Below are 72,089 nucleotides of genomic sequence, written 5' to 3'. Positions count from 1 at the left end.
ACTTGAAACAGGTTGATCAAGAAATGGAGACTAAAGAAGCAGAAGCACAGCCTCCGATGCCCTTGGTGAGCAATGAAGAAAAGATTGAACTGGAAGAAAGCTACCAAGAGGAAGAGGTTAAAATTGAAGAAGCTTGCAAAGAGGTGGTGATGTGCGGAAAACGATCCGACACAAAACTAACTGGCAAGTGCACCGGGTCGCATCAAGTAATAATAACTCACGGGAGTGAGGTCGATCCCACAGGGATTGAAGGATTGAGCAATTTTAGTTTAGTGGTTGATTTAGTCAAGCGAATCAAGATTTGGTTGAGAGATTTGTGATTTGCAGAATTTAAATTGCATGGAAAGTAAAGGGAATGGGTAATTTGCATGAAATTAAAGAGAACTGAAATTTAAAGTGCTAAATCTTAGAGAGCAAGAACTTAAATGGCAGAAACTTAGAACGCAAGAAATGTAATTTGCAGAATCTTAAAGTGCAAGAAATGTAAATGGCTTAAATTGTAAAGGGAATTGGGAGTTGGAATTGCAGAAATTAAACAGAGAAAAGTAAAATGTAACAAACAGAAGAGTAGAAGATGGCTTGGATTGAACCGGATCTAAAACAGAAATGTAAATGAACATGAAAAGCGTTAAACAGAGAAAGTAAAATGATAATTTAGATCTCAGGACCCAAGAGACTAGATAACCGAGTCTAGATCTCAATGCCTTCCTAGATCCAACAAGAGCAATTGCAAAGGAAATGTAAATTGCAGAGAAAGTAGATGAAGAAGCAAGTAACAGAAATGGAAATTCAATTATGCAGTAAAATTAAACAGAGAGATCTCAGGATGAGATTGAAACAGAATTCCTTCAATTCTCCAACCCAAGAACCAAGACAAGAAAAGTAAAGAGTGCTGGGCAAGAATAAGGAAGAAGAGAGATCAATTCTCCTCCCAAATTCTCTTGAATTAAAACAACAATGCTAAATGTAAAGTTGAGCTCTCTACTAAGTGCACTCAATCCAAACCAAAAAGAAAGCTCTTGAAAAACTTAAATCCTATGCTATTTATACACTTTCTTCAAATGGTCTTCAAGCCTTCAATTGGGCCTTTGCTCTTGATGGAATTGGGTTGATAGAGGCCTTGGTTGATTGCTCTTGGAGTTTGGAGAAGAACCGAAGTGAACCGGGTTTGGAATCATGAAAGCTTGAGTAAAAGTTTGAGTAAAAGTTTGAGGCAAACTTTTACTCAAACTTTTCATATCAGCCACCCCATCCTTGCTGCTACCAACGTTTGAGCCAAAGTTTGGGGTCAAACTTTTGCTCAAACGTTGGTTCCCCCTTGCACACTCATGGCGCCAACGTTTGCCAAAAAGTTTGAGGCAAACGTTGGCGCAAAATTTTGCTCTCCAGGGTGTGTTGTTCATGGCGCCAACGTTTGCCAAAAAGTTTGAGGCAAACGTTTGCTCAAGCTTTTTGCCCAAAAGTTTGCGCAAAAGTTTGAGGCAAAGTTTTGGTCAAGCTTTTTGCTCCCTGGTTCGTTTTCACTTATTCCAAAAGTTTGAGCTAAAGTTTGAGGCAAACTTTTGCTCAAACTTTTTGTCCTCTCTTCCTCCTAGCCATTCCTTCTTACTTCAACCTTTCTCCAAGCTTTCTTCACCTATCATTAATCAACCAAACACATCAAAGCTATGCTCAAAATCATGAGATATTCATTCTTTCATAATATGTGACAATTATAGCATAAAACCTCATGAAATTGCATCAATTCATCTATGGTTGATTAAATCAAAGGAAACATGAAAATCTACCCACTTGGCTTGCTTGTGGCTCAAGAAAGTGCATAAATCAATTGAAAATAAAAGAAAAAGACTAGTGAAACTAGGCTAAGATGACTTGTCATCACAACACCAAACTTAAAGCTTGCTTGTCCCCAAGCAAGAAAAGATTTATTGAGAAGAAAGAATGAAATCGAAGAGGATGTTCATGCTAGTAGAGTGTTATTGGTAGTTCATGGGGTTTTATGTGGATATGTAAACACTCACTTCTTATTGACTCTTAAGCCTAGAAAGTCTCCTTCAAGCTTCAAGTAACATACTGCTATGACCTCTCATTATTCCTTTATCCTTGGCTATTATTTTGTTCATAAGCTTTATTTGAGTGTCATGTGTAGCAAGTTCATTTTCTTTTCTTTATACTTGACACATTATTCACTATAGACACTTGGCTCACATTCCTTCTTAAAACATTGATGCCCAGCACCTCTTTGGGCTACTAAATGCCTTGTAGTTAGGTTGCTCTTGATAGTGGACTTTCAGCTGATGATCCCGGGTTAGTTAACCCAAGTCACCGAGTGTTGATGCACTCCAAAGAGCTTAGTAGTCCAAGCAGATCCTAATACAAAGACACCACAGGCATATATTCTAAGGTTCAAGCTATTGGTGTCCAGCTTTGTTTCTTTTTGTTTTCTTTTGTTCTGCCACTCTTTGGCTATTTCTTTTTCTCCCCTTTTTTCTTTCTTTTTGTTTTTCTTTCTAACCAAGGATTTTTATTTGATTGAGATTCATAGACAGTAAGCCACTTTATACTTAGAAGGAAACATCCTAGTTCTTTTATTTACTAAAAGTGAGCTATTATACAATCACACACACATACCACCACTTACTTTTATTATACTTCTATCTAACAGAGAACTATCTCACTTCACATTCAAACATTTCTTTTATTGAATTAAAGATGCAGGGGACAAAGCATGCTTTTTGTTCAGTGAAAGTAAACACACAAGCACACACATAGGCTAGCTTACTTATTTTAAGAGAAACAAACATAATGCAAAGACTATTAATTAAGATAACTACTTAAAGATGCAAAGACAACTTAAAACAGATACAATGCATGCTTTTTCTTTGTAGTGATGAACAAGGAGCAAGTCCACCTTTCATTTGTCATGCTTTTTCTTTCTTCTTTCATACACTTGGTTGCTGGTGTTCCCTGTGTCCATGTCTGTTGTCTGTTGATCCCGCCAGAAACCAGCTCTATTCATCGCTTCCTCTACTCTATCTTCAAGCTTCATAGCATTACTTACTTCTATCTCACTTCTCCTTTTGAAGAATTCATCGAAAGTTGGAAATGCTGGATCAATGTTGTGCAGATGCTCTCCAATATAGTTCAGCTTGATTTGACTATTTATGTTGTAGTCGGCTTGGACTTCATATCTTGCATCTTGGAGTGTTGCGAACTCTTTGAGAGCCCTCAAATTTTCAGCTTGCATTTATTCCAACTTTCCAAATGATTCATGAGATAGAAAAGCATGCTCTTCTTGCATCACAAGGAATTTTGACTCAAATTCACTTTGTTTGTTCATCATTCTTAGCTCCCGTTCTTCTTGCTCTTGTTGGTTTTTCATGTATAGTGAATGGTATTCCTCTTGCCTTTCTTGAATTCTCATGTACTATTGTGATAATCTTCCAATTGCTTCCTGCATTTGAGTCATGTCCAGATTGTTATGTAGGGGAATGTGCTGCTTTTCCTCCTCCTCTTGTGGCTCTTCTTCCTCTTGTAATTCTTCTTCCTCCATTGGTTCTTCTCTTTGCCTTCCTCCGTGTGGTCTTCGGCCTTGATGTGCTTCAGGAGCCATCATCATTCTTTCAATGGTTATAGGCATACCCTGGCTCAACCACGTTGGGTTCTCCTCCTCCATTGGTACTTTAGCTTTTGCACACAACCTCCAAATGGTACTTGGGTAGTACAACCAAGACCCGGCCGAGTTCTTCTCTGCAAGTTTTTGAATGTCTTTTGCAAGGATTTCATGAACCTTTACCTCTCATCCCATAATGATGCAATGCAACATAACGGCTCTCTTCCTGTTGACTTCTGAGGTGTTTACTGTGCCCAGGATTGATCTTTTCAAAATCTCATACCATCCCTTTGCTTCCGGGGTAAGGTTACCTCTCTTAAGATACTTGTATTTGTTCTTGGCATCTCCTTCCCATTCTGAGTTCTCCATACAAATATCTCTAGAAATTCTATCATAATTCGGATCTCCATTTATCCTTTGGTGGTATCCCGGTTCACTAAAACGGACTGATTTTAGTCCCAAGACCTTCTTGATGGCATCTGAGCTAAAGTCTACTTCCACTCCCCGCACATAGCTCTTGTATGTTGGGGCCTCACTCATGTCAAGCCTTGAGACATTGGCATAGAACTCTCTTATTATGTTAGCATTGATCCGGGTGATTGGTGATATGAGTTCTTCCCACCTCCTTTTTCTAATCTTGTCCTTCATTTCTTGGCATCCATCATCCGGTAGCAAGAGTGGAACTTCTGGATATATCTTCTTCTCATTCATCCATTCAATTTGTAATTGATGATGCCAAGATTTGAATCTCCACCGGTCATATTCAGGGGTGCTCTCCTCCACCATGGGATCTTTCCCTTTTCTTCGTTTGGTTCTTGAGGAAGAGGCCATGATCACTTGGTCGTTTGATCTCTCTGGAGTTAAAGGGAGTGTGAAGAATGTTGGAGATTTTGATGTGTGTTTGGAGCAAGAAGAAGTTTAAGGCTGAGCTTATTATGATGAGAAGTGATGAAGGGAATGGAGTTTAAATGGTTGGAGTGCAAGGATTCGGTCATCTGCATGGCTTGAAGGTGGTGTGTTATTTAAATGAACAATGAAGGGCTAGGATGCAATTAGATACTATGTGAATCAAAGGTGTGCATGTAAGGATGAATGAAGACAAAGCTTGCTTCTTCAATTGTCTTTGTCGTGATCCTCTCAAGGAGTGGCAGATTCTCCTTTTGAGGCATGTGATAAGATTTTGTCCTCATGCTATACTTTCCTTTGTCTTGTCTTTTTCATTGAGTGTTCTTTGACCACCTAGTCATCACAACAAGACAACAAGCATTAGTTTTATCAAACTGTGGCAAGAGTGCTTCTTTCATTAACACTATATGAATAATCATTCCTTATATCCATTTGAACCGTGACTTCTCTTGGAGGACACCAAACTTAATGTTTGGTCATATAATTAAAAATATGTGTTTCTTCCTCCAACTAGTGAAATTGAAATCCCAATGTCATTCTTGGTTAAATGTTTATAAAAATTGTTTTCATCATAATTTTCCTTTTTCTCTCTTTTTTTTTTCATGAAGGATCAATTGTGTCCCTAAATCAGTGCATCAAGGTTTGATGAACACCAAACTTGTCTCTTGCTTAAGGGGTAAATGTGAGATGCTAGTAGTAAATCACAATTGATGCCTTCATCACAGAATATGATTTCTTTTTAATTGAAAAGTCTCAGTAAGAGATAATGTATGATCATTGATGCATGATTTTTAATTTTCATGAGAAGAGAAACACCAAACTTAGTTTTTGGTCATATGCTAGGCATATAGTATGAAAATGTTTGTAACACTGGTTTGGTGTGCTTGAAGGCACACCAAACTTTAGAAGTCTTAGCATATGTAAAAAAAATTGCATGCATTCATTAAGTACGTCCATGAAAAAAATTCATGCTCAGATGATCATAGCTTATTGAATTTAAAATGACATAAATCTTAAATCATGGGTTGCCTCCCATGGAACGCTCTTTTATTGTCACTAGCTTGACATTGGAGCTTTCTTTTATGGTGGTTGAGGATTGTAGTGCCTCAACTTGTTTCCCCTGACTGTGATCCTCCTCTTTGTTCTCTGGTGTTCAATTTCAGCATGTTCCAACGAGAGTATGTTGCTGACAGTGTAATAGTCATCAGTCTGTTGGCTTGCTCCCAGTTGTTGATATATCAATTGCACTTTGTCACCTTTGGAAAACCCCTCTGTTGGAATATTCCTGTTTTTCCAACCCCTTTTTGTTTTGTTTCTGCGTTTCATCCCTTTTTTTGTTGATCTTTCTTTTCTGGCCGTAGGCTTACCTTGAGGATCTCCCTCTTCAGTGGCTAATGCTCCAATATCCTCTTGGACTTTTTCATCCTTTTGCACAATCTTCTGCCTTGGGATGTTGTTGTGAATCACCTTGTCAATTTCCATATAGTCCCTCTTCTCATTACTAAACTGGGCTTCTGGTAATACCTTCAGAGTAACACTCTTATCATGCATTCTGAGAGTTAGTTCTCCTTGCTCTATGTCTATGATAGCTCTAGCAGTGGCCAAGAATGGCCTTCCCAGTATAATAGAGTCACTATCATCCTCATCTGAATCTAGAACCACAAAATCTGCAGGGTATATGAAATTGTCCACCTTGACCAGAAGGTTTTCAATCACACCCCTGGGGTATACTGTTGACTTATCTACCAGCTCTAGAGACATCTGTACCAGTTTAACTTCCTCTATACGCAGTTTTTTTACCAAGGAGGAGGGTATTAAGTTAATACTTGCTCCTAGATCGCACATTGCTTTAGTGATGGTTAATTCCCCAATGGTGCAGGGCAGCAAGAAGCTCCCTGGATCCTCAAGCTTAGGGGGAAGCCTTTTTTGAATCAAAGCCCTGCATTCCTCAGTAAGCAGTATGGTTTCTTTCTCATCCCAACTTCTTTTCTTGTTGGTAAGCTCCTTCAAAAACTTGGCATACAGAGGCATTTGCTCAAGTGCTTCAGCAAAGGGAATATTGATTTCCAGCTTTTTGAAAGTTTCAAGGAACTTATGAAAATGTTGGTCCTTAGTTTCTTTGTTGAACCTCTGGGGAAATGGCAGTGGAGGTGTGATGCTCTTTCCTATTTGTTGCTGTCCCTGAGTTACTTCTTTTGAACCGTGTGGTTGGTTGTCCTTCTCTTTGAGTTTCTCAATGCTTTTGTTTGGCATCACAACTTGATCCTTGGCTTCATCTGCCTTTGTTTGCTCCTTATCTTCTATTGGCCTTTTGTTGCTCTCTGCTTGCTTCTTTGTAGTGTCATTATTGCTCATCAATGTTCTCCCACTCCTTAATTGTATTGCCTTGCATTCTTCCTTAGGATTTGGGATTGTGTCACTCGGCAGTGAGCTTGAAGGTCTCTCAACAGAAATCTGTTTGGAGATTTGCCCAATTTGCCTCTCTAGGCTCTTCAGGGAGGCTTCATGGTTCTTGGTTATCATTTCCTGGTGTTTCAACATTTTGTCTATCAAGGTCTCCAAGTTAGTGAGTCTTTGAGATTCAGGTGATACTTGTGGTGGGTTGTGAGATGTGGATGGTGGATGGTAGGCATTTTGGTTGGTGGGTTGGTTATTAGATTGGTACTGGATGAGGTTGTTGTAGTTATTTTGAGGTTTTCTGTAAGTGTTTTGGTTAGTTTGCTGCTGGTTGTGGTTTTGGTTGCTTCTTGGGTTGTTTTGGTTTGAGTTCCTCTGCCATGGTTGTTGGTTTTGGGTGTGATTATCTCCCCATCTGAGGTTTGGGTGGTTCTTCCAGGATGGATTGTATGTATCACCATACACTTCATTTGGTCCTTGGTTGTGCATATACTGTACTTGCTCTTGTTGTTGTTCTTCTTGAGTTTCTTCATTTTGCCCCCATGTGGATGATGGTTGGCTTGTGTTAACTGCTGCAACTTGGAGGTTGTCAATCCTCTTGGCCATTTACTCAAATTGTTGTTGAATTTGCTGCTGCATTATTTTGTTTTGAGCCAAGATTGAGTCCACTCCTTCTAGCTCCATTACTCCTCTCCTTTGTGATGGTTGGCGATTTCTTTGATGAGCAAAGAAATATTGATTGTTGGCCACCATGTCAATAAGATTTTGAGCTTCTTCTGCTGTTTTCATCAATTGCAATGATCCTCCAACTGAGTGGTCAAGTGATTCTTGAGCCTTTAGAGTGAGTCCTTCATAGAAGTTCTGTAGCTTGTCCCACTCAGTGAACATTTCTGGTGGACATTTCCTCAGCAGAGCCTTGTATCTCTCCCATGCTTCATACAGATTTTCAGCATCCAATTGCGTGAATGTTTGCACCTCAGTCTTTAGCCTGATGACTCTTTGAGGTGGATAAAATTTGGCTAGAAATTTAGTCACCAAGTCATCCCAGCTAGTGATGCTTCCTTGAAGAAAAGTTTCAAGCCATTGTGCGGCCTTGTCCCTTAATGAGAACGGGAACAGCAGAAGCTTGTAAGTTTCAGGATTCACGCCATTGGACTTGACAGTGTCACAAATCCTTAAGAAGGTAGATAGATGCTGATTTGGATCCTCCAATGGTCCTCCCCCAAACGAGCAGTTATTTTGGACCAATGTAATGAGTTGTGGCTTCAATTCAAAGTTATTTGCAGTGACATTAGGGGTGAGAATGCTGCTTCCACAATGTTTAACATTTGCAAAGGTATAGGAGGCCAATACTCTCCTCTGATGTGGGTTATTGTTAACCCCTCCTCCTGGATTAGATGGATCTCCTTCCATCTCGTGATATTCTTCCTCAGATTCTTCCTCTCCAACAATATTTTTCCCTCTTTCAGCTCTTCTCAACCTTCTAAGAGTTCTCTGGTCAGTTTCAGATAAAACAGGAATGGATCTCCCTGTACCTGACATACAAACAAAACAAAAGAAACACCACCAGTACTTCTTCAGTCTATTGCTAGAATGAAGTTTAGTTTAAGCAAAATTTCAAACAGTTAGCGTGTTAGTCAAAGATTAGAGAAACAGAAAATAAAAATTCTAGATCTAGATCACCACCTCACTTAATCATTGTCAATCTAATCAATCCCCGGCAACAGCGCCAAAAACTTGATGTGCGGAAAACGATCCGACACAAAACTAACCGGCAAGTACACCGGGTCGCATCAAGTAATAATAACTCACGGGATTGAGGTCGATCCCACAGGGATTGAAGGATTGAGCAATTTTAGTTTAGTGGTTGATTTAGTCAAGCGAATCAAGATTTGGTTGAGAGATTTGTGATTTGTAGAATTTAAATTGCATGGAAAGTAAAGGGAATGGGTAATTTGCATGAAATTAAAGAGAACTGAAATTTAAAGTGCTAAATCTTAGAGAGCAAGAACTTAAATGGCAGAAACTTAGAACGCAAGAAATGTAATTTTCAGAATCTTAAAGTGCAAGAAATGTAAATGGCTTAAATTGTAAAGGGAATTGGGAGTTGGAATTGCAGAAATTAAACAGAGAAAAGTAAAATTTAACAAACAGAAGAGTAGAAGATGGCTTGGATTGAACCGGATCTAAAACGGAAATGTAAATGAACATGAAAAGCGTTAAACAGAGAAAGTAAAATGATAATTCAGATCTCAGGACCCAAGAGACTAGATAACCGAGTCTAGATCTCAATGCCTTCCTAGATCCAACAAGAGCAATTGCAAAGGAAATGTAAATTGCAGAGAAAGTAGATGAAGAAGCAAGTAACAGAAATGGAAATTCAATTATGCAGTAAAATTAAATAGAGAGATCTCAGGATGAGATTGAAATAGAATTCCTTCAATTCTCCAACCCAAGAACCAAGACAAGAAAAGTAAAGAGTGCTAGGCAAGAACAAGGAAGAAGAGAGATCAATTCTCCTCCCAAATTCTCTTGAATTAAAACAACAATGCTAAATGTAAAGTTGAGCTCTCTACTAAGTGCACTCAATCCAAACCGAAAAGAAAGCTCTTGAAAAACTTAAATCCTATGCTATTTATACACTTTCTTCAAATGGTCTTCAAGCCTTCAATTGGGCCTTTGCTCTTGATGGAATTGGGTTGATAGAGGCCTTGGTTGATTGCTCTTGGAGTTTGGAGAAGAACCGAAGTGAACCGGGTTTGGAATCATGAAAGCTTGAGTAAAAGTTTGAGTAAAAGTTTGAGTAAAAGTTTGAGGCAAACTTTTACTCAAACTTTTCATATCAGCCACCCCATCCTTGCTGCTACCAACGTTTGAGCCAAAGTTTGGGGTCAAACTTTTGCTCAAACGTTGGTTCCCCCTTGCACACTCATGGCGCCAACGTTTGCCAAAAAGTTTGAGGCAAACGTTGGCGCAAAATTTTGCTCTCCAGGGTGTGTTGTTCATGGCGCCAACGTTTGCCAAAAAGTTTGAGGCAAACGTTTGCTCAAGCTTTTTGCTCCCTGGTTCGTTTTCACTTATTCCAAAAGTTTGAGCTAAAGTTTGAGGCAAACTTTTGCTCAAACTTTTTGTCCTCTCTTCCTCCTAGCCATTCCTTCTTGCTTCAACCTTTCTCCAAGCTTTCTTCACCTATCATTAATCAACCAAACACATCAAAGCTATGCTCAAAATCATGAGATATTCATTCTTTCATAATATGTGACAATTATAGTATAAAACCTCATGAAATTGCATCAATTCATCTATGGTTGATTAAATCAAAGGAAACATGAAAATCTACCCACTTGGCTTGCTTGTGGCTCAAGAAAGTGCATAAATCAATTGAAAATAAAAGAAAAAGACTAGTGAAACTAGGCTAAGATGACTTGTCATCAGGTGGAAGTTGTCAAAGAAGAGCACAAGGGAGTGGAGCTGGAAATCACCTTGCCGAAGTTATTGGAGACCCCTCCCCCTAAGTTGCCATCATCCTTCACAACATTCAAGTGGGTAAAATTCATATCCCTTAGCTTTCTAATTCCACTTGAATATGAGCTACTGGAGACGGATGGTCAACTTAGAGCTCTTTGTGGCATAAAGAGTAAGAGGAAGATGGTCAGTGGTAGGAATTGTCCTGCAAGGTTCATTATAGTTGGAAGCTCAAAGTTTAAATGCAAGGGTTGGTGTAAAGCTCAACTGAATGGGTCTAGGAAGTTGTTTGGCCACTTTAGTGAGAATTCAGATTGCTTGCCACCCGAATGGAATCATGATGATCAACAAGAAGATGGGTGCAATAGCAAGGTTTGGGATCCTGGAATCTGTTCTGACATCCAACACCCCGGGAGCCTAAGAATCTGTTTAAAGCTGCTCAAAGGCTTTACGTGCCTAGTTTGGGATCCCGGAGGCTACTGGAATTCCAAACATTGGTGGAGATTCCTGGATGAGTTCAAGCACAAGCCACCATAATAGGAAGCTCATCAAATGTCTAACTTAAGGACTTTAACTAAAAGTGCTAGGTGGGAGACAACCCACCATGGTATGATCGTTCCTTTTTCATTTTTATTTAGTTTTATTTGTTTTCGAGTTTTATTTTATTGTATTGAACCTGGAATTTTGCATAACATTCATATTAGCATTGCATTCTGCATACTGCATTATTAAAAAAAAAAAAAGCACGCACGCGACGCGGCAGCGTCGCTGACGCGTCCGCATCACATGTGCGTTGTGAAGAAGAGAAATCGAACAGAGAGTCACGCGGTAGCGTGGCTGGAGGCGTGCCTTTAGCACAAATCATCCCACGCGACCGCGTCGCTGACGCGTCCGCGTCACATGGGGAACCTGCCTCCCACGCATCCGCGTGACCTGGAAATCGACGTAAGAAAGGGTGCACGACCGAAAGTTGTGCGAGAGTGGTGCTGGACTGGTGCTGATCGCACACGCCTTACCACGCGGACGCTTGGCTCACGCGTCTGTGTCATATCCCCATGATGGCCACTCACGCGATCGCGTCGACTACGCGACCGCGTCACCCTGGATTTTGGCAATACCAAGTTTCGAACAGAGAGTTGTGCGAACGCGAGGCTGCACTCGCGCCAATCGCAGAAATCAGGCCATGCATTCGCGTCACCTGACCTTATCGCGCACCATGCGACCGCGTCACCCACGCATCTGCGTCGCCTGCGCCGCACAACTTATCCAGATCAGCGCCAAATATCATATCTTTTCTTCCTCCAAATCCTAATTTTTCTTTTCCATTCTTATTTCTTTCTTCTTTTCTTCTTCCTTCTTTACTTTCATTCTCTTTTACTTAATTACATACTTTCATTCATTGCATTTTAATTTTGTGCATATTTTTATTTTCTAAATTTTTTTTTCCATTGGTGTTACAATTTTCTTATTCAACTGTTGCATCTTTTTCTTGAATTTATTTTGGTGCTCAGTGACTTGTTTTACACTGTTGGGTAATATTATTTAAGTCAATGCTAATCTTTTATGATATTTGTATTAATTTTGCATTGAAATTAATTTATATTGTCTTGCACTCTCTTCCCCATTGTTACAAATTTTGTACCACTGGTATGCCATGGCTTCTATTATTTTCTCACGTACATGTTGAAGCTTCTATGTAAATGAGACCCTTTTCATTTGGCATTAACTCACCCATACTTTATTTATTTTCTTATCTCTATTTCTGGGTTACTTTTCTTCCCTTTTTCTTTCAGGATGGCCACCTGGAAGGGAACCAGAAGACGTTTACATGGGGAAACAAGACAAGTCCATCTGCACAATCTTTGGAGAAAAGCGCCAGTTGGAACAACCTGTCCACCTTCACATCTCAGCATGCACCGAGGATGGTGCAATCTTTAAGTGTGGGGAGGTCGATACCGATCTCCATGGGTTAGTTACTCTTCTATCTCAACACAAATGGTTTATTTTCCTTGTTAGTTATTGCATTTGCATGTTTGATTGCATGATTATTTGATTTTGTGCATATTTTACCACTTGGTTGAAGTAATATTTTCTTTTTCAAGAAACCTTTTAGAGCATTTTACTAATTTGAATAAAATTTAATGTTACACTTGTTTGAAGAAATATTATACTGGAACATGGTTTAGAGCTCGAACACACAAAACCTGTGAGATTTTTGAGCCTATTTGAATTGGTTGCATTTTACCAACCAATATTTTATTTTTGGTGTGTGTTTTTCTCTCTAAAATTGTGATCTTTGTATTGCTTAATTCTATATTTCCATGGTTTGATGTATGCATGCACTTATATGATTGAGGCCTTTGTTTCACTAAGTTTACATACCCATATGGCCTTAACCTTTCATTATCCTTTGCAAACCAATGTTGAGCCTATTATACCCTTTGTTCTTTACTTTAGCACATCATTAACTCTAAGCGAAAAATAATAATGTCCTTAATTTGAATCCTTGGTTAGCTTAGACTAGTGAGAGTGCTTATGATTTAAGTGTGGGGAGGTTGGGTTTGGAAACATTTGGTTTGAGAATTGAGTATGTTAGAATTTTTCTGAAAATGTGAAAGAAATGTTTAGGACATGATTCATGCATCCAATAATTTAATCATATGCATTGATAAAAATAAAAGAAAAGAAAAAAATATATATATAAAAAAGGAAAAAAAAAGAAGTGAAAAAAAAAGAAGAAAAGGAAAAAAAAGAGCAATTAAGCAAAAAGGGGACAAAATGCCCCAAAGTAAGTGGTGAAAGCAATGCATATGTACTGTACTTGAAATTAGAATGCATGAATATGTGGAAAACATGGTTAATGGACAGTTAGGTTTTGTATTTTGATTACATGGATTGTCTAAAGTTAGGTGGAAAGTTTAAGTTAATTAAGGATTCAGATTTTAGTCCACTTGGCCAAATACAATCCTACCTTGACCCTAACCCCATTACAACCCTTAAAAGACCTCTTGATATGTGTATTTTATGCATTAAATTTATGTTGATTGTTAGATGAAGAGCAAGCCTTAGAAAGCAAGGTTAGTAGAGAATTGAGAGAATCGAACCTAAAACACTTAAGTGATTAAAGTGCATACACTCCCAGTGAGGGTTCGATACTCGATTCTTTGTTCCCGGCTTTCATGAGCTATTTTCTTCTGCAAGTTTACTTGTACTTTATTTTGTGATTAGTGAAATCCAGTTCATATTTGTTCTTAAAAGATTTGTTTACTTTTAACCAAGTAGGTAGAAACATTTTTCATGTAGCTGCATTCATATAGATAGGTTACATTTCATACTTTCTACCATTCCTCTTCACTCTCTTATAGCTTCTCTTGAGCTTAGCATGAGGACATGCTAATGTTTAAGTGTGGGGAGGTTGATAAACCACTATTTTATGGTTTATCTTGTGCTCAATTGAGAGGTTTTTATCAACTCTTTACCCACTTATTCATACTATTTGCATGGTTTTACGTTTGCCTTCCTAATTATGTGCTTTGATTGAAAACATGCTTCTTTAGCCTTAAGTTACCTATGTTTAATCCTCTCTTATTACCATTAGATGCCTTGATATGTGTGTTAAGTGATTTCAGAGATTACAGGGCAGGAATGGCTCAGAGGAAGGAAAGGAAGCATCCAAAAGTGGAAGGAATACAAGAAATTGGAGAAATTGCTAAGCTGTCCAGCCTGACCTCTTCGCACTCAAACGGCTATAACTTTAGCTACAGATGTCCAAATGATGCGGTTTTAGTTGCGTTAGAAAGCTAACGTCCGAGACTTTGATTTGATATATAATATGCTATAGTTGCTCTGACACCAGGTGACACGAACGCGCGCTCCACGTGGCTGCGTCGCAATGACGAAAAATCAGCGTGTTTGAATTCGCAACCAGCGAATTCTGGGCTGTTTCTGACCCAGTTTGCGGCCCAGAAAACACAGATTAGAAGCTATAAAGTGGGAGAATCCATTCATTCATAATAATAAGCTCATAATTCATAATTTTAGTTTTAGATATAGTTTTTAGAGAGAGAGGTTCTCTCCTCTCTCTTAGGATTAGGATTTAGGATTTCTTTTGCTTTCAGGATTATCTTTTTATCAGGTTCAACATTCCTTTTTATTTATTTTCTCAATTTAGTTTATGAATTCTTCTATGTTACAGATTATCCTTTGAATTAATGTTATTTAAGGTATTTCAGTTTATTATTGCTCTCTTTTATTTATGTTACCGTTGCTTCCAATCTGAAGACATTTTTATTCTAGTAGATTTACTTTTCCCCTTTGGTCTTGGTTAAGAAATCAGTAACTCAGGAGTTATCAAACTCAACATGATCAATAATTGCTATCTTTGCTAATTGAATTGAACTTCAATAATCCCAATCTTTCCTTAGGGATTAACTAGGATTTGAAGATCAACACAATTAGTCACTTGACCTTCCTTTACTTTAAGTAAAGGCTAACTAAGTTAAATTAAGATTCAATCTTCATCATCATTGATAAGGGTAACTAGGATAGGACTTCCAATTTCTCATACCTTGCCAAAAGTTTATTTTACATTTATTTATTTATTTTACAGTCTTTTACATATTTTAATTGCAATTCAAATCACTTGTTCCTCATCTTCAAAACCCCGATTTACAATCTTCATAACCAATAATAAGAATATACTTCCATGTTGTTCCTTGAGAAGACGACCTGAGGTTTAAATACTTCGGTTATCAATTTTTAAGGGCTTTGTTACTTGTTACAATCAAAACGTTTGTACGAAGGGATTTCTGTTGGTTTAGAAACTATATCTACAATGCGACTATTTTTATAAAATTCTTTACTAGCAAAAATCCTAACGTCAAGGCAAAAAGGCTAATACGAGAGGTACAGTACTACACCATAGTAGGCACATCTTATATAGGAGAAGGATCTCAACACCCCTCCTAAAATGTGTGCCGACCTCCAATACAAGGAAGTCTTGGAAGAAGTACATGGTGGCATGTGTGGCAACCACCTAGGGGCATGAGCTCTTTCTAAAAAGGTACTCCGAGCCGGTTTCTTCTGGCCAACCTTGGGAAAAGAAGCAACAGAGTTCGTCAAAACATGCCCACCATGTCAGAAGCATGCTAACTTCCAAATCACTCCACCAGAAGAGCTCATTAGTGTTACGTCGCCCTGACCATTCACAAAATGGGGGCTCGACCTCCTTGGACCCTTCCCCCCAGGGGTCAGGACAAGTCAAATTCCTCATTGTGGGAATAAACTATTTCACAAAGTAGATTTAGGCAGAGCCTTTAGCTAATGCTACCGCCCAAAGAAGTCGAAAATTTCTATATATGAACATTATCACAAGGTTTGGGGTCCCTTACTCCATCACCACAGATAATGGCACTCAGTTCACAGACACAAGTTTTAGAAATTTGGTAGCTGACTTGAAAATAAAGCACCAATTCACATCTGTAGAACACCCACAAGCCAACGGACAGGCAGAAGCTGCCAATAAAGTCATACTAGTTGGGTTAAAAAGGAGACTATGGGACGCGAAGGGAGCTTGGGCTGAAGAGCTCCCACAAGTCCTATGGCATATCGGACAACTCCACACTCCACCACAGGAGAATCACCCTTTTGACTCGCTTACGGGATGGAGGCAATGATCCCAGTAGAAATAGAAGAAAGATCTCCTAGAATGATCTTCTACAATGAAGAGGCCAACTCACAAATTCAAAAAGAGGAGCTCGACCTACTTCCAGAAGTTCGAGAAAGAGCTCAGATTAGGGAGGAAGCATTAAAGCGTCGAATGGCTCTAAAGTATAACCAGAAGGTATTCCAACGAAGCTTCACCACCAACGATCTCATCTTAATCCGGAACAACATCGGAGCAGGTCGATCAGGAGAAGGGAAGCTAGCAGCTAACTGGAAAGGACCCTACTGAGTTGTTAAAGTACTAGGGAAAGGTTACTACAAGATGTCTGACCTCGAAGGGTGATTACTACCAAACAACTCGAGCAAATAAGGAAACAACTCGGACAAATAAAAGTAAACAGCAAGTATTAGATTCGGCAGTGAAAGGGAGACCCCAGGACTCACACTGAAGTCCAGGGGCACCCTTTGGAGGCAACAACAAGGAAAGAACGCCAAAAAAGGGAAAGTCAACAGTCTATGCCCTAACACCTCTCAATAGAAAATACAAAGAGATCAATCCTTTCCTGGTAACACCACTCCATACAAGCAGCAAAAAAGTCATCATCATCAACAAAAATCATCAAGAAAGCTACAACCCTTTTCTACCAATAGTTCAACAAAAACTAAAACTTTGGGCAAGAAGATGTCATGCAAGGATGAAAGAAGACAGAAACAGTGACAATCAAAAAGTCATATGAAAGGCAAAACTACCAGAACGCGCACATTTTCCTCAAAGCAGGAGTGGCAGGGAAAAAACACACAACAACGATCAAGACGCAAAGATGCAATCTTTTTGCATAAAGGTTCAAACTTTTTCAAGGAAAACTCAAGTAAAAATCAAAACTTTACAGTAAAGGCATACAGAAGAAACAAATATCAAAAGTAAAAGGAAGAAAAACTAACCTACAGAGGAGAAGACGGTAGCTGCTTAAAGCCAAAGAATGACGAAATCCGTGCCAAACAATCACTTGGAGACAAAGAATATAGAAGCCTTGGAAGCGTGAAAACAAGAAAATGAAGTGCCATAGCAAAATAACAAACAAAAAGTGAAGAGGAAGGAGAGAAGAAACGGAAGAATGATTCTTTGAAATTCAAAATGAAATGCAAAAGAGGGAAGAGAAGAAATGGCGAAGGAAAATTAATGAGTTTTTTAACCCTCGCACGTTCCCAAGAAAGCACAATGCGCGCTGCAGTTAAAAAGAAAAACGCCTCGCATTCAAGGAGTCCCAGCAGGAGTTATACGGGAAATCAAATGAATACAAAATGCTCGAGCTCGACTTCCTCAAAGGGTCGAAGTCTAAAGATACGACCTTAAGGGAAAGATCGAGCCCAAGCAGGGGCACTGTTCATACCCTGGGTCGAGCTATGCGACCTGGGCTGGCTAAAGACACGAGTGACCAACCTCTTCAGGACGGTTGCCACCGATCTCTTACTAAAAGAGTTCGGCCAAATCACCATAGAGGTCCAAGCAGGCCCAAACGAAAGGAGCAAAGCCCATTCTAAAGGCGGCAAAGCCAAGAAAGATAAGGCAGTTCCCCTAAAAAGATAAGATAAGATAACTATCTTATCTCATGGGAAGGCCACTCTACACTACTATAAATACACTAGAGCACCCAGGTATAACTCATACTCAGATTCTACACAAAATTCTGCTTAAATCCTGTGCTAACTTAAGCATCGGAGTCTCTTGCAGGTACCACCACCCTCTGGTGATCAAGGATCAGCTACATCTCAAGGCTCAGCAAGTCGGACACGATAGCTCCGGCCACAACAGCAGATCTCCTCCGAGATCGACCTTCAGTTTCAGGTAACCCTCGGAATAAGAAGGTTTGGTATATTGTATTTGAGTTTTATTTGGTTTTATTTGTATAACAATTATTATTAATAATATTTATGTGATTATTATTTGTTGGAAATCCTTGAAACATGACTTTAATGAATAAAAACAAAATTTTCTGGCATTTTCTTAAAACTGAAACCAGAACTCGATACAAAGGCTCGATAATTAAGTAGTTAATACTAGAAAAAGTTACGTAATGTTCTTTCTAGTAGAAATACCCTGACTTAAGCAAGGTGTTTTGCTGAAAGGGATGTTACAAGAAGACCCTCTTCTCTCTAGAATTAGGGTAGATTTAGGTTAGTCTCTTTTAGATTTAGGTTTTAATTCTTATTTTCAATTAGTTTTCCTTGCAATTTCTTATTCTTACATCTTTGTTCTCTTAGTTCTTCTTGTTAATTTTTCTTTTGTGCCACTTTTTAGTTTATGAACACTCTTGTTAATTTTGATTCCATTTAATGCAATTTTATGTTTTCATGTTTACTGATGCTTGTTTGAGTTATTGTTGTTATTTTCTTGTATTTGGTAGCTTTAGATTTTAGTATTTTTGCAATTTAATATGCTTTTATTTTTATGCACACCAAGTATTTGATGAAATGCTTGGGTTAGTTTTAGAGTATATTTTTTAGCATCCTTGGCTTGGAAGGAGAAATTAGGTAATCTTGAGTCATTAACACCCAACTTGGATTGGTGATCTAGAGTTGTTAGTTAATCTTGTTTCCATTGATGCTACTTATGGATTGGGATTAACTAAGCCTAATTGATCTTTCCCCAATATGGGGGATAACGTAATAGGTTTAACTCTTGATAATTATTGTGTTATGATTAATGACTATGATAGAAAACCTTGATTCTCAATCTTTGCCAAGAATGCCTCTTTAGCAATTGTTATCTTTAGTTGTTTTCTTTATTTTATTGTCATTTAGATTATTGTTTTTTTATCATCAACCCACCCCCTTGAACCTCATAACCAATAATTGAGCATTCAGTTGTAATTCCTAAGGAGAACGACCCAGGAGTAATACTCTCGGTTATTTTTATTAGGTTGAACTTGTGACAACCAAAACTAAACTTTGATGGAGAATCCATTGTTGGTTTAGACTATGCTTGCAACAAATAGATTCTTTTTATTGAGAAATTCTAGACCGACATAAATTCTTACCATCAAGTTTTTAGCGCCGTTGCCAGGGAGTTGCAATGTGTGCTTGTTATTGGTTATTGTTCATATGTGAATATTGTGAATAGTTTGCTTTTTGTTTGTTTGTTAGTTTTGGTTTAGGAGTTTATTTTCTTTATTTCTTATTAGCTTTTGTTTTTGTTTTTCCTTTTTACTATGAATTCTCATCCCTTTAGCTTTTGAGAATGGAAATCAAGTTAGGGAGGAGCCACATGCTTATATTCAGCCTTCATGGTGACAACCTCCTCCGGTCTCTTATGGTTATAATCCGCCCCATAATGTACACAATTATGAACCAACTCTTCAACATTATTGTCAACCTTACCCACAAGTTCAATACCACCAAACACGTCCATATGATCCTAACCCATACCCACCATACCAACAACTATGTGAGCCATATGAACCATACCTAGAGCCATCACCATTCCAACACCAATACTCCCAAGAACCATAAATTTCACATACACCACCTCAAGACTCTCACCAATATAAACCACCTTCCAACTATGACACATTTTCTCCAAATAATAAACCCTCTCTTCTATCACCGCCTTTATTAGATGAAGTTCTCCAACCTTTAATGCAAGAACAAAGAGAGCTTCTTTCCATTCTCCAAAGGCTAGAAGAAAACCTCCAAAAGATGGCTACTATAGCCAAAGCGATGAAGCACTTAATCTCATTGCCCTCATGCAATCAAGACACCCCCATTGACGAATGTGGAGGATTAACTGAGGAGCACAATGGCAAAAGAGAACTTGGAGTTCAAGGAGAAGAGAATGAGTTAAAACAAGAATTGCAACAAGAAGAGGAAGTTGAGATAATTGAACCAGAATAAGTGGTTAAAAATTTAGGAGATGTTGAATACAAAGAGGAATCTAAAGTTGTAAAGCCTTCTTCCATGGAGTTTGAAAGTGATGTTGAAGAGGATAGTGCACAACCTCTAAGGCATATTGTGAGTGTAGAATTGGAAGAAATGGGGCAAGCAACAAGTCCTCCCATTGATGATGATTCTGCATTAACGTATGATCCTTTTGAGCTTGATGAATTCTCTCCCATTGAATCTAAATTTGATGTTGAGGTAGATTTCACTCAACCTCCGATTTATGACTTAAGTGATGGGGAAGAGCTAGAAGAAGTTGGTGAGGAAGAATTTGAATTTGAGGAAGCTCGGCAAGAGGTAGAGATTGAAGAAGCTTATCAAGTGGTTAAACTCCCTCAAAAAGGATGGACGGAAGTGGAAATTTCCTCGCCTAATTTGTTGGATACGTCTCCTCCTAAGTTACCATCAACCATTATATCATTCAAGTGGGTAAAATTCATATCCCTTGGCTTTCTTATTCCGCTTGAATATGGTTTGCTTGAGACGAATGGTCAACTTAGAGCTCTTTGTGGATTTGAGAGCAAAAGGGAGATGGTTAGTGGTTTGAAACATAATTCTCGGTTCATTATGGTTGTAATCTCAAAGTTTAGGTGCAAGGATTGGTGTGCTAATCAATTGATAGGGTCTAAGAAGATGTTTGGATGCTTGTATGAGAATTCTAAGGTGAGTATACCACCCGGATGGAATTGTGATGATCAACTTGAAGACGGGTATGAAAACAATATATGGGATCCCGGATTACAAGAGGAGGATCAATTTTAGGGTTTGTCTTGTGTTGAATTTAGTGAATTTTATCAACTTATCCAATATTTATTCAATGAAATAGCATGGTTTTGTGAATCTCTCCTAATTTATGCTTAAGGGTAAAAATATACTTTTTAGACTCTTAAATTGCTAAATTTAAATTCCTTTAATTTTATTCAATATCTTGATGTGTTTGTTAAGTGATTTCAGGCTTAGAAGGCAAAGGTTGGATTGAAGAAGTGAAGAAAAAGCATGCAAAGTGTAAACCCCACAAAATTAGCGAAAAATTAATCAAGAAATTAATTTTTAATAAAAGAAATTAGAAATGTGAATTTTATAGTTTAATAGGATAGAACTAATTAAAACAAGAATTTTATCACTAATTTCAAAGAATTTGGCCCAAACGGACCAAACTGGACGAACCGGACCCGTATTGGGCCCAAGCCCAACTCAACTCCACTTAATTAAATGGGCACAGCCCATTCTCTCTCCCCATACATACATGGAACGCTGAAACATTTCAGCAAGGGGAGGAAGAACATTCTTCCATTTCCAAAACCCTCACTCAATCTTTGATCTCACATAACTTTCAATCCGGAGCTCCGATCGTCGCACCGTTTGCGGCCCGCGTCCGCAGTGTCGAGCTCTATAAAGCCCGGTGATTAATTTGTTAAGGAAGTTTCGATTTCGATTTTAGTTTTTCCTTCCCAATATTTTGAAAATTGGACATAGTGGGTTTTGAGATTTTGGTCTTTTTATGTTATAAGATCCGATTAGCTAGTGGAAAACATTCACTCTTACTTATTTGGCACTTGTGTAAAGTGAGAATTCAATACCCCTAGCAAATTTCTTAATTGAGTATGTTAGTTATTGAATTTTGGGTATGTATGTGTAATATATGTGAATTAGGTTTGTGTATAAGTAAATTGGAGCTTGATTGTATACATTGGAGGCTTGGTGGAGTTTGGGAGTCATTGCATTGGAGATTTGGACCTTTGGGACTGTGTTTGGTGCCTTGGTGGTGTCTCGGGTTATACGTAAAAATCGGCCAAGGTATGGTTTAGGTTTCTCGTATTTAATATATAATGTCTTGTGAAAACTTATGCTAGATGACCATAGGATAGGTTGGAAGGATAAAATATGACAAATGCTTAGTACTTTTGATTACGCGACGACCCTGTTTTCAGCAAAAATGAATTTTATGTTTTAAAACCTAATTTTGAATTTCTAAACCTCTATTTTCACTCTTTTAGCCCCTAAAATAGGGGTAAATATGGGTTGCTGAATATATGGACAAATTTGAAGAACTGTGCCGATTTTCTTGAATCTGCCAAGGTGCTCTGGAGGATTTTGCTGAGTGGAAATGTCTTAAGTACGAGGGAGGACTTCGGAGTGACATTCTGAGCTCCATTGGGCCAATGGAGATTAAAGTATTCTCCAAACTTGTGAACAAGAGTCGAGTTGCTAAAGAATGTGTGAGAAAGGCCGCTGTGGCAGAGAACAATAATCGAGAATTCTACCGAAGAGACCACAATTAGAATTTGGCACCAAGGGGCCAAGAATTAAAGCGAAGAGGATATGCTCAACCATTTCCTTATGGACGGAACTAGGTTGGAATGAATGACGATTACCAAGGAGACGGTAGAGGAAAACAAACAAGGGATACTTCGGAGGAGCTGACATGTCAGAAGTGTGGTCACTACCATCTGGAAAGGCCGTGCCGCTTTGGCTTGGGTGTATATTATAAGTGTGTTCTACCAGGGCACGTATCCAGAAATTGTCCGCAGGAAAATATTCAAGATGGGGAACGATCGAATCAGCAAAATTGAGGTAATTACAAAATTGATAACCAAAAATTTAAATCATAGTATCTGACCTTGAAACACCGCATTTATTTATAGCCTGTGTCAGGGAGGAGGATGTAAGACTGAAAGCGTCAAGCTTAATATTAAGCTTTGGTTTTGGATGAAGAAAATAATGAGAAAAAAATCTATTCGATCGAGTGTTACCCTATGGAGAACACCCGTTTTGTCAGTAGAAAGGAAGACCATAGTAGTAGACTGTATGCGAGAGGGAGAATACCAGTGAATCTTCGCGACTCGATCTAGCTTTCCTTTTGTATCTGCAATGAAATTCTGTTTTGGATTTTTTTTCCTCGAACAAAGAATGGTATATCCTTTAAACCTCTAACCCTTTTACGTGCATATATTTATGTTTGAATCTGTCCATCCAAAGGTGAGCCTGAGCTTGTTTTGGTATAGACAAATGATTCCTGAGCCTAACACCTTTTCGGAAATCAACTCGAGTTTAGTTTAATATTTGATACAATTCCTGGATATGACCATTACGACGTTAGTTTCTTAAATCAGGAACTCTAGATTCAGAAGATGAATCGTGTGAGTATGCAACGCTAAGAAGAGTGTTGGGGAATTATTTCTCGCCTACCATATTGCCTGGAATTACATTAGCACATTAGGATGCACCGTCTGTATGGATGCCTGAATGCGAAGAGAGCTTTCGAATCTCGAGAGGAAGATTAAACTTTGTGCCAGTAATCATGATACCCAAACTTAATTAACTACTCAAAATTATTGCTATGCATTATCAAAGGGTTTAGGATGTGCGCGAATACAACATTATAAAGAGGTGACGGACACTTGAGCAGGAAGTCTCTGAGTACTGCTTGGATGATCAGAGAGAAAGAACGGTTAAGTAAGTTAAGGTCTTAAGTTGGGTGTTAAGAAAATGGATGGAGGTGTCAAATTGAATTAATTACAAATTATAAAAGATCGTAAGGTCGAAAACTTAGGGAGCGCAAAAATGGTGATAAGGAGCTACTAAAGGTATTGAAGCCTATTGGATCAAAGGAGATAATTTTGAGTGGCCAGAAGTGAAGAACGAAATGGCGATGCATGTGATTGCGTGTTTGACACATGAGAAAGTAAAGAGTGACCACCAGAAGCCATTCGAAATGCTGCAACCATTGAAGGTTCTAGACTGAGAGTGAAGAAGGGTAGCTATTGATTTCATACTGGATTGCCGAGGTCTAGGACAAAAGGTGATGCTATTAGGTAGTCGGGGATTAAGTGACCAAGTCCATTCTGTCCATCAAAGTAAACTATTTACTAGGGATATTGACGAGACTATACATCAGAAAGAAGGTACGGCTTCACGGTGTGCTAAATGCCTCTATATTGATTGAAAACTAGAGCATCAAATATTTTAGTTCCTGAATTTGATAGCTGAGGCAATGGAGAAAAGCTACGCAAATTTGAGTTAAGAATCTCACTACCAAAAACGGATAGAAGAGTTATGCGGACCTAAAGAGAAAACTTCTCAAGTTAGAAGAATGAGGATATGCATTTGTCAAGATTACTTTAACAAACTAGAATTGGATAAACAATAAAAAACTAAGAAGTTAAACCCCGCTAAGTTGGTCCATTTCGATTTTTGGAGAGGATTGATGGTCAGTTGCATACCAAATAATTTTTCTATCGTACCTTTCAAACCTATTCGATGAACTCCACATTTTGTAACTTCTGAGCCACGCTTCTGAAACAAACCCATGTCTTACAACCAAAATTAGTTTAAATGAAAGGAGATTGACGTTTCGAGTAATGAAATCAGCTTCAAGAAACTCCGAGTAAGATAAGTCTCATTAATAAGGGTTATTTGGAATCGAATCAGAGACGAGGAATACACCCGTGAACTTGAATCATAAATGAGGACAGACTATCTACACCTCTTTTCAGGTAATTAAATCTGAATTTTGAGCACAAAATTCTTGATTAGGTGGGTAGGATGTAAACCCCGCAAAATTAACGAATAATTAATTAAGAAATTAATTTTTAATAAAAGAAATTAGAAATATGAATTTTATAGTTTATTAGGATAGAGCTAATTAAAACAAGAATTTTGATACTAATTTCAAAGAATTTGGCCCAAGATTGGGCCGAACGAACCAAACTAGACAAACTGGGCCCGTATTGGGACCAAACCCAACTCAACTCCAATTAATTAAATGAGCACAACCCATTCTCTCTCCCGATACATGCATGGAATGCTGAAATATTTCAGCAAGGGGAGGAAGAACACTCTTCCATTTCCAAAACCCTCACTCAATTTTTGATCTCAGATAACTTTCAATCCAGACCTCTGATCGATGCACCGTTTGCGGCCACGCGTCCGCAGCATCGAGTACTACAAAGCGCAGTGATTAATTTGGTAAGAAAGTTTTGATTTCAATTTTAGTTCTTCCTTCCCCAATATTTCAAATATTGGATATAGTGGGTGTTGAGATTTCGGTCCTTTTATGTTATAGGATCCGATTAGCTTATGGAAAATATTCACTCTTGCTTATTTGGTGCTTGGGTAAGGTGAAAATTTAATAACCCTAGCTAATTCCTTGATTGAGTATGTTAGTTATTGAATTTTGGGTATGTATATGTGATATATGTGAATTAGGTTTGTGTATAAGTATTGTATACGTTGGAGGCTTGGTGGAGTTTGGGAGTCATTGCCTTGGAGATTTTGGACCTTTGGGGATGTGTTTGGTGCCTTGGTGGTGTCTCGGGTTATACGCGGAAATCGGCCAAGGTATGACTTAGGTTTCTCATATTTAATATATAATGTCTTGTGAAAACTTAGGGCAGATGACCATAGGATAGGTTGGAAGGATAAAATATGTCAAATGCTAAGTACTTTTGATTATGATTGATGATACAAATTTAGTATGTGTTGGTGATTGAATGATGGTTGATAAGTTGATAATAGTGATTATGCATAGAGGATGGATTGTGGATAATCTTGTTGAGTAACTTGAGGAAATTAGGTGTGAAATTGTGTAATATCAAAGCATGATTGAATGTGGTACGATGTAGGAATTTTAGTACTGTACTGGTGTGCTATGATATATTATTGAGCTGAATATGTGTAAAGGAGGTTGGAATTAAGTTTGGGTTTTAAAGAAAATTGAGGTTTGAGGTTTTGTGTAAAAGTAGATTTTTGGCCAAACTTCGGTAATCCATAACTCAGCTTTCAGACCCCCAAAGTGTTTCAAACTTGTTTCAAATGAAATTTGGATCCGTGAAGTTTACACTGTTTAAAGAACGGATGAAAAATGCTTTAAAACAAAAAAGTTATGCGCGTCGGAAGGTTGGAGGGCAAAACTGAAAATTCTGCAGCATTCAGCATTTAAGCTGTTCTGCATAGCTTGCGTACGTGACCACTGCATGCGACGTGACCAACCCTTATGGGTTTGGCATCTTGCGTACGCGATGACCCTGTTTTCAGCAAAAATGAATTTTATGTTTTAAAACCTAATTTCGAACCTCTAAACCTCTATTTTCACTCTTTTAGCCCCTAAACCTTAGTTGTATGCTTAGTGATGAGGTGAAGTTAGGAAGGGGTGGTAACTTACAAGAGAAGAAAACTTGAAAATATGATGAATCATGATTGAAAAGAGTGAAAGTGTTATGAAATTGATGAACATTTGTGATAATGACATGATGATTGATGATTGAACTGATTTGGAATAAATGAATGTATGTTTGAGATACCTGGGCAATAGCAAGGGCTGCGGTTCATCCCACTTACTCCAGGTCAATGCTTGAGATACCTGAGTAGTAGCAAGGATGGTGGTTCATCCCACTTGCTCCAGGTCAGTGATTGTAATGCCTGGACAGTAGCAAGAGTTGTGGTTCGTCCCATTTACTCCAAGTTGATCTTTTAAACACCCGCTTGGGTAGTAGCCACAGTAGTGGTTATTGCACTAGCTCTAGGTTAAGCGGGTAGTAGCAAGGGAGTTGTAGCTCAAACTCACTTGCGCCGCATTGGGTGTTTCTGTCCATGGTTAGCTACTAGGGCGTGTTGGGTTGGCTATATAACCGACAGATGATATCATCAGCCAAAGGACAAGCATGCATCATATGCATATTGTTTGAATTGCTTGCTTGTGCATTAATTGGGATTGCCTAAGTGATTATAACATGCTATTTGTTATATTTGCTATCTGTATTACTTGTATTCTACCTGTGTTTGCCATTGTCAGCTTGTTTGTCTCTGTAATTTCACCGGAGATGGAGGAACGGAGAAAAGGCAAAGAGAGTTAGGGTTCTGTTTTAGTCCCTTAAGTTTTATAATCTGAGTGTCGACATTCTAGGATTACCTCTGTCATTCCCAGGATCTTATATCTTATGTACGTAGCACCTTTACCATGCTGAGAACCCCCGGTTCTCATTCCATACGGATATTTATGGTTTTCAGATGCAGGACAGGCGGCACCTCGCTGAGGAATACTAGAAGCTTCTAATAGCAGAGATACTTGTCTTTGGGGGTTTTATTTTGGATATATGTATATATGTAGATACTTTTATCTCCACTGCTTATGTATTTGATGTATTAACTTCCTCTTAGAGGCTATTTTGGAGAAATAGATCTATAACTTTGTATTTTCGGCTTATTTTGGGTTCTCCTATATGTATATATACTTATGTGCTCAGGCCGGTTTAACTTCACGAGTCAAGTCTTGAACTTTGATATTTGTACCTTGAAACTCTCTTTGGTTATATCCATGTTAGCTTCTCCTATCTTTTTCGTTTAACGTTTACATGTTGTGAGTGTTGTGCTTTTCGTTTTACCGTTTTCGATTTTAAAATTTTCTTCAAAGGCTCCTAGAATAAATCTTCTTCAACTATATTATATATATAAGTATTATTTTAGAGGTCATAGTGTCTTGCCACCTCTGTTTTGCTTCCTAAGTGTAAAGCTCTGTGTGGTAGGGTGTTACACAAAGTGGAGAATTCATGAAGAAATGAGGATTTGGTAGAATCCATGGCCACCCATACGCATGATTCACTCGTACGCGTGAGTGAGAGTTTCGTCAGGCCACACGTACACGTGACATCCCGTGTACGCGTGACACTCCGCATGTGACTTCATTAAAGAAAACGTGGCTGGTGATTTCTGAGCTCATCCAAGCCCAAATCCAACTCATTTCTAGGGAGAACGACCCGAGAGTAATACTCTCAATTATTTTTATTGGGTTGAACTTATGACAACTAAAACTAAGCTTTGATGGAGAATCCATTGTTGATTTAGACTATACTTACAAGGAAGAGATTCTTTTTATTGGAAAATTCTAGACCAACATAAATTCTTACCATCAGGCATGCCATTCTCTCTTGATGCACGAAGGTTCGGCACGTTGAGGGTGGTGTTGCATGCCACCTCTCCTTGGGAGGTGAGGCACAAAAGCATGCCAATTGACTTGGTTGGGCATGGCACGCCAGTGGTTGGGCGTGACACGCCCCTAGTCCCTGGGGTTGGTTGTGCTTACTGGGGCACGCCAAAAGGAGGGCGTTGCATGCCTAAGATTGTGATGCTGCTGGGATGGTTATTTTCTTTTTGTCTTTCTTCTTTGTTTTTTTTAGTGCTTTTTCATTCAATTTCCTAAAAAAACACATAACACAAAGCACTCAAAATACATTGATCGAAACATATGAAACTTAGAACAAGATTATTAACTTTATTAGAATAATTAACTAAGAAAACTATTAAAGTTACTCATGCATTAATAATAACCTACTATGATTAATGGACATTTTTTTCAAGTAGGAAAATTGTTCCTATTTGAGTTCAGATGATTAATGGACTTTTTTTTACAAAAAGGTCCACTAACTCACCATATCGGGGAATCAGAACCAAAAAGGGTAGATATAGGCCAAGACCATGTGCACTAATTTAGGTCAAGAGCCAAGATGGATCATATCTACCAAATAGAGTCTCAACTCAAATTCTCCAAATCTACGACCTAGTCTGACTTAGGGAGCACGCAGGTAGCCTTATGCTTCAGAGTAGATCACATACAATACGCAGGATTCAATTTCCACGACTTTAACAATTATGCCACTAAAGAGATGTAAATCGCTCTACAACCTGTTGTTGGAGGGATTTTTTCATTTATAAAATAAAAAAAATTTATTATTTCTCTAAACATGATTTTTGGACTTTAATTTCTAAAATACAATTTTTTTTTTTGGTATTTAAGCAAGTTCGCCAGATCCGGCGAACTCTATAAAAATTGGCAAGTTTGCCTAACCCCGGCGAAATCTATGAATTTTATAGAGTTCGTCTAATCCTCGGCGAACTCCCTTTTAAGTTTTTTCAATTCTGCGTTTTTATTCCATTATCATCATCTCCAAATAGTATATAGATCTACAAACAGTATATAGAAGTACACAAAAATACACAGACAACAAGCATGGCTTCTTCAAGAATTTTTTTAATTATAAATTAAAATAAAATAAGCCATATTTAACAATGGCAAGTATTGTTATCGTCTCTAGAAATATATAAATACACCGGAATAAACCATATTTAATAAAAAAAATTTAATTATAAATTAAAAAAATAATTATTTCCCAAAAATAATCCACTTCAAATATATCATATTGGAAAGTTAATAATGGTAACCATTATTATCGTTTCTAGAATACATAAGAGTACACAAAAAGTACACAGGATAACAATCCTTGTTATTTTTGGAAATTATATATATTTTTTAATTTATAATTAAAAAAATACTTGTTAAATATGGCTTATTGCAGTGTACCTATGTATTTTTAGAGATGATAACAATGATTGTCATTGTTAAATATGGTTTATTTTTTTTAATTTATAATTAAAAAATTTTTGAAAAAGTCATGCTTGTTGTCTGTGTATTTTTGTGTACTTCTATATATTGTTTGTACATCTATATACTATTTGAAGATGATAATAATGGAATAAAAATGCAGAATTAAAAAAACTTAAAAGGGAGTTCGTTGGGAGATTCGGCGACTTGCCAATTTTTATAGAGTTTGTGGGAGATCCGGCGAACTTGCTTAAATGCCAAAAAAAATTGTAAGGATTAAAGTTCAAAAATCATGTTTGGTAAAATAATAATTTTTTTTATTTTATAAATAAAAAAATCCGTTGTTGGAAGGATCTCTCCTTATACAATTAAAAGCTAAATTTTTTTATTTAATTTTTTATAAAATAAAATTAAGTAGTAAAATAAAATAAAAAAGATAAAAAAATAAAAACACAAACTGAAATTGCCGTTAGATATAACGCAAGGGACTTAGGGACCACGAAACAGTCGCGCGTGACCTCTGTCTTTGTCTTTCTCTCTCTGCCGCCAGCACCTTCTACCTCTCTAAAGCTAAAGAGGCAGCTGAAATATCAGTATAGCATAGTGAAATTCAACTTCGCACTCTTCCTAGCCAATGTGCCATTGTTTGCAGTCAATACGACCCTGTTTCACTACCCCTATGACCCGCACTCCTAAGCCTTTCCAGTACTACGTTGTGGTCCATGAAACCTCCTGCCGCCACGTGTCAACAATGGTTGCTCGCGTCCCTTTCGGGTTTGGTAATGCCCGGCCCAACCCCTTGCCACCTTTTGGGTCCTCTTCTCGGATGAGTAAATGCAATGCGCCGTGAACAGAGTGAAATGTGAGAAAGAAGGTAACTACGAAAAAGGAAAAGTAACTTCTCATTTCCATCATTGCAAAAGAAAACAAACAGCAAAAGGGTACCTTACCCTGGCTGTGCCATGGAAATTTTAGCTCTCTAGCTATTTACTATTCTTGTGCCAATCCCTAATCTGCACCTACCATCACCTATTACCACCCATTTTTATATCCTATCCACCACCTAGCGACTTCAGTAGTGACCTATTCCTGATATTTTTTCCTCTTTTATATATAAAAAATAAGGACAGAACGAAATAGAGGTATATAATTATTATATATGGTTTTTTTTTTGGGCTTCAATTATTGTATATGGTTAGTCACCAAAAACAAATTATTATATATGGTTTGATAAAAAATTGGCCAAAAAATTTGATTACAGATTTATTTTTGGTGTTGTCCTCAAAGATAGGAACGTGGAGTGTTGTACACTTGTACTAGAGGGTAGTGGCCAGTGACGGACCCAAAAAATTTTAAGAATGGGGACAAAAATATATATCTTAAAATAAATTTTGTTGAACATTGTTAATTATATTAAAAATATAATAGAAATATAAAATTTAAAAAGGGTTAGTGAATACTTTCATTCTTAAAATACTATTTAATATATATAATTTATAAAAAATATGTTTTTATTTCTAAAATTTAAACTTAAAACATTTTAATTAAACTATAAATAATTTGTCATTATAACTAATTTTTTATGTATTTTTATATACATTTAATAATAAAAGACTGAATCAATTGGCATGTAAACGCCTATTAATACACTAGCATTTATAATTTAAAACTATAATTATATATAAATACCATAAGAAAATAAACCTATATATGAAAAATATGTTTATATCAAGTAATAAAAATTTAATTTACAATTATTTTTCTCTCTTTCTTTTTGAAATAATTAATTTTTTTATATATTTTTAATTTAATTTTGATATACTATTAGATTATTTATACATCTATTTAATTATGTATTGTAATTCAAAAATATCTTTTACATTCATCACGTAAATAATTATCTAAAAGAATAAATATAATCAAATAACTATATAAAAAAATATACATATTTTAATATATCAAAATTAACTTTCATACTTTTAAACAATTGTTTTACTACTAATTATAACTTTCAAATATTAATTACCATTAGAAAGTATATTTTTTATAATATTTATGACATAAGATACTTTTTAATCTAAAATAGTTATTACAAGTAAGATTATTTAAAAGATAAAATTAAAAAATATTATATCATTTTAAAATAAAAAATATTAATTAATAGATAAATACTATTTTTTCTTATCTCAACTAATTTTTTAAGACAAAAAAAATACTAATAATTTTATTTATATTTAAAAAACAGAAATTTAGTTTGGTAATTAACGAGTTGATTGAATTTAAAAAATTATATTATCACTATTTATTACTTTTTTTATTGAGTTAATTTATTTACTTATTTTTAATTTTGATATTAAATCAAATTTAACAAAATAAATATTGTTATACGTTAAATTTAATAAAAAATTTATTTTTAACATGAATCTCAAAACAAAATTTTATAAATTTTTATAGGACAAAAATAAATTATATTAAAATAAATATATTAATTTATATAGAATTATTTTTTTTCATAAACCTAGTGGGGCAAGTGCCCCCTCCTTCAATGCTTGGGTCCGTCCCTGGTAGTGGCCTCATCTTTTTCACAAAAGACGAGATGTTCGATCACTACAAGAAAAATTATTTTTAGCGGCTATTTATTTTGTTTTTAGCAGCAATAAAAATAGTCGCTAATACATTTATTGGCAATTAGATATTAATCGTCTTATGATTTGTCGTTAAAAGATTTTAGCGACAATTATAACAATTTCTGATAAAAACTTTTTTAATGGCTGAAAAAAGTATATAACTTTTACCAATCATTTTTTTGACAATTTATATGGCCACCAAAAATAATTTTAAAATTACAATGTTATTCACTTTTAGTGGCCATTACTATTGCTGCCAAAACCCATTTTACCAGCAATTTATATGGCTACTAAAAATAATTCTAAAATTATAATGTTATTCACTTTAAGTTGCTATAATTATTCCCGCTAAAATCTTAAGACTTTTTTTAGTTATATTATACTCATTTTATTTGAAGCAACGAACTATATTTTTTTTTAGAATTTCAATTATTTTTGCTAACAATTATTATTATTATGCATAATATAAATATACTAAAATTTATTACTACACAATGAGATATTTCATTCATCTCAAAATATTGATATACAAATTTCTCTTAAAAAGTAATAAATCATGTTACAAATCTAAATAACAAAAAATGCTACAAGCTTATAACTATGTTATATCAATGTAGCAATACGAGAGTTATCAATGATCTAAAATTACTGCACCTTTAAAAGTAGCCTAGCTTTTATTTTTAGCAATTGATCTAAGAATTTAAAAATAAATGAGGAAGAAAAAGCATGAATCATAATATACTAAACAATCCAAAACTATAAACATTTGGCTACTCTTCAAGGAATTGATAGCTTGGCAATGTTTTTCGCCTACTTGACACCAATGACACGGTTTCTTCTAGATTTAAAATTGGTCTTTGCTCTTACTTATTTTAATGCTACAATTTTCTTCTCTTGAATTAACTGAATAGTTTTCGAAATGAAATAGCACTTTATTCAAATTGCAACTCTTTTTTCTTCTTAGCTCATATTCGATTTTATGTTGCATTTTGTTAGTCTTCTTCTCTTTGAACAAATTCTTAGCTGCATCAACTAAAATCAATATTTTGAATTCTTCACTATTCAGTCCTTTTGTTAAAAAATTTTAAAATATTTTCTATATAAAGATTAAAATAAATAAACTTAAGTATCTAATATGAAGATCAAAATACACTACTTATAGTGGATGCACAACTTACAAATTTTTCCCTCTTGGAAGTTAGCTAGTTTAAAAAGTTCAAAACATGTAGCCACGAAAGTCCTTAATCTTTCTTTTAATCAGAAAAAGTCTGAGAGCACTACACATAAAAAAACAATTACCTTACTAAAATTAAATAATTGTTCAGTATATAAACATTATTAAAATTACACTCCCTCTATCCCACATATATAACCAGAAATTTGGCCATCAATATTTCTCATTTGATTAGATTAAGTATATTTTATATCTTTTTTCACTTAGACCCGTATTAGAACACCTAATATGTGTGCTAAGCATTTAATTTTGGGTTTGGAAAAAGAAAATATTCAAATATTAATTCAGTCTGAGCCATTTTTAAATGTATTTTAGTCAAAACTTATTTATTTTTACTTATGTTTTAGTCTGATTTATTAAGGCTTTATAGATCCGGGTCTATAATCATAGGCTTCCCTCTCTTATTACAAAAAAAAAAGGTATTAATCAAAAAGAAAAAACAAAAAAAGTTAGAATAATTTAGAAACAAACTACAAAACTCTAATAAATCAACAATGCTACTTACAATTTCTAACCCAAGCGACTGCTATGTTGTACAAAATTGATATTCCTTGGTACCTCACTAAAAGCTTGAATTAGATTTGAAAAAAAAAATTAAAGTAATCATCAACATAAACAAAACAACAATTAATAGAAAGGGCTAAGAGTAAGAAGTATAATTATGCAAATAATACTTATGAAACAACAAAAAAAAACATAAATTTTGACACAGCATTTTGATTAAGGCCACTACCATACCATCTTATGCTACCAACAGATAATCAGAAGCACTAAGATTAATAAACCAATCCCAATGACCAATTCCAATGACAGATCCTAAGAAGCATTGCCATGACATAAAGGGTTATTGCAAGCATTTCCAACCAGCAATATCATTAATCACAGAAAATTAAAATTACAATATTATCATCTATAATTTAATCAGATTTTGTATCATACCACTCCAACAAATATTGAGAAGGCAAAAACGTAGCCAATCTAGGCTGGATCACCATTTTGCATAGACTGCGGGTAATTAATAGGACACATCAAGTGATAGAGAATTGTTAGAACAAAATAATAATGAAGAATTTGTCAGAGCACTATAACTTGTACTAGAGGTGGTTAACCTGTGATTTCAGTAAAACAGTAACTGACCTCTAGCAGCTAATTCAATACTAGTGCACCCAAAAACTGTGAGAGATCATTTTCAATCTATATATTGTAAATAGATTAACAAATATATTAAAATTGACAATGCATTTTGACATATAGCAAAGTTTAACACATGTAAATATTGAAAGCGAACAAGTGCAATGATTATATAAATAGAAGAGATAGAACATTACCTTCCAAAATCCTCCCCACTAAAAACATGTAAGGCGCAAAAACCGAAGCACAAAGATGTATGAGTGCATAAAAACAAATGAGATACACGAATAAAAATAAAGAAAGTCAGGTGAAAAAAATAAATAAAGAACATTCAATTATATATTATACAATAAGTAGTTTCATCATCACAAACTAATTTTACTACACAGAAGAAGATAAATGAGTCTAAGTTAGTCGGCTAAGATTAACTTATCAGTGCTAAACACTATTTTACTTCAATATTTACCCTCTCATTATGAGCCATTATTGATGGTCTCAACTCTCAACTTATGCAAATGATCATAAAGTAACACCAGAAAATATTGTCTATCTTCTACACCCTATCATGTTAAATACAAATCGGTCATATCTCTCACCAAGGATTGCATTGAATGCTCTTAAAAGCCAAGGTTTCGACCACTGAGATTCTTCTGTCCAACATCTCTGGAACGTACAGAATCAAGAGGCACTATAAAGCAAACTTGAAATACAATAATTAATGCAAAAAGAAAGCTTAAGCAAAGTAAAAATTCATACTTTTCATTCAGTGTCTCACTCGATCCCATGTATCTAACTTCCATATATCTTTCTTTGTAAGGAGTCTTTGATATCCTTATAATTGTTAATCCTCTATATGTCACCAAATAGGACACATATTCTACATTAGTTTAAGATAACTCAAGGGCTCTATCATTTATGTTGTTTTTGTCTAAAGGATAATAAATCTCAAACAACCTTGTCATGTCCTAAATAAAACTCATCTTTTACTTTTAAAAAAAATAACAGGACCACCAATATGCAACTTCGGTTACTAAATAAAGCTAATACTGTAATACAATAATGGTGGATATTCATTGCAAGTTCTAATTTGTACAATAGAAAAGAATCACAAGACAGAAACATAATAATTAAAAGGATACAAAAAACAATTAGTGTAGGTCAAAGATCCAATAATTACCAGATATAAGATAATACCGAGCAGCCAAGGATAACTTAAAAATAAGTGTACCTAGACCTGTAATACAATTACTTGATTTCATTTTCTATAGAGATTCTCATATAATGCTATCTCAGTTTAGTGTGGGGTGATGTGAACCATCATTTGTGCAGCAAACATTTATAGTTTTAACTTTTATATACTAACTTCATTTGTGTCTAAATTTTTCTTTTATTCATGAAAATCAATTGTACAATTTTTCTTATACTTGATAGCGTGCACAAAACATAAAGAAAAAAGGAGGCAGAGTGATGTTGTGAAGGTCTACTATACCAAAAAATTTAAAAAAAAAAGTGAAAGAATTTATTCCATTTATACCTAAAAGGAGGTTTCATGGCTTAATTGCCTTATCAAGTTTTTCCTTGGAATGCTTGTAAGATTTCAAATTCTAAGACATGTCTTCCAAGTCACAAGTTATTAGAATGATAAATGAATGAATACATTATACATACCAGTATCAAATAAAATATCACCTATGTTAAAGTGATAAATGAATGAATACATTAAAGCATTGTACTTACCTTCATTTGAACTTCCCACCAGGCATTACACTTACCTACATTGAATAATTAATAAAAGAAAAAACAATTGAACCATGAATCAGGTTACTTTCGTCAAACCTATTGATCAAGAGAATCTAATGCGCTAACATACCAAAGAATCATACTAATTGCAACGGATTCTGCCAGATATCAAGTTAACCAGCAAATATTGAATCACATCGACGTGCGTTTCGATTTATGATCATTACAAGAGAATCAAAATAGATTGCACATAATAAAATCACAAAATTAACATGAAATTTTCAAAAAATCCCCAATCGGATCATAATATCAATTAAATTATATAAACCCTAGGAAATGAGAATTTTTTAGTTAAGCAATCGAAATTAAATGAGAAAAGGATCAAAAGGTCAGTTGCAAACTAAAACCAGATATCAGAGTATATGGTAGAGCCAGCAACGAAGACGGAGATTGTGGCGAAAACCAGCGCCAGAAAATGCAGAGTAAGGAGGAGGCAACAACGAAGAACATCAATTGAGTAGTTCAGTGTAGAACGTGGTGTGAGGAGGAGGAAAAGGTGGCGGTGGTGGAAAAGTGAAGAGCCGGCGCTTCCACCCGAAGAGATGGGATGAAGCGACGAAGAAGAAGTGCGGTGAGTGATGGTAGTTTGATGCAGAATGAGAGAAGTGCATAGGGAAAAAAGTCCTAAAACTAAAAGCGGTACTCTCAATAATAAGAGTAGACGAGAACAATTTTATGTACTGTTGGTAATTGCTTACTGGCCATTTTCTCTTATTGCCATAACAAACGAAGTATTAACCGCAATTATTCATTTTCCATAAAAAAAGTTCTTTAACAATAGAAGATGTGGCTATATTACTATTGCCGTTAAAAATTTGTCGGTAAAAATTGAATTTATTGTAATGATTTTCTTTTAAAATGTAAAAAAAACATCTCGCAGTCCGCGAGAATATTTTTTTATTTTTAAAAAAATTTCCAAAAGGATTTTCATTAATAATTAGAAGGCTTTGACTTTTTTTTTAATTTTAAAATAATTTCGTGGATAGCGAAAAGATTTTTTATATTTTAAATAAATGATTGGACATTTTTGGTCTTTTGTATACTACGAAAAGCCTCCTTTATCAGACTCAATTGACTAACTCAGTCTTTGATTTCGTATAAAATATTAATAATTTAATATTATTTGAAATAAAGTCTTACTATTTTGTAAAAAAAAAAATTAAAAAATTAGTTTTTATTTCAATATAAATAAGTTAGCTACCCATAAGTGAGTTACACATTCATTTACTCTTTTTCTTCCTTTTGTATTTTCTTAAATTCTCTTCAAGTTAACATTCGTTTTTTGTTCTACCTTCTCTGTTCTTACTTGTGTTCTTATTTGTGATTTTCATATGATTTTAGAATGTGAGAGTATTAGAAATTTGAAGGTTTTTTAGAAGAAATGGAAGCTAATGTATATTTATTAGTATATTTTGATGATAATATTATACCATATACAAATGAGGGTATGAAATTTATCTGTACGAGTCCATTATTTTTTATTATTCTTTGCAATATGTCATTTGTAGAATTACAAAGTGTATTATGCCAATACATACACGGTGATTTTTCAAAAAGAATCAGTAGTATTTTATACAGATAGCTGGTACGCGAAATCGTGATTACACTTTAATTATGTAAAGTTCATTGCTCTTTCTTTCCCTGGAAATGGCGCCAAAAACATGATGCCAAAACCACGGTTCACAACTCCGTGTAACTGACCAGCAAGTGCACTGGGTCGTCCAAGTAATACCTTACGTGAGTAAGGGTCGAATCCCACGGAGATTGTTTGTATGAAGCAAGCTATGATCACCTTGCGAATCTCAGTTAAGCTAGTAAACTGTCCTATTTATAATGAACTAGCTACTAGGGTTTACATGAGTAAGTAATTGATGCATAAATCCACTTCCGGGGCCCACTTGGTGTATGCTTGGGCTGAACTTGAGTGTTGCATGTGTAGAGGTCCTTCTTGGAGTTGAACGCCAGTTTTTGTGCCAGTTTGGGCGTTCAACTTTGGTTTTGGCTCCTTTTCTGGCGCTGGACGCCAAATTTGGGCAGAAAGCTGGCGTTGAACGCCAGTTTACGTCATCTATTCTTGGCCAAAGTATAGACTATTATATATTGCTGGAAAGCCCTGGATGTCTACTTTCCAACGCAATTAGAAGCGCGCCATTTCAAGTTCTGTAGCTCCAGAAAATCCACTTTGAGTGCAGAGAGGTCAGAATCCAACAGCATCAGCAGTCCTTCTTCAACCTCTGAATCTGATTTTTGCTCAGGTCCCTCAATTTCAGTCAGAAAATACCTGAAATCACAGAAAAACACACAAACTCATAGTAAAGTCCAGAAATATGAATTTAACATAAAATCTATTAAAAACATCCCTAAAAGTAACTAGATTCTACTAAAAACATACTAAAAACAATGCCAAAAAGCGTATAAATTATCCGCTCATCACAACACCAAACTTAAATTGTTGCTTGTCCCCAAGCAACTGAAAATCAAAATAGGATAAAAAGAATAGAACATACTATAAATTCCAAACTATCAATGAAACATAGCTCCAATCAAATGAGCAGGACTTATAGCTTTTTGCCTCTTGAATAGTTTTGGCATCTCACTTTATCCATTGAGGTTCAGAATGATTGGCATCTATAGGAACTCAGAGTTCAGATAGTGTTATTGATTCTCCTAGTTTAGTATGATGATTCTTGAACACAGCTATTTTACGAGTCTTGGCCATGGCCCTAAGCACTTTGTTTTCCAGTATTACCACCGGATACATAAATGCCACAGACACATAACTGGGTGAACCTTTTTAGATTGTGACTCAGCTTTGCTAAAGTCCCCAATTAGAGGTGTCCAGGGTTCTTAAGCACACTCTTTTTTTTGCTTTGGACTTTGACTTTAACCGCTCAGTCTCAAGTTTTCACTTGACACCTACACGCCACAAGCACATGGTTAGGGACAGCTTGGTTTAGCCGCTTAGACTAGGATTTTATTCCTTTAGGCCCTCCTATCCACTGATGCTCAAAGCCTTGGGATCCTTTTTATTTGCCCTTGCCTTTTGGTTTTAAGGGTTATTGGCTTTTTGCTCTTGCCTCTTGGTTTTAAGAGCTTTTGGCTTTTTCTGCTTGCTTTTTCTTTTTCTTTCTATTTTTTTCGCCTATTTTTTTTCTGCAAGCTTTGTTCTTTGCTGCTTTTTCTTGCTTCAAGAATCATTTTTATGATTTTTCAGATTATCAAATAACATGTCTCCTAGTCATCATTCTTTCAAGAGCCAACATATTTAACATTCTTAAACAACAATTTCAAAAGACATATGCACTGTTCAAGCATACATTCAGAAAACAAGAAACATTGTCACCACATCAATATAATTAAGCTAAGTTCAAGGATAAATTCAAAACTCATGTACTTCTTGTTCTTTTGATTTAAAACATTTTTCATTTAAGAGAGGTGATGGATTCATAGGACATTCATAACTTTAAGACATAGTTACTAACTACTAATGATCATGTAATGAAGACACAAACATAGATAAGCACATAACATAGAAAACGAAAAACAGAGAAAAGTAAGAACAAGGAATGAATCCACCTTAGTGATGGTGGCGTTTCCTTCTTGAGGAACCAATGATGTCCTTGAGCTCTTCTATGTCTCTTCCTTGTTTTTGTTGCTCCTCCCTCATTGCTTTTTGATTTTCTCTAATTTCATGAAGGATGATGGAGTGCTCTTGATGTTCCACCCTTAGTTGCTTCCAATAATTATGTGGAAGAAAATGTATCCCCTGAGGTATCTCAGGGATCTCTTGATTTACAGTCAAATGTTCTACCACTGAGCTATAGACCCTTGATGGAAGCTTTTGTTTTCCCTTTCCTCTTTCTAGAGGTTTCTCTGGCCTTAGGTGCCATCAATGGTTATGGAAAAAACAAAAAAGCTATGCTTTTACCACACCAAACTTAGAATGTTGCTCGCCCTCGAGCAAAAGAAGAAAGAATAGAAGAAGAAGAGGAAGATATGGAGGAGATGGATGGATGTGTGTATTCGGCCATGTGGGTGGGATTGGGTGGGAGAGAGATGTTGAATTTTGAAGGTAGTGGGTATATGGATGTGAGTGGTAAATGGAAAATAGAAGGGATGATCATGAATGGAAAGAGAGATGATGAGGTAGGTGGGGATCCTGTGGGGTCCACAGATCCTGAGATGATCCTGTGGGGTCCACAGATCCTGAGGTGTCAAGGCATTTACATCCCTGCACCAATTTAGGCATGTAAAATGCCCTTGCTCACAACTCTGGGCGTTCAGCGCCAGGTTGGTGCCCATTTTGGGCGTTCAACGTCCATTTGTTGCCATTTCTGGCGTTGAACGCCAGAACCATGCTTGTTCTGGGCATTCAGCGCCAGGATGCTGCCCATTTTGGGCGTTCAGCGCCAGAACCATGCTCTGTTCTGGCGTTGAACGCCAAGTAGATGCTTCCTCCAGGGTGTGATTTTTCTTCTGCTGTTTTTGATTCCGTTTTCAATTTTTATATTTATTTTGTGACTCCACATGATCATGAACCTATAAAGACATATAACTAAGAAAAATATAGTTAGATAAAAATTGGGTTGCCTCCCAACAAGCGCTTCTTTAATGTCAGTAGCTTGACAGTGGGATCTCATGGAGCCTCACAGATGTGCAAAGCTTTGTTGAGACTCTCCAACACCAAACTTAGAGTTTGGATATGGGAGTTCAACACCAAACTTAGAGTTTGGTTGTGGCCTCCCAATACCAAACTTAGAGTTTGACTGTGGGGGCTTTGTTTGACTCTGCTTTGAGAGAAGCTTTTTATGCTTCCTCTCCATGGATGCAGAGAGAGATCCTTGAGTTGTAAACACAAGGTTGTCCTCATTTAATTGAAGGATCAATTCTCCTCTGTCCACATCAATCACAGCTCTTGCTGTGGCCAGGAAAGGTCTTCCTAGGATGATGGATTCATCCTCTTCCTTTCCAGTATCCAAGACTATGAAATCAGCAGGGATGTAAAGGCCTTCAACCTTTACAAACACGTCCTCTACTTGTCCATAAGCATGTTTTCTTGAATTGTCTGCCATCTCTAATGAGATTTTAGCAGCTTGCACCCCATAGATTCCCAGTTTCTCTATTACAGAGAGGGGCATGAGGTTTATTCCTGAACCAAGGTCACACAGAGCCTTAAAGATCATGGTGCCTATGGTACAAGGTATTATGAACTTTCCAGGATCCTGTCTCTTCTGAGGCAATGTCAGTTGATCCAGATCACTTAGTTCATTGGTGAACAAGGGAGGTTCATCTTCCCAAGTCTCAATACCAAATAATTTGGCATTCAGCTTCATGATTGCACCAAGAAACTTGGCAGTTTGCTCTTCAGTAACATCCTCATTCTCTTCAGAAGAGGAATACTCATCAGAGCTCATGAAGGGCATAAGGAGGTTTAATGGAATCTCTATGGTCTCTAGATGAGCCTCAGAGTCCTTTGGTTCCTCAGAGGGAAGCTCCTTATTGACCACTGGACGTCCCAGGAGGTCTTCCTCCTTGGGATTCACGTCCTCCTCTCCCTCATTGGGTTCGGCCATTTTGGTTATGTCAATGGCCTTGCACTCTCCTTTTGGATTCTCTTCTGTATTGCTTGGGAGAGTACTAGGAGGGATTTCAGTGATTCTTTTACTCAGCTGGCCCACTTGTGCTTCCAAATTTCTAATGGAAGACCTTGTTTCATTCATGAAACTCACAGTGGCCTTAGATAGATCAGAGACTAAGTTTGCTAAGCTAGATGGATTCTGCTCAGAATTTTCTGTCTGTTGCTGAGTGGATGATGGAAAAGGCTTGCTATTGCTAAACCTGTTTCTTCCACCATTATTAAAGCCTTGTTGAGGCTTTTGATCCTTCCATGAGAAATTTGGATGATTTCTCCATGATGAATTATAGGTGTTTCCATAAGGTTCACCCATGTAATTTACCTCTGCTATTGCAGGGTTCTCAGGATCATAAGCTTCTTCTTCATAAGAAGCCTCTTGAGTACTGTTGGAGGCAGCTTGCATTCCATTCAGACTCTGAGAGATCATATTGACTTGCTGAGTCAATATTTTATTCTGAGCCAATATGGCATTCAGAGTGTCAATCTCAAGAACTCCCTTCTTCATAGGCGTCCTATTATTCACAGGATTCCTTTCAGAAGTGTACATGAACTGGTTATTTGCAACTATGTCAATGAGTTCTTGAGCTTCTACAGGCGTTTTCTTTAGGTGAATGGATCCACCTGCAGAAGTATCCAATGACATCTTTGATAACTCAGATAAACCATCATAAAATATATCCAGGATGGTCCATTCTGAAAGCATGTCAGAAGGACACTTTTTGGTCAGTCCTTTGTATCTCTCCCAAGCTTCATAGAGGGATTCACCTGCTTTCTGTCTGAAGGTTTGAACATCCACTCTAAGCTTGCTCAGCTTTTGAGGAAGAAAGAACTTGGCTAAGAAAGTCTTGACCAGCTTATCCCAAGAGTTCAGGCTATCTTTAGGTTGAAAGTCCAACCATATTCTAGCTCTGTCTCTTACAGCAAAAGGGAAAAGCATGAGCCTGTAAACTTCAGGATCTACTCCATTAGTCTTAACAGTATCACATATCTTCAAGAATTCAGTTAAGAACTGAAAAGGATCTTCAGATGGAAGTCCATGAAACTTGCAGTTCTGCTGCATCAGAGAAACTAATTGAGGTTTCAGCTCAAAGTTGTTTGCTCCAATGGCAGGAATGGAGATGCTTCTTCCATGTAAATTGGAATTAGGTGCAGTAAAGTCACCAAGCATCCTCCTTGCATTATTATTATTTTCGGCTGCCATCTCCTCTTCCTGTTCGAAAATTTCTGAAAGGTTATCTCTGGATTGTTGTAATTTAGCTTCTCTTAATTTTCTCTTCAGAGTCCTTTCAGGTTCTGGATCTGCTTCCACAAGAATGTTCTTGTCCTTGCTCCTGCTCATATGACAAAGAAGAGAGCACAGAATAAAATAATAATAATAATAATATGGATCCTTTATACCACAGTATAGGGATCCCTTTGTGAGTGGAAGAAAAGAGAGAGACAAAGAATGTGATGTAAAGAAAGAAACACAACTGTGAGGAGGGCAGAGATGTGAAATGAGATGTTAGTAGATGAATAAATAAATAGAATAAGATGGGAGAGGGAGAATTTTCGAAAATAATTTTTTTTTTTTTGAAAAAGGGTTAGTGATTTTCGAAAATAGTTTTTGAAAAAGGTTAGTATTTTTTTTTTCGAAAAATTTTAAAATAAAAAATAAAAATAATTAGTTAATAAAAAAGAAATTTTTGAAAAAGAGGGGAGATATTTTCGAAAATTAGAGAGAGAGAAAGTTAGTTAGGTAGTTTTGAAAAAGATAAGAAACAAACAAAAAGTTAGTTAGTTAGTTGAAACAAATTTTGAAAAGATAAGAAGGTAGGAAGTTAGAAAAGATATTTTGAAATCAAATTTTTGAAAAAGATAAGATAAGAAGATATTTTTGAAAAGATATGATTGAAATTAGTTTTGAAAAAAGATTTGATTTTTAAAATCACAATTAATGACTTGATTCACAAGAAATTACAAGATATGATTCTAGAACTTAAAGTTTGAATCTTTCTTAACAAGCAAGTAACAAACTTAAAATTTTTTTTTTTTTGAATCAAAACATTAATTGATGATGTTATTTTCGAAAATCATGTGAAAAAAAATAAGAAAAATATTTTTGAAAAATATTTTTGTAATTTTCGAAAATAACTAAGAATTTTGAAAAAGATTTGATTTTTGAAAAAGATTTTGAAAAAGATGAGATTTTCAAATTGAAAATTTGATTTGACTCATAAGAAACAACTTCATTTTTAAAATTTTTGAAAAAGTCAATCCAAATTTTCGAATTTGATGAGAGAAAAATGGAAAGATATTTTTTTGATTTTTGAAATTTTTATGATGAGAGAGAAAAACACTAAAAAGATGCAATGCATGAAATTTTTAGATCAAAACATGTGATGCATACAAGAATGCTATGAATGTCAAGATGAACACCAAGAACACTATGAATGTCAAGATGAACATCATAGACACAATTTTGAAAAATTTTTAATGCAAAGAAAACATGCAAGACACCAAACTTAGAATTCTTTAATGCTTAGACACTAAGAATTCAAGAATGCATATGAAAAACAAGAAAAGACACAAAACATGCAAATGCAAAGATCAAACAAGAAGACTTACCAAGAACAACTTGAAGATCATGAAGAACACTATGAATGCATGAAATTTTTGAAAAATGCAAGATGCACATGCAATTGACACCAAACTTGTAACATGACTCAAGACCCATACAAGAACACAAAAATATTTTTTTTTTTATGATTTTCTAATTTTTTTGGATTTTTATTTTATATTTTTCGAAAATCATTTAGAAAAGAGAAAAATAAGAATTCAAAATTTTTAATATGAATTCCAGGAATCTTATGCTCTAAAGCTCCAATCAAAGGGTCAGGCATGGCTTAATAGCCAGCCAAGTTTTAGTATGTAACTCAGACATGACACGTCTAACATGCCCTACAATCGTATTAGACATGGCTTTACAGCCAGCCATGCTTCATGAAACACTAGAATTCATTCTTAAAAATTTTGAATAAATTTTTGAAAACATTTTTATATTTTTTTTTCGAAAACAGATGAGAAAATTTTTGAAAGATTTTTTTGAAAAATTTTTTTTTTGAAAATAAAATAAAAATAAAATTACCTAATCTGAGCAACAAGATGAACCGTTAGTTGTCCAAACTCGAACAATCCCCGGCAACGGCGCCAAAAACTTGGTACGCAGAATCGTGATTACACTTTAATTATGTAAAGTTCATTGCTCTTTCTTTCCCTGGAAATGGCGCCAAAAACATGATGCCAAAACCATGGTTCACAACTCCGTGTAACTGACCAACAAGTGCACTGGGTCGTCCAAGTAATACCTTACGTGAGTAAGGGTCGAATCCCACGGAGATTGTTGGTGAAGCAAGCTATGGTCACCTTGCAAATTTCTGTTAGGCAGATATAAATTGATAATGGTGTTTTCGAATTTAATATAATAAAATAGGGATAGAAATACTTATGTAATTCATTGGTGAGAATTTCAGATAAGCGAATGGAGATGCTTTCGTTCCTCTGAACCTCTGCTTTCTTGCTATCCTCATCCAATCAATCTTACTCCTTTCCATGGCTGGCTTTATGTGATACATCACCACTGTCAATGGCTACTTTCGGTCATCTCTCGGGAAAATGATCCAATGCCCTGTCACGGCACGGCTAATCGTCTGGAGGCATCACCCTTGTCAATGGCTTCATCCTATCCTCTCAGTGAAAATGGTCAACGCACCCTGTCACGGCACGACTATTCATCTGTCGGTTCTCGATCATGCTGGAATAGGATTTACTATCCTTTTGTGTCTGTCACTAACGCCCTGCAATCGCGAGTTAGGAGCTCGTCACAATCATTCATTCATTGAATCCTACTCGGAATACCACAGACAAGGTTTAGACTTTCCGGATTCTCTTGAATGCCGCCATCATTCTAGCTTACGCCACGAAGATTCTGATTAAGAGATCTAAGAGATACTTATTCAGTCGAAGGTAGAATGGAAGTGGTTGTCAAGCACGCGTTCATAGGGAATGATGATGATTGTCACGTTCATCACATTCAGATTGAAGTACGAATGAATATCTTAGAAGCGAAATAAGATGAATTGAATAGAAAACAGTAGTACTTTGCATTAATCTTTGAGAAACAGCAGAGCTCCACACCTTAATCTATGGAGTGTAGAAACTCTACCGTGAAAATACATAAGTGAAAGGTCCAGGCATGGCTGAGATGGCCAGCCCCCAAAACGTGATCAAAGGATCATAAGGTAATCCAAAGATGGTCCAAAAAAGACTAGTAAACTGTCCTATTTATAATAAACTAGCTACTAGGGTTTACATGAGTAAGTAATTGATGCATAAATCCACTTCCGGGGCCCACTTGGTGTGTGCTTGGGCTGAGCTTGAGTGTTGCACGTGTAGAGGTCCTTGTTGGAGTTGAACGCCAGTTTTTGTGCCAGTTTGGGCGTTCAACTCTGGTTTTGGCTCTTTTTCTGGCGCTGGATGCCAGATTTGGGCAGAAAGCTGGCGTTGAACGCCAGTTTATGTCATTTATTCTTGGCCAAAGTATGGACTATTATATATTTCTGGAAAGCCCTGGATGTCTACTTTCCAACGCAATTGGAAGCGCGCCATTTCGAGTTCTGTAGCTCCAGAAAATCCACTTTGAGTACAGGGAGGTCAGAATCCAACAGCATCAGCAGTCCTTCTTCAACCTCTGAATCTGATTTTTGCTCAGGTCCCTCAATTTCAGCCAGAAAATACCTGAAATCATAGAAAAACACACAAACTCATAGTAAAGTCCAGAAATGTGAATTTAACATAAAATCTATTAAAAACATCCCTAAAAGTAACTAGATTCTACTAAAAACATACTAAAAACAATGCCAAAAAGCGTATAAATTATCCGCTCATCAATAGCCCGTATTAGATTTCGGTAGTGTAATACAGTTTCAAGTAATGAATGTGACCGATGAAGCCACCGTGCTAGAGATGTTAATGATCTATCGACTGAATCAAGCTCATGTGTCGATGTCAAATTGTATGTTGAATTCGAAGAGTTGACTATTAGTCACGAAGTGGACAAATCCTTCGTAAATGAAAGGGACAACACATACTGGAAAGAAAAATACAATAGTGATAGTGAAGAGGAGTTCTTAATCAATAATAACATGCTGGGATGAAACGACAAAGAAAACGAGAGCACGGACATGAAAGTTCAGGCTGTAATAAACATCGTAGCAAGCCAACATCCTTTTGGTGTGCCATCGTTCATGCATTCTTTGGATCTCGAAGTTATGAACACACTGGAATTTTCTGAGTTGGCAAACTCAGGTATGCCATTGTTTTATTTTTCATCATGACAATTTTATTTACAATCTTTAAATGACGATTATACGTTTTAATTTTTGTTGTTGAATTATTTAAAATATTTTTGTTGAAAGTACATCTTTTAAAAACTAAATATACTTCTATAGAACTTGAAAATTGATATTCTTCATACACAGGTGTTCTTTCTGTGAAAGATAGTGAGTTTGCTATTGGAATGGAGTTCAGTTTCAGGAAAATTATAATCATGGAAATTAGGAATTGCACAATTTCTAAGAAGTCGATTACAAGGTCTTTTATTCTAAGCCTTTGACATTTTATGCAAAATGCTTGCAATATGGTAGAGGTTGTGATTGGATGATTCGGGCCTGTTTGATTCAGAGAAAATGTTGTTGGAAAATTAAACGATACAATGGAAGTCATACCTGTACTATGGGTATAGTTTCTCAAGACTATTTAAAACTGGATTCCGATACAATTGTGGATGCTATAAGGCCTCTAGTTGAAGCAGACCCATCTATCAAGGTCTGAGTCATGATTGCAGATGTTCAATCAAGATTTAACTATACGATAAGCTATCGTAAAGCGTGGTTGGTAAAGCAAAAGTCGATTGCAAAAATCTTTGGAGGTTGAGAAGCCCCTATGAGTGCATGCCGGTATGGTGTAGAGCAATGTGTGCGCAGAACCTAGGTTCTGTGGTTCAGGTTGATACTATATTCGCATATGGTAACACCCTACCATACAGAACTTTACACCTTGGATGTAAATCAAAGGTGGCGAGGTGCTACGACCTCTAAAAATAAAAAAAATGCTTATATAACATAGTTGAAAGAAAATTTAACTAGGATCCTTGAAAAAGAAGCTAAACAAGAGCGTAACCTAAGTCGCATCACACTCGTACGGATAAGCTTAAAACAAATATGCAAGATTAATAGGAAGATAAACTACACCGATATAGAACAAAATACCAAAAGATACAAATATCAAATCCCAGACAAGACCTGCGAAGCTAAGGCTGGCCAGAGTTTATATATACAGTTTGAGTTGTATTTTGAGTTATATATATATATATATATATATATATATATATATATATATATATATAACTCAAAATACAACTCAAACTGTAAAATAAAACCTGTTTCTCCAAGTCAATCTCTAGGAGGGACCAAATAAAAAATACAAGAAGTGGATAACAACTATGTACAAATATATACAAGTAGAAACTAAATATTTAACCCAAAATATAGCTCTTCCCTTCAAGAAGGTCTCCAGTATCCTCAATGAGGTGCTTCATGACCTATGTCTGAAAAACAACAATATATGTATGGAATAAGAACCGAGGGTTCTCAGCATAGTAAAGGTGCCCACATAGTTAATATAAAAGGTCTCAATAAAGGTAGATACAATCCTAGAACTCTGACACTCAGAATTAAACTTCAAGGAATATACTAAACCAGAAATTAGGTAAACTAGCTGAGGTATTCAAGTTCTAAATCTAACTTTAACGCAACACTTAACTTTTTGTCTCCTCCAACCCTCCGAAATACCGGTGGAACAACTCTTTTCACGCCTCCACCAAACAAAGGGTTTCTCAGTTGCAAAGAATACAAGTCAAACAAGGAAAGCACAGATATAGATAACAGTTACTGCAAATAGATCATATAGCAGCTAATCATATATAAGCAATTAGGCAAGCCAAAACAAATGCACACTCATACAAAATATACAAATGCATATGATTAATGCCTTTCGTACTGGCCGTGAGCTCACATGTCAGTTATTTTTTCAGAACCCGACACACCCAGTCCCGGATATCATCTTTCTAACATGCATCCATACTCTTGGGATATAGTGCCTGTCACACTATTGGGATATAGTGCCTGCCACACTCATAGGATATAGTGTCCGTCGCATTTCCCAGGATAAAGTGTTCCCACACTCTTGAGCTATAGTGCCTGCCACACTCTTGGGATATAGTGCCCGTCACACTCATGGGATATAGTGTCGGACACATTTTCCAGGGTAAAGTGCTCCCGCACTCTTGGGATATAGTGCCCGTCACACTCTTGGGATATAATGCCCGTCACACTCATGGGATATAGTGCCCGACACACTTTACAAATAGCGATAAAATGATGTATCCAAAACAGAACAGATTGCACACAATCAATATGCTCATCAATCATCACACTCATCTTTAACATACTCAAGATCAAACAATTTCAAGACCAGCAGCAATTTCACAACTCAATAATTCAATTATTCACTTCTTATTCGGCAACACCAACTCATCATTACTTGATTACCATTTCGCAAATCCTTCTCACTATCCCCCTAACAGGGACGGACATAAGGGGGGCGAGTGGCGGCCTCGGCCCCCCAACTTTTTTTAATAGTAATAAATTATTATGTATAATTTAAATTTTTAAAAATATATTTAATATTTAGTCTAATATAAATAAAAGTTCAGTCTAATTTAAATATTAATAATTTTTAATATCTAAAAAATAAGTAACAATATTAAAAAAATCTGAAAAGGATATTATTACTAATATTTTTTAATTAAATAAAAATTTTTAAATCACATAAAGTGAATTTTTTTTCTTCTTGTGGCCCTTTTTTTTATTCGTTTGGTAGTAATTCTCTCTTTTTCAACTGCTACAATTAAGAGATCTTTTTCAACTATGAATATTGTGAAAAATAACTTAGAAACAAAATAAAAGATGAATTTCTTACTAATTGTCTTTTAATTATATTGAAAAAAAATTGTTGAAAATTTTGACACAAATTCTATTATCGGTGAATTTTATGATACGAAGAATCGACCATTTCATTAGTAAAAAGTATACACATATTTTTTTTTACTTTAAAATATATTCTCTATCCCTATATTTTTATAATACATCTTATATTATATAATTTTTTTACATAATTTTTAATATTATATGTGTTATTGGCCCTCCCCATAATATCATTTCTGGATCCGTCCCTGCCCCCTAACTCATTTAATATATTCACCCTTGTTCCAAAGTTTAAAAACTTGCTAAGGGACCCTAAACATGTGTTAAAAAGGTTTGGAAAGCTCGGGAATAGGTTTAAATCACAAAAATGCAAATTTTTCAAAATAGGGCGGTCATGCATACGCATGCCACGCCATGCGTACACAAGGATCTGATTTTTGCCAATCTCGCATACATGAGCACCTCCTGCGTACGTGGGTTCTCCAAACATAGGGGTGACTCGCGTGCGCATAAGTTCAAATTTGGGCATTCTCGCGTACGCACACATCATACATATGCATAATTGTACGCCAAACTCGCGTAGGCATACACCCCATGCGTACACGAGGTTGTTGAAGCAGAAAGAATTCTCGCGTACTGCAAACATGTGTCCACCTACGCATGCCCTGTATTTTTCAAAAAAACTGCTAAGTTTGTAGAATTCAATTTTTACGTACCAAATTTCAAACGCATGAAAGACGTGTTTCACCATCTCTCTTTTTCGCTGTCTACGAGAGAGAAAGTTGTAGAAGAACAGCGTTAAAATCAGGTCTTGGACGGGTGTCACCATCTCAGCATCTCGTCATCACCGAGAAAGAGTTGAAAGCATCACGCCATCGCCAAGAAGTTGTCAGCATCTCGCCATGTCTGAAAAACTTTGATCACCACCAATGAATCCAACCCCTGTCTGGCTCACGCTGCTATACATTACCAAACTGGAAGCAATATATAAAATAGTTTTTGTCAAAAATTCATATCCAATTTTAATATTTTATCCAATTTATTTTAATAAAAACATGAATTTATATTAAATTAATTAAAAATAAATTTTGTTAAAATGAGTTAATTCAATTTATATTAGTATATATAATTTTACAATTTTTTTGTATCAAATTATAAAACCTTAATTTTAATAATAAATTTAATAAATATTATATAATATTTATACTAAAATAAATTATTTAAAAAATAAATTACATAATATAAAAATATTAATTAAAATATAAAGTTATAATAATATTTGTTAATTTAATTAAATATATATTTTAATTATAAAATATGATCTCGGATTGAATTAAATTGAACTGAATATACTTAAAAAATAATCTATACTCAATTTGAAAAATATCAAATAACAGTAACAAAAGTTATAAAATTTTACTTTTCTATTATTTTGTAAAACAAAAATATTATTATATATATACTAAATTTAATTATTAATCAATCACTATATATTTTTATATAAATATATATAATTTAATTTTTTTAATATATATTTAATATTTTAATATATTTTTTTTCTAATAACTAATTTTAGTATATAATTATCATGATTGTTTATAAAAATATAAAACCAAAAAAACACGTCGCCAAGATGCCAAGTGCATCTGTATTTCGTAACGATATGGTCATAATCCTAATCTTAAATTATTTGTAAAAATAAAAACTATAAAAATGAGACGTAAACATTTAATTAAGATAAATATTTTTTGTATTAATTTTTATGTAATTTTTTGTGTATTTTTTATGATATAAAAATATGTTTTATTTTATCTTACCTGATTTTTTATAATTTATTTTTTTCTATAAATCGAAAGTCTATAAAATTTTTATTTAATTAAAAAGCGCCACAGTAGTATTACTATTTCTCAATTCTCATTGACTTGCTTAAACAAACAAGAATAGCAAATAATATTATATTTTTTAATTTTTTATTAATTAAATTTAACTAAATTAATTTAATATAATAAAAATTAATTATAATTAATATTATTTTAAGTTTTATTTTTAATTTAGTTAAATTTAATTTAAAAAAAAAATAGACGTATAATATTACTATTAGCTAACATGTCCCATGATTGATCAATCTTTGTCTTATTACAGCTGGAAAAAAAAAAATCTCCAATAAGGTGGCACCACAATTCCCCCCCCACGTTATCATCAATCCCACCCTTTGTTCATTCCTTCCCTCGATGTTCGTGTCTTTCCCTTCAAAAGAAAAAAGTCTTCTCCCCAGAAAAACAAAAAGGTGTTTTTCCAAACCACTTCCTTTTCCTTCCTCAAGGCCCTGTCTTCACTCTCGTCACTTATTCTTAGTTCTTGATTCTTCAATAATCTTCACCGTCACTCTTCAAATTCCATCTCTTCCTTCTTTCTCTTCCATCTCACTGATACGGGAATCAATTAAATGTAGTCACAAATCAAGGTTCAAAAAGAAAAAAAAATTCTAGTTAACAAAACATGGCTTTTCGCGACCACCAACCACACGAAATTACTTTTCAGTCCTTCACGGACGAGCAACATTTAAATCAGAACAGAGACATGCAGAGGATGCTAACTCTCTCCGGCGCCGGCGATGGAGGACCGGCTCCGACGTGGCTGAACAACGTTCGGCAGCAGAATTTCCTGCACCTTCAGCCGGACGCGTCGTCGGCACGAAACGACGACGTTCGAGGCATGATGGCGGCGGCAGCTACGTCACCGGAGAAGAGCATGGATCATCGGAAGAACCACCTCCAGCAGCAGCGGACGATGACGGAAAGTAACAACTGCGACTCAGAGGATGCGGCGGAGTACAAGGCGGACATCCTAGGACACCCGCTTTACGAGCAGCTGCTGTCGGCGCACGTGTCGTGTCTGAGGATTGCGACGCCCGTTGACCAGCTACCGAGAATCGACGCTCAGTTGCAGCAGTCGCAGCGCGTGGTGGAGAAGTACTCTGCGCATGGGAATAATGGTGCTCTCAATGAGAAGGAGCTTGATAACTTCATGGTTTGTCTCTTTCCTCAGCTTATTCTCAAAATTATCGTTGTAGCTTTTGGTTTCTATACTTTTTCTTAAAAAATTATTATTTTTCAAAGTAAATTCAAATAACATTAAGTATCAAAATCATTTTTTATTTGAGGTAGAAAAAGGGGATGACCATGGTCCAAATCCGGATAAAAAACCCTTATTCGATATATTTATATTAATTTTTAATGATAAAAATTTTACATTAGCAAATTATATTTAGTAAAATTAGTTTAATTTAATTTAATTAATTTTAAAATTAGTAAATTATATTAATAATTATTAATTAGTTATTTAATATTATTTAAAATTCAAATTATAAGTTATTATTTATCTTTATTTAATTTAAACTCAATAAAAATATTAAAATTAAATATGAGATAAAATATCAATTAAAATTCAAAACAGGAAAATGGCGAGTATGGATGTTTTTTCTTGTTTGTGCATTTGTGGTTTGTTTTTATATTTTTGTAAACTCAAAAAGTCTTCCTTTCCAACTTTCTTTCACTTCTCTGTTAGCTTGCCTCCGTCCCTGTGTCCCGCTTTGCTGCTCGAAGCTACAACATCCTCATCATGTGCTGCCACTGGTTGGCCAGCCCTCTTCCTATTTATTCTCCTCTTCTCTTTTTACCTTTTTAGGTATATAGTTAGGGTCTAGTTATTTATCTTTTTTATAATGTGCTAAATACTTGTTTTTATATAATTCGATAAACATTAAATTTATTTAATTTTAAAAAAAGTCATTTAAATATTATTATTATTGTAAAAAAAAAACGTTTACAATAAAAAATCAAGTGATTAAATACTAAATATAACTTTGTTAAAAAAATGCAGGAGAGTTACAATTGATATAATTAATGAATTTATTTTCATGCACTAAAATTTTTACTCAAAAACAACTAATGGTGGATAGACATGTCAACAAAATAATTAATTTTTAATTTATTAAGTAAAAATTTATTTAAACATTTAAAGTTATTGAATAACCGTATAAAATTTGTTAGATTATTAATGTATTAAATTAAAATATAATGTTATGTGTATATTAACAATCAGTTATTAAATTAATTATATTTATATAATATATATTAAAAATATAAAATACATATTAAAAATGAGTTATAACATATATTTATATAAAAAAATATGATGCTTATTTTTTTTTATGTACATACATGACAATTTTTTTTTTTAAACTTAATGTTCGATTTAGTTTCATTCATAGGTACGTGAATGAATTATATTGATTACTCAGATTTTAATTAGTCAAAATAGTTATATAACTAACGTGATTAGCATAACTCACGCTTATTATCTATGTGATTATTTCAACCCATTAAAATGAAGGGACTAAAAATTATTCATGCATGTAACTAAGTTATTAAGTTGATTCTTATTACCTTTATATTAATAATACAATCACATCAATATTTTCCCTCTTAAATGACAATATTATAGAGAAAAAATGTAAATAAGACAATTATTATAAAAGAGATACAGGACTATTAAACTGAAATTAGGAAATAAAGACTGAAAAACAGAGATTAAATTAAGTCTTTATATTATGTTTTGTATAAAATATATTGTATTAAATTATATCTTAATATTATGTATAGTTTAAGATATATAGAAATTGAAGAATAGATTTAGAATTTAAAAAGTTAAATGAGGATATTTTTTAAAAGGAATGTTATTAAAGTAAAAAATTTCAATTCACTATGTTTTTATTTTTTGGAGATATTAAAAGAATTAAAATTTTATGTTAAAATATTAGTTCCGCATTACTAAACCTAATTATGAGTTTCGGTCCTTTAAAATACTACTTTATGGTAGATTGAATAATTAATTTTCATATCATGTTTTATCTTCTTTATTTTCATTGGTTGAGTAAATGGACAAAAATATAAATAAAAATTCTGAAATAGATAAAAATATACATTAAAATTCATAAATATCAAGTGTATTTCAAAAAAAATTTTGATAAACAAAAATACACACTAAATATTTAAAAATATTAAATTTCTTATTAATGGCATGATATTTTTACTCATTGAAAATAAATTTTGAGGCGTATTTTAATATTTACGAACTATTTGTGTATATTTTTATCTCGGTAATATTAGAAAAACAAAAGAAATCACTCTAAAATAATTTTAATTTGTCTTATTTAATATTTATTAATTATAAACTAAATAAAATAAGTTTACACTATTTTGGACTGATTTTTTTTATTTTCTAATATTATTGTTTTTGTTCTCTCTAATCTCTTTTATGTATATTTTTATCCATTTTATTGTACTTGTTTTAATTTGTTTTTGTAAATTTTGAATATTTAATAATTATTTATTTTTATACTTTTAAAATTAAATATTAATTTTTAACCCGTTTAAAAAATAAAGCAAACCTTTATAGGCACCATAGAAATAACCTTGTAAGAGTTGCAACTACTTTGAGTTAGTGACTTTGATTCAAGATTTGTATGCGTGTTCCTTTAATTTGCTTGATTTTAGTCATTTACATGTTATTAGAGCTGGACTGTCAGGGTCTAAAATTTATTTTGCAATAAAACAAAAATTAAAATAAAATGTGAAAAAACTAAATTGAAAATTATATATAATTTATTGAAAAAATAAAACTCAAGGGTTGGGAGGTTTTATGGTGGGTGGGTGGCAATTGGCCTTTCTGCCTAATGAGGCTGCGCCCCTACTGTGTTGGGCTGTTGGTATATAATAGTACTAATCAGCTTTATTTTGATTTAATCAATTTGAATTGGTGGGGTGGTTAATATATTCGTTCAATTAAATAAAAGTTAGAGATTCAAATTTTACATTATATATATAATAATTTATTTGCCAACAATAAATTTTTAAATAAAATTCAGACTGGTGCAATAAATTGAGTTGAGGTATAATTTGGGTAGCAAAAAAAACTTCATTTTGATTTTACGAATTTGGGGATGCTTCAACAAATGTCGTCTCTTCTATTCTTGCATTGGTGGCTTTTACGTTGTCAGAAATGTCAAATTAATTTTGTGGAATTTGTCTTCTTTAATGTGCTAAAAACTAGGACCTTCGTGGTATCCGGATTTTATGGAGTTTGTTGTTTGTCGTTTGAACTTTTTGAAGAAAACAAGAGGGCCATCGTACTGCTCACAAGAGCAGAGAACAGTTACGTGATTGTTTGTTTGTTAGGTAGAGAATTGACTCGGAGAGAAAGAGAGAGAGTTGATGATAGACTCTTCCATACTACATGAGTGTTTCCTTTGAGAATCTTTGGGTTAATGTTGTCATAATCATATATAATATAATACAATTAATCTTCCCACTTGATGGATGAATAAGCATTTTATGTTTTTGATTTTTAGCGGAAACTTAATTTGGTTGGTTCGTTTTCATGAAATCTTGTAGAATATGTTCTTAAATATTACTTGAAGCTGTGGTGTTTGTAGCTTAGTTTTCACAACACTTTATTTCCCCCTCTTGTACGTTCTATTTTGCTTTCGGAGTAAGGACAATAATAATGAAGCTATGGGACCTAAGTCATTCTTTTACTATACCATCATCAGCTGGTTGGTTATCATGCATTAGTTAGTGGACGGCAGTTGGCGAATCCATTTAATGTAGAAACCAATACAAGTTGATTATTCATTCTTCGAAAATATTATTTGTATACGAAATGTGTGTTTAATTTAGTTTTGTAAATTAGAGTTGAGTTTGATTTTGATTAAAACTGAATTTATTTTTAAGTGATTTATGTTTGGATATTTTGATTTAAAAGTAATTATAATTAATAAAATATTATTTAAATAACAATGACTAAAATCATTTTTAAATGTGAAATTATCAAAACAATTTTTATATTACAGAATTTTAAATTAAAACATATTATATAAAATATTATCTTAAATATTATATACATATTATAATAAATTACACACATATATATATATATATATATATATATATATATATAATGTCTAATAACTATAAATTATAATAATAAAAAACAAATAAATTTATAAAATTAAACTATAATAATTGGAGTGAACTAGCATTCCACTAATTTTAAAATAGAAAAGAATTTTTCAGTACAAAAATTATTTAATAAGCAAAATTATGGTAGAAGAAAGAAATTTAATTTGAGTGTTGAAGATGAGGAAAATGAGTGTGTGGATATGTAGAGAAGGAAGAACGCGAAAAATAGAATAGTTGAGAGAATAAATTTTGCAATTAATTTTTAACTGTAAAAATGTAAAGTAAAAGCTACAAAGTATTGCTTTAAGTAAACCTATATTTGTAGGTAAAGAGATTATGTTAAAAAAATCATCCAAACAAGTTTGATTCAACGTTCAACACATTTAAACGTGCGTTTATGTTTCTGAACGCTAAACTCAACGTATACTACAATTAGTAACTAAAATTAATTATCAATATATTTGTGTATAAATACATATGTGATTTAATTTATTTTTAATGTGTATTTATATTTTAATATATATTTTATACTAGTGACTTAATGACTGATTTTGATACGCTAGTTCATTCTTAGCATCCATCTAAGACTTAATTATGATCGGTTTAGAGATTTTTATGTAATTTATCTCTTTCATAATATTTGTTATTTTAAAATTTTGACATATTTAATATATTTAAATTTAATTGATATCTGATTTAAATATAGAATAATGTTAGATTTCTAATTATTTTTAATTAATATTTACACAACTTTAAATAATAAATATTAAATATTAAATTTTAAATTCGAAATTCTAATCATATATAAATAGGATGTAGGCTCAAAAATGTTGTCTCTAATATTTTTCTTGAATATATATTAAGTTTTTAATGTTCCAAAATTTTAAAATAGTACAAATATTAGAATGGAAGAAGTATCATCGTTTTTTAAACCTCTTTTTTAATTTTATTTTGATACATATTTCTTTTCCATAATATTAACTGAAATAATAGAATATGTGGGGATGTTTGTATCTCTTATTATATGAATTTTTTGAGGAGGAAAAAGGCAGTAACAAGACTGAAGGAAAAAAAAAATGTGCAAATAATGTTTCCTTAAACATTGATATGGGAGACAAGCCATGAAAATATCTTTTTAATATTTTATTTTATTAGTGCTTGTGTTTGTATGCTGATATCGTCTAGCATATGAATTTTTGCATCTTTCGGATTTTACGTGTTCACCTGATGAGTGCTTTGTTTTCTCCTGTTTAAATAATTAGTTCCTAATTGTCTTGGTTATATACCTTTATTAAGTTCCTATGAAGCACTTGTTCAGTTTGGCCCTTACCTTTGTTTGTACTTTGTAGACACATTACGTTCTATTGCTTTGCGCTTTTAAAGAACAATTGCAACAACATGTCCGTGTGCATGCCATGGAAGCAGTGATGGCTTGTTGGGAGCTCGAGCAGTCTCTACAAAGCTTGACGGGTAAGTCCTTTACTACAAAAATCTTCTTTTGATTATGGTTATTATTGCTTAATGTTGTTATTGTTCAAGAAAGATTTCTCTTTACCTTGCATGCATGCATGTTGTATAGTAGTTGATCAATGAATCTGATGAGTCATGACGTTTGAACTTTGGCTTTTAATTAGGAAAAAAATTTTCAATCCAAAACTCATCAACTCACTATGCATTTAATGTGATTGTAATGAATTATGAGTTGAAACTATTCCCAACCCCAACAAGTGCAAACAACAAAAATCTTTGGTAAAAAAGTTGCAAGTAATGTATATGTCTGTGAATAAGTTATAATGGTTATTTATTAAGTTGTACATGAGCTTCAATTCTTAGCAAAATACTGGAAAGTAGTGAAGAACCACCGGTCTATTGTGTTTGTATTGTCAACATTATGCACACACTACACATCAAAAGGGTTAATGTCTTAATGATAATTACTAATAATAAAGTGTGATGCATAAAGGTGTATCTCCCGGAGAAGGGACAGGTACGACGATGTCGGACGACGAAGACGATCAGGCGGCAGAGAGCAATGGCAACTTGTACGAAGGATGTTTAGATGGCGCTGATAGTCTCAGCTTTGGCCCTCTTGTTCCAACTGAAACTGAAAGATCTCTAATGGAGCGTGTTCGCCAGGAGCTAAAGCACGAGCTAAAACAGGTATTTATAACAACATAATTACAAATTAAATCTGGATTCTGAGTGGTGGCGTATATGTGGCATGCAAGTTTTCTTTCTTGTTTCTGATAAATTACAAAGGATCTAAACGCCCACTAATAAGTGGAGTGGAGTACATAGAGAACTAAATCAATACAAACAGGAAGGTAACGCTACTAGAAATAAGTATTTGACACACGAAAAATCACTTACTAAATCTGTCATTATGTATTAATTTATTTTTAATATATATTTTATAAAAATGATTAATTTAGTAGATGTTTATTTTATACACGTATATAATAATATGATTGTATCTGTATATAGGGACAAATTAATGAAATAACGAGTGAATGACAGACATAATCAGTAGTTGAATGGATCCAATTGAAATAATTTAAGTGGTGCTGTGAATCAGGGTTACAAGGATAAAATTGTTGACATAAGAGAAGAAATTCTGCGAAAGAGAAGAGCCGGGAAGCTTCCTGGAGATACCACCTCTCTCTTAAAAGCTTGGTGGCAATCTCATTCTAAATGGCCCTATCCAACGGTATGTTCTTACTCACACACATGCATTAACTACATATGCCCTTAGCTTGTGGGGGCCACCATACATATTCTCAAGTTTCTAATAAACATTTAAATTTCTTAGTTCGAAGCTATACTATTGTTATCAAACTCGGTTCAACTCGGTCAATTCAACTAAAAATTCGATCATCCAATTATCTGACCGAGTTGAATCATTTGTTCGACCGCTTAAGCATTGAACCTGATAAAAATTGATTCGATTTGGACAAATTTTGTAAAAATTAGTGACTTAGCCGGTTTTATAACTCGGTCATCCTGCCTACTTGTAGGCTTAGGGTAGTCCGTTTTCTGAGGATGATTCTTTTGCGTAAGTCAGGGAAGTGTTGAACCAGAGTAGAAATGATCTTCCAAGTGTCCATCCGTGCCAATAAAAAATGCTCTTATCATGTTATTGTTGAAAAGAAAAAGAAAATTCCTCTTACTATCTTAGTTCAGTACATAGAGCGGCTATGATCCGTATCGATTCCTCAGGTCTTGCTGCATCAGCTACCGTAGATAGGAGGCTTTAGCGACCGAGTTATGTTTAATTTTTTTTTAAAATTTAAAAACGTCTCATTTCACTTTATTCCTCCCGTTTTCTAATGCCGTGTGACCATAATTATTAGAATTAAACTGATAATTAATTCGATCATACCACTAGATTATTAAGTCACTGATTCAATTCGTAGGTCACATGTTTAACTGATAAATTAAAATTATTGATTCACCTAATTAATCCGATCATAATTAAATAAGAATATAAAATTATGAAAATAAAATTAAAATAAAAAATTAAAGTATATATTGATTTATCAAAGTAGGTAAATATTTGATGACTATCTGGATTGGATATTGGAAGATTTACTACCATTTTTAACTTCTAAAAATGTTTGATGCTCTACGAAATGATTTGGCAAAGATATCCATTCAACCAACTTTAGATAATCTTGATATGATTTTCAATTATTTGAACATTTTACTTGTTAGTTGCTATTGTGAATTATTGTTGATATTAATTTGTAAAAAATACACAAATTTAGATCAATTAAATTTGGAAGATGATCAAGATAATGATGGACTAAGTAACAATGCTATGGAAAATAGAGATACAAATCAAAATGAAAAAAAATGTTGGTCAAGCTCCAAATTTATCCTACGAAGATATAGATGCCGACTTTGAGATCACTTTTTGGATTTGATTTATCAATTGTTATCTTTTGTTTATTTTTGTTCATTTAAATTAAAAAAATATATTGTCCTATTAACTAGTTTATTGTCTCTTTTTGTATCATTAATTATGTCTAAAAATTGATACTTAATTATTATTAATATATTTATGAAAACATGCATTTTAACTTTTGATTTTAATTTTATTTTTATAATTTTATATTTTTATTTAATTATGATTGAGTTAATCGGGTAAACTAGTAATTCAGTGATATATATGACTGTGTATTATCGATTTGGTTCTAATAATTATGATATATACTTTACCCCGAATCCGAATTAAATATAAATATCTACTTAGTTTAAAATAAATTTTAGCGGAAAGTATATTAATTACTCAAAGCTTATTAGATAATAAAAAATATATGTCCACATTAAAATCAGTCATCAAATCAGATAATGTATTTATGCATAAATATATATTGTATAATTTATTTTTAATGTGTATTTTATATTTTAATATTTATTTTATACATAGTTATTTTAGTAGCTGTTTTTTTGTATATACATAATGATTATTAAATAATTTTTGCTTCTACTATTGTTAAGTTATTCACGATCAACTAGTCAAGTTATTTCATTTTTAAATTTGTTACCTTTTTCTAAAAAAATAAGATATATATTTCTTTTTTGTAAAATTTTTTCAAATGTTTCAAAAAATATTTTTTAATATTTAATTTATTTTAATTTTATTTCTAATATTTTAAATAGGTTTTTATTCTATCCTTTCCATTATTTTTTTTGTAGCCTATATGTGGTTAATATATTTTTCTGAAATTTTGAATTTTTTTTAAAAATTTAGGGATTAATAAAAAATAAGTGAAAGGAAATAGTAAATATATATGATAAGAAGAGTTAATGATTATAATTTTGCACAATAATCTAACTTGTTCTAAACGAAGATATTTTTAATTAATTTATGTGGTAATTAATTTTGGAGAGTTATTTTAGATAGGAGGTAATAATAAAAGAAAGAGGAGATATACCCACACGTATGTTGTGGGAGTTTTGTCAATGTTTGATGAGATTGATGATAGGTGTTATATAAATGAGTGCTGTTATTTTTCAGGAAGAAGACAAGGCGAGGCTGGTGCAGGAAACAGGCTTGCAATTAAAGCAGATAAATAACTGGTTCATAAATCAGAGGAAAAGGAATTGGCATACTAATCCTTCGTCGTCTACTGGCTCCAAAAGCAAGCGCAAGAATAATAATAATAATAATAGGTGGGTTACTAGAAGAATTATTGCTTAGCTGGTTCTTGTTTTGTTCCATATCATGTTTTATTCTCTGCAACTTTTATAGGTGCTAATGAGTAGTGTTGTTGGGACTTTTTGGATACTAGTGGTGGTGCAGGTGAAACAAATAACCAGAGCTTCATGTGATTGGACACTGCTTTTTCATCAACAGTGAAAAGAAATTAAAGGAGTCAATATCATGCTCAATTCTATCTCTAACCACTTTGTTGACTTTCCGATTTCTAAAACTAAAATAATAATGATAATTCCATTCTTAATAACAAAAATTGTGAGACAGATTAATCCCTAAGGCTAATATCTCTTATTCTTATCATGGTTGAGAATTGAATTATTGTTATTTTATTTTTATTAGAAATCGGATTGTCTATTGAAAAATAGTTAGAAGAGACCAAGTTGACTGTTTATTAGAAAAGAAAGGTACAATAAGGAAAAGTTCTGATACACTCTTAGAAATAGTAACACTTACTTCATTCAGTTAAAGGGGGAAAATGTATTATTGTTGTATATGAGGCTGCTGGTTGATACCTGACATAAATGCAGGTTAAATATTTTCGATTTAATGGATATTTATGAAGGCATGCTGATACATATATGTTTATCATACGTTACAGTGAAAATGTTTGGCAAACGAATAACAGAATCATTGAATGTACTCAAAGTTTAATGCTCGATTAGTTAGTTTAGTTTTCTTCGTGTTACTCGAGAAATTTGCACCTTTCAATAAGGAAAATATGTGAGAGTTTGACCAGGGATTGATCGAGCTCATCAGAATGTTCCTTTTTTGTGAAATGAGTGGGTGTTTTAGGATCGAACATATAGACCGACACATGCTGCTGCATAATCGAATGAATTTGGTCAGAGGAGTTCGAAATTAGAGAAAGCACAGTTGTTCTTATTTATTATTCTTGTCATTTTAGAGATGAGCACAATAAAAATCTTATCATATTCAAGAATCTAAATATTAAAAGAATTATACTATTTCGGGCTTGGACATTAAGAAGACCAAGAGTTCATCTAAAAAATAGTGGTGTCAAAATTGCGACAACTCATTGGGCTAAATCAGGACAGCAAGAGGTCCAATAATGCTTTTCAAATTCAGTGGGAGACATAATTTATTATTAATTTTCGAAGTTATAGGCATTTATTTTAGTTGGTTTTACTATTAGAATTTGTTGAAAGATTTGATTTACTTCTGATTTACTTAGTAATTGGTTCGAGGGTTACCTAAAACTGAAGGTCGATCTCGGATGAGATCTTTGAGTGTGATCGGAGCTGTTGGGTCCGACTTGCTAAATCTTGAGATACTGCTGATCCTTGGTCACCGGAGGATGGTGGTACCTGTAAGAGACTCCGATACTTAAGTTAGCACGGGCTTTAGGTAGGTTTTTTGTGTAGAATCAGAGAGTGAGTTATACCTGGGTGCTCCAGTGTATTTATAGTAGTGTGGAGTGACCTCCCTTGAGATAAGTTAGTTATCTTATCTTATCTTTTTGTGGGTGAGTCCACTTATCTTTGGCCAGCCGCCTTCAGGTGGGCTGTGATCTTCTGCTTTGGGCCTGCTTAGGCCTTTATAGCGATTTGGCCGAGCTCTTTGAGAAGAGGTCGGTGACGAGCCAACCTTACAAGAAGTCGGTCGTTTTTGTCTTCGTCCAACCCGGATCACCTAGCTCGACCCAGGGTATGAATAGTGCCCCTGCTTGAGCTCGGACCTTTCCATGAGGTCATGCTTTCTGAGCTTTGATCTCTTTGGGAAAGTCATGCTCAAACATTTTGGTCCAATCTATTCTTCTGTTTGCGAGTTGTGTTTGAATGCGAAGCTTTTTTGCTTTCGCTCATTTATTGCCGCGTCTGTTTCTTGAAGGGGTTACTTTCTTGGGAATACGCACGTGCCTTTAATGCCTATTAATTGGGCTTTCATTTTGTTTTACCGTTTCTTTTCCCTCTTTAAGCTTTTATTTGAAATCAAAGAAGAGGTTTTGCTCTTAGTTTCAGCTTCCTTCTCCTTTGTTCCGTTTCGTCCTTCGATCTTACCCCTAAGCTCGTTTCTCTCTTGAAGTTTGCTTTTTGGGTTGTTCGTGCATTTCTCATGCTCAGCAAAAAAAGTTTCCTTTCCTTCATCCCCAAGATCGTTCCTTTCTTGGTTTTTTTTGGAGCTTCCATTATCCTTGGTGAAGATTGTTCGTGGTTCGCTGCTTTGCTCGTTTTAGCTTCTTCCGCAGGTTGGTGCTCTCGCTTCACATCTTTTTATTTTATGCGTTTTGATCATCGTGCTTCTCTGTACTTTACTGTTGCATGCTTTTTCTTGTACCAAGTTTTGATCTTGCTGAGCTTTTTTTAGAGTTTTCTGGTGATTACGTTTCTTTGAAGTCGCGATCTTTTAGTCTTCGTTGCTTGGTTTGGGTGAATGTAGGCGCTTTAGGTGAACCTTTTTTCTTTTTGGTGAAGGGGCTAGGATTTTGATCTTCCTGTTTCTTCTGCATCTGTACTGCCTCCAATGGGTGCCCCTAGGTTTTTTGGTGTTTGATTTCTTCGCTTTGCATGGATCCTGGGGCGCCCTTTTGCTGCCATACTTGTTACTTATTGGTTGTTCCTTCGTTTTCTATTGCTGTCTGAGTTGTTTTTGGTAGTGACTCCATTTATTTTCCTTGCTGTAGGTGTAGTTGCTTTATGTCTTCTCGTAAGAACATTGTCGAGATGTTCACCAAGGTCCCTGCTGGTATGGCCGATTTGCTAGACTCCAAAGTCCTGATGTGTGTTACCGTAGCCGATCCTGAGTAATGTGAGAGACTTAGGCACTTTCATAGAATTTGTGAGTGTAGGGAAGATGAGAAGAATTAGGCACTTTCTTTTTCCAGCTGAATATTACCATTCCTTTTATTGCCTTTGAAACTGAGCTATTGTGGAACTGTAATGTGGCCCCTTCGCAACTTCATCCGAACTCTTAGGCCTTTATAAAGATTTTTCAGTTGTTGTGTCGAGAACTAGGTGTTCATCCTTCCCAGTCTCTTTTCCTTTACCTGTTTATTTTGACCAAACCTGGAGTGGCTAAAAAGAAAGCTTCTTGGATATCTTTCCGAGCTACCCAGGGGAAGAAAGTGTTCTCAATGTTTGATGAATCATTTCACGACTTTAAAAATTACTACTTTAAAGTCCGAGCTGTTAAGGGAGTTCGCCTTTTCTTTTTGGATGAGAATGATGAGCCGACCTTTCCTTTGTGGTGGCAAAAAGATCCTGTAGCCCTAAAATACTCTTGGGAGAGTTTAGATGAGATAGAACAGGCTTTTGTGAGTGTTTTGGAGGAATATTGGGGGGAACCTCCTCACCTGGATACTAAGAAGTTTTTAGGAGACCCTTCCCTTCTTCGTGCTGAGCTAGGTAGCGTCCGACCTCTTTCCATTTGGTTTTCTATTCTTATTTGTGAATTTATCCTCTTCCGACTGTGTAATTATTTTCCTGGCTTCTTTTCAGAGATGGTTAAATCTTCAAATTCTATGAAGTCCTTTCGGAAGGTCAAGAAGGCGATGGCGGCCCACAATCTGTCACAAAAGACGGGGGATGGGTCTTCGGTAGAGCTGCCTCTGAAGAAGCCAGCGGCTGAGTCTCAGGGTATGAGGAAGATTATCCCGACCCCGAGAGTTCGGATAGTTCCGTCTGAGCCATCTTAGACGACCTCTGCTGCTGCCTCCTCTCCTACTGCTGCTGGTCCCCCTCCCAAGAACCAAAAGACTGTTGGGACTTATGATCTTGATGACAAAGAATTTGATGGTGTGGCCTTTGCCACAGAATTGATCGCTCCTCATGATAAAGTCCCTCTGGACGACGTTTTAATCCTTCACCACCTTGATTTCATAACGAACAATAGTATTCGGATAGCCAATCTGGGAGCATCCTTATCCTGAGTTGTCCAGAAGTCTCCAGTTCAAGCTACCAGAACTTTTATGGAGGATGCTAGATCTGAGTTTGATAGGATTAAGGCTTTGAAAGACGAGCTAGATGCCAAGGTGACTAAATTGGAGCTTGATGTTGAGAAGGAGAAGTCTCGAGCTATTGCAGCAGAGGCGGCTGCAAATCTGGCTGAGGAGACGGCAAAAAAGTATAAGGAGAGCTATACCCGCACGTATGGCGAGCTCCTGGAGACTAAGGAGAGACTTCAGTCTGCCTACGACGATTATGCCGAGCTTCAAGGTCATATGGTGAGTAGCATGACCGAAATGTATGAGAATCTAAAGGCCCAAGTCTGAGTTCTTGCTCCCGAGCTCGATCCCTCCTTATTTAATATGGACAATGTGGTAGAGGATGACAAGATCGTGCCTGCCCCAGATGATGCAGATGAAGGTCCTCCTCTTATGCCACCACCTAAGGCTTCCTCAGCTTCCACTACTGCAGCTCCTTCTGGCGAGGTGGTCACACCTGAGCCCGAGCCTGACGTGGAGATTCTGAACAGGCCAGATGGAGTTGTCAATGCCACCCCAATCTTGACCCTGCCTCCTTCTCTTAAGGGTGCTGCTGCTGACGCGACTTCAGATCCTTGATGATTCCTTATTATAGCTTTGTTTTGTATTTTGGTATAGTCCAACTTGTGGACTTTGTTGAACTTTTTTGTAAGCTTCCTAGCAACTTTATTTCAAAAACAACACTTTAAACTCTTGGGCTGCCGTTTAGGCAGCCTTTGAGTCTTTAAGGCTTTAATTTGTGTTGAATGATATATTAACTCTGCTTGTGACGATATGCTTTATTTTTGTTTTTCAACCTTTGCATGGACGCTTTGGGTTTCCTTGGTTTGACACCCCTTGAGGTGGGGTTTGCCTTGGTTTCCCTTGCGGTGGCTGTCTCAGCTGTATCGTCTTTGCGACTTGTCGTCCATGTTCTTTAGTCGAATTCCAAACAACCTTTTAGGTACTGCCCTCGTGTGGAATTTTTTTTTTAGTATGTTTGGATGACTTTTTATGCTTTTGCCTTTTGATTAATATCTCCTTTCAGAAGTTTTGTACCCTTTTTGGCTAGGCTTTTTGACCCTTAGGCTTTCTGACCTTTTGGACTCTTACCTATTCTCTTTTTGTATTTGTCCCTTTAGGTTGTCCCTTTTTGGTGTCGACCTGTATGCCTTTGCTGTCCTGGCTTTCAGTCGTATTCCAATCAACTTTTTAGGTAGGGTTCCTATAGGGAATCTTTTCTTTATAGTTTGTTTGGATGACTTTTTAGCCTTCTTCCGACTTGTGCTTTTGCTTTTTAAGTAATGTCTTTTTTTTTTTTTCGAGATTTTGTACCTTTCAGCTAAGCACTTGGCTTTTAACCTTTTTTTGGCCCCCCCATTTTTTTTGTCCCTTTTTAGTGATCCTTTCATTGGTCTGACTTTATTTTTAGTAATTCCATTTTTAGTTTAGACCTCGTCAAGTCACTTTTTATGGGTTACTTTTTATAACTTCTTGCATTAACTTGCTTCTATCGCTTCACCTTGCCGACCTCTTTGTAATCGGACGATGAATTTTTGCGCTTTATGAGCTTAGATTAATGCGTCTTGGTAGGAAACTTTTTAGGGAATTGATAACTTTCATTCAAATAATAATGAGATAAAAACATAAATAAAAGTGTGTACATGAGAGTGCTTACCCTTCTAGGTCGGGCAGTTTGTTAGATCTTGGCCTGGCGCCTCATTAGAAAACCTTTTCAGGAAAAAGAGTGCGCCTTGACCTAAGATCTTTACTATTTTCTAGCTATAGTACCTTCTTAGGTTACAGGCATGCCATGACCTTGGTAGCTCTCGCCCTTCGAGGTCAGACACCTTATAGTAGTCTTTTCCTAGTACTTCTGCAACTCGGTATGGCCCTTTCCAGTTAGCTGCTAGCTTCCCTTCTCCTGACCGACCTGCTCCGATATCATTTCGGATTAAAATGAGATCGTTGGTGGTGAAGCTTCGCTGGATTACCTTCTGATTATACCTCAGAGCCATTTGACGCTTTAGGGCTTCCTCTCTGATCCGAACTCTTTCTCGGACTTCTGGAAGTAGGTCGAGCTCTTCCCTTTGAGCTTGGGAGTTGGTGTCTTCATTGTAGAGGATCACTCTAGGGGATCCTTCTTCTATTTCCATGGGAATCATTGCCTCCGTCGCGTAAGCAAGTTAGGATAGTGATTCTCCGGTGGTTGAGTGTGGTGTTGTCTGGTATGCCCAAAGAACTTGTGGGAGCTCTTCGGCCCAAGCTCCCTTGGTGTCCTGTAGTCTTCATTTTAACCCGGCCAGTATGACTTTGTTGGTGGATTTCGCTTGTCCATTGGCTTGTGGGTGCACTACAGAGGTGAATTGGTGCTTGATTTTCAAATCGGCTACCAGGTTTCTGAAGCCCGTGTTGGTAAACTGAGTGCCATTGTCAGTGGTAATGGAGTATGGGACCCCAAACCTTGTGACAATATTTCTGTACAAGAACTTTCGACTTCTTTGGGCGGTGGCAGTGGCTAAAGGTTCAGCCTCGATCCATTTTGTGAAATAGTCTATTCCTACAATGAGGAACTTGACTTGCCCTGATCCCTGAGGAAAAGGTCTGAGGAGGTCGAGCCCCCACTTTGCGAATGGCCAGGGTGAAGTGACACAAATGAGTTCTTCGGGTGGTGCGATGTGAAAGTTGGTGTGCTTCTGACATGGGGGGCATATTTTGACGAACTCTGTTGCTTCCTTTTGCAAGGTCGGCCAGTAAAAACATGCTCGAAGTACCTTTTTGGAAAGAGCTCGCGCCCCGAGGTGGTTGTTGCACATGCCACTGTGGACTTCCTCAAGAACTTTCCTCGTAGCGGAGGTCGGACGCATTTTAGGAGGGGTGTAGAGATTCCTCTCCTGTATAGGACGTCGTGCATTATGGTGTAGTACTATGCTTCTCGTACTAGCCTTTTTGCCTCCTTTTTATCCGTGGGGAGTGTTTCAGATTTGAGGTAACTAATTATGGAAGTCATCCACCCTTGGTCCTAGTCTGATATGCTTAAGTCCTTCTTTTCTTCCGAGGTTGACGGATTTTGTAGTGTTTCCTGGATGAGGCTTCTATTATTGCCCACTAGTTTGGTGTTGGCTAGTTTTGAAAGGGCATCAGCTCAGACATTTTGTTCCCGAGGTATATGTCGAACCTCGTATCCCCTAAATTGTTCGAGCTGTTCTCTGGTTTTGTTTAGGTATTTCTTCATGGTGGGATCCGTAGCCTGGTAGCTCCCTTCTATTCGTGAGGTGACTACCTGTGAATCGCTGAAAATGGTAAGCTTCTGAGCTCCTACCTCCCTATCCAGCTTCAATCCAGCCAGTAGGGCCTCGTATTCAGCTTGGTTATTTGAGGCGGGGAATTCGAACTTTAATGAGAGCTCGATTTGGGTTACCTGATCGCTCTCTAAAATGACGCCTGCGCCACTCCTGGTTTTGTTTGAGGAGCCATCTACGTAAAGGCTCCATTCTGTAGGGGTGCCCGGGGTGTCAGCTTTCCGATGTCATTGGCGAATACTTTGTTCATCAATCTTTGATACGTAGCCCCTGCGTTCTTGAGGCCAAAGGGCATGACTACGTAGCAGTAGTTTTCTCTTGGGGTTAGAAATGAGTTTTTCTCCTGGTCGGGTTGATACATCGGGATTTGGTTGTATCCCGAATAAGCATCGATGAAGGAGAGGTACTTGTATCCCGATGAAGCATCGACTAGTGTGTCTATATTCGGGAGTGGATAAGGATCCTTTGGGCAGGCTTTGTTGAGGTCGGTGTAGTCGGTGCACATCTGCCACTTTCCATTTGACTTTTTGACCAATACTACATTAGCTAGCCATAATGGATATTTCACCTCCCTTATGAAGCCTGCCTCCAACAAGGCCTGTACCTGCTCCTCTACGGCTTGCGACCTCTCTGGACCAAGCTTCCTACGTTTCTGCTGTACTGGCTGAGACCCAGGATATATAGCTAACTTATGACACATTAGTCTAGGATCGATCCCGGGCATGTCGGCAGCCTTTCATGCAAAGAGGTCAGAATTATCCCTTAGGAGCTTTGTTAGCAGCTTCTTTAGGTCTTCATTTAAATTCGCCCCTATGTTCGTCGTTTTGTCTTGAGTGTCTCCAATTTGAACTTCTTTAGTCTCACCTTCCGGCTGAGGGCGGAGTTTTTCGCGAGCTCGAATTCCTCCGAGTTCTATAGTATTAGTTTTCTTTCCTCTGGGGTCGCCTTTAAGTTTTAGACTTTCATTGTAGCAGCATCGCACGAGCTTTTGGTCTCCCTTTATGGTGACAATCCCTTCTGGCGTCGGGAACTTCATGCATAGGTGTGGAGTGGAGACCACCGCGGCGATTGATTTAACGTTGTCCGACCTATGAGAGCATTGTAGGCAGAGTTCACATCGACTACAATGTAGTCTATACTTAGCGTTCTAGATCGTGTTCGTTTTCTGAAGGTAGTGTGTAGCGAGATGTACCCAAGTGGTTGAATTGGGGTATCCCCAAGCCCGAACAGACTATTAGGGTATGCTCTGAGTTTCTTTTCCTGTAGGCCGAGCTTGTCGAAGGCAGATTTGAACAGGATATCCGCAGAGCTTCCTTGGTTTACCAATGTTTGGTGGAGGTTGGCATTGACAAGTATGATGGTAACGATCACGGGGTCATCATGCCCCGGGATGATGCCCGCGGTGTCTTCTTTAATGAAGGTAATAGTGGGGAGGTCGACCGACCTGTCCCCTCCTTCGACATGGTACACCTCTTTAAGGTGTCTTTTGCAGGATGACTTAGAGATCCCTCCTCCTGCGAATCCTCCATTTATCATGTGAACATGTCTCTCAAGGGTGTGAGGGGGACGTTTAGCTCGTCCGACCTCTTCATCCCTTCTTCTCTTTTTTGGTTCATCTGCTCTGTTGGCTAAGAACCGATCTAATCTCCCTTCTTGTGCCAATTTTTCTATGACATTCTTTAGGTCGTAGCACTCATTGGTAGAATGCCCGTAGATTCGGTGGTATTCACAATACTCTGTCCGACTTCCTCCTCTCTTGTGTTTAATCGGGCGAAGTGGTGGGATCTTCTCAGTGTTGCATATCTCCCAAAAAATGTCCACGAGAGACACCCAAAGAAGGGTGTAGTTGTGGTACTTTCTGGGTTTCTCAGTAGGTTGGTCTTCTTTCTTCCTGGACTCTTTATCCTTGTCTCGAGGTAGGTAGGAGAATCATGTCTTGGAGGTTTCTCCTAGTCGGGAGTTCTCCTCCATAATAATGTATTTTTCCGCCCGTTCTTGAACCTCGTTGAGAGATGTTGGATGCTTTTTGGATATTGAGTGACTATAGGGTCCTTCTCGTAGGCCATTGATGAGACCCATGATGGCTGCTTCTGTTGGAAGATTTTGTATATCCAGACATTCTTTGTTGAATCTTTCCATGTAGTTGTGGAGGATTTCCCGATCTCCTTGCTTAATCCCTAGCAGGCTTGGAGCATGCTTGGCTTTGTCTTTCTGGATGGAGAATCTAGCTAAGAATTTCTTGGCGAGGTCATCGAAGCTTGCTATTGATCTTGGCGGCAAGCTGTCGAACCACTTTATCGCCGTCTTGGTTAACGTGGTCGGGAAGGCTTTACAATGGATTGCATCTGAGGCATCCGTAAGATACATTTGACTTCTGAAATTGCAGAGATGATGGCTTAGATCATACGTACCGTCGTACAGGGTCGTGTCGGGGGCTTTGAAGTCCTTTGGAACTTTAGCTTTCATGATCTTCTGCTTTGGGCCTGCTTAGGCCTTTATAGCGATTTGGCTGAACTCTTTGAGAAGAGATTGGTGACGAGCCAACCTTACAAGAGGTCGGTCGTTTTTGTCTTCGTCCAACCCGGATCGCCTAGCTCGACCCAGGGTATGAACAGTAGTATTTTTAGGAATTTTAAATTTAAATCTAATCTGATATAATCTAATAAGATCAAATCTGATTTAAATTACTTATCATATATTTAGGATTTTAAATTTAAATCAAATTTGATCTAATCCAATAAGATCAAATCTGATTTA

The 72,089-nt window shown here is 35.6% G+C and overlaps 1 protein-coding gene, 2 long non-coding RNA genes and 1 other non-coding gene across 4 annotated transcripts; 2 read left to right on the top strand and 2 right to left on the bottom strand.

Annotated features, from left to right (window-relative positions):
• Window positions 1-29,717: 29,717 nt before the first annotated feature.
• Window positions 29,718-30,425, bottom strand: LOC110270207 (uncharacterized). The gene is made up of 2 exons (XR_002359465.2): window positions 30,308-30,425; window positions 29,718-30,235 (listed from the first exon to the last, which is right to left on the bottom strand). It is a non-coding gene; the product is annotated as an uncharacterized LOC110270207 (long non-coding RNA).
• A 3,637-nt stretch (window positions 30,426-34,062) lies between these two features.
• On the bottom strand, window positions 34,063-36,831 carry LOC107630603 (uncharacterized). The gene is made up of 2 exons (XR_015907067.1): window positions 36,497-36,831; window positions 34,063-36,121 (listed from the first exon to the last, which is right to left on the bottom strand). It is a non-coding gene; the product is annotated as an uncharacterized LOC107630603 (long non-coding RNA).
• A 5,650-nt stretch (window positions 36,832-42,481) lies between these two features.
• LOC148571453 (small nucleolar RNA R71) lies at window positions 42,482-42,589 on the top strand. Its single transcript, XR_015880287.1, has one exon. It is a non-coding gene; the product is annotated as a small nucleolar RNA R71 (small nucleolar RNA).
• A 9,350-nt stretch (window positions 42,590-51,939) lies between these two features.
• Window positions 51,940-62,750, top strand: LOC107630602 (homeobox protein knotted-1-like 2). The gene is made up of 6 exons (XM_016333796.3): window positions 51,940-52,898; window positions 58,240-58,360; window positions 58,854-59,050; window positions 59,466-59,597; window positions 61,911-62,065; window positions 62,185-62,750. The coding sequence occupies exons 1-6, from the start codon at window positions 52,368-52,370 to the stop codon at window positions 62,222-62,224; spliced, it is 1,176 nt and encodes a 391-aa protein (XP_016189282.1). The 5' UTR covers window positions 51,940-52,367; the 3' UTR covers window positions 62,225-62,750.
• The last annotated feature ends 9,339 nt before the right edge of the window (window positions 62,751-72,089 follow it).

This window comes from Arachis ipaensis, chromosome B3 (assembly GCF_059453495.1).
Source record: "Arachis ipaensis isolate K30076 ecotype BB chromosome B3, ASM5945349v1, whole genome shotgun sequence".
NCBI lineage: Eukaryota > Viridiplantae > Streptophyta > Magnoliopsida > Fabales > Fabaceae > Arachis > Arachis ipaensis.
This window is presented reverse-complemented; position numbering and strand designations above follow the sequence as displayed.

What these genes read in the sequence shown, in the direction of transcription:
- LOC107630602 (XM_016333796.3), top strand. Translation starts at nt 52,368, where the DNA reads ATGGCTTTTCGCGACCACCAACCACACGAAATTACTTTTCAGTCCTTC. An exon ending in AGGAGCTTGATAACTTCATG is followed by an intron (nt 52,899 to 58,239) that starts GTTTGTCTCTTT and finishes TGTACTTTGTAG; the next exon opens with ACACATTACGTTCTATTGCT. An exon ending in CTAAATGGCCCTATCCAACG is followed by an intron (nt 59,598 to 61,910) that starts GTATGTTCTTAC and finishes GTTATTTTTCAG; the next exon opens with GAAGAAGACAAGGCGAGGCT.